This window comes from Coturnix japonica, chromosome 8 (genome assembly GCF_054131305.1).
Source record: "Coturnix japonica strain WE chromosome 8, WE-NBRP24, whole genome shotgun sequence".
NCBI lineage: Eukaryota > Metazoa > Chordata > Aves > Galliformes > Phasianidae > Coturnix > Coturnix japonica.
Window position 1 is genome coordinate 24684064 of NC_140670.1, and position 61126 is coordinate 24745189.

The 61126-nt window shown below is 48.2% G+C and overlaps 2 protein-coding genes across 8 annotated transcripts; both read left to right on the forward strand.

Moving 5' to 3' along the window:
- The first annotated feature begins 14931 nt into the window (after positions 1-14931).
- Positions 14932-32975, forward strand: LOC107316106 (uncharacterized). 7 transcript variants are annotated; one of them, XM_085554700.1, is made up of 6 exons: positions 14932-15951; positions 17790-17917; positions 20121-20207; positions 20604-20734; positions 21285-21409; positions 30988-32975. In XM_085554700.1, exons 1-4 carry the CDS (start codon positions 15832-15834, stop codon positions 20611-20613), a joined length of 345 nt encoding a protein of 114 aa, XP_085410826.1. In that variant the 5' UTR covers positions 14932-15831; the 3' UTR covers positions 20614-20734; positions 21285-21409; positions 30988-32975. The 7 variants fall into 7 exon arrangements, 4 of the variants coding, with proteins under 4 accessions (XP_085410826.1, XP_085410824.1, XP_085410827.1 ...); XM_085554698.1 differs by lacking the exon at positions 21285-21409 and adding an exon at positions 26258-28764; XM_085554701.1 differs by lacking the exon at positions 21285-21409 and having other exon boundaries at positions 14933-15951; positions 30988-31168; positions 32137-32975.
- Positions 32976-49051: 16076 nt separating this feature from the next.
- DUSP5 (dual specificity phosphatase 5) lies at positions 49052-58274 on the forward strand. Its single transcript, XM_015867275.3, has 4 exons — positions 49052-49588; positions 53171-53313; positions 54859-55078; positions 56714-58274. Exons 1-4 carry the CDS (start codon positions 49195-49197, stop codon positions 57112-57114), a joined length of 1158 nt encoding a protein of 385 aa, XP_015722761.1. The 5' UTR covers positions 49052-49194; the 3' UTR covers positions 57115-58274.
- Positions 58275-61126: the final 2852 nt, after the last annotated feature.

Consider the following 61126-nt stretch of genomic DNA (forward strand, 5'->3'; position numbering starts at 1 on the left):
CTGATTCATAGACACCGAATCCCTCACTAATGTGCCATGTCACTACCTCAAGTGGTGAGCTGGGGGCTGGTAACTAAATGGGTGGTCAGGAAAGATCTCCTGGCTGACCTGGAGTTTGTGGACCTGATGGAAACAAACCTTAATGCCAGAATCAAGGCTAGAGTTCTACTCTTTCTCCTCCAATGGCATGGATTTAGATCACTCACAAAAGCAACTCCGTCAATGCTCTTGTTGCCCCTCTTATAACATAGAGGTGATCCAGACTTCTGACATGCTAGAAATGCTGTGTATTGTCAATGGTTTCCTCACCAAGTTCTCTCCTGGAGATAGGCTGGAGCTGACGCTCTGTGCTTTCTGATTTTCTGGTGTTTGAGAATGCATGGGTTCCAAATTGCACTAAACTTCTTTTCAAATGAAAATAAGAACCATTTACAAATAAAAAAATCCAAATTCTTAAATGTGCAATTGGTTATAACCTGAATAGGCAGTGTCACTCCATTGCTTTCTGCCAGCCCAGCAAGTTGTGGAATCATTAAGGTTGGAAAAGACCTCCAAGATCATCTAGTCCAACCATCAACCCATCACCACCATGCCATTAAACCGCATCTCTAAAAATCATCTGGGTGGGGTGAGCTGGACGTGGGTACAAGTTGAACTGTTACCTTGTCCCTCTGGGGGAGGTCTGGCGAAAGCAGCCTCATCCACATCCCACAGTTAGGAAACTGTGGCCCTGGGGGACAAGCACAGCTGGCCATGCCAAGTCACTCTCTCATGACTTGGCCTTGCCTACTGATATGTGAAACAAGCAAACGGCCCCCGCAGAGCTCCTTGGGAGAAGCATTTCCACACTGCAAGAAACCGTCTGCGCCCCTTGCACTGACTGGCATCTGTACTAACAGTTTGAAAGGAAATGCCTGAATGGCTCATGTCTAAGCTATGTCTCTGCTAGGTGAGACCATCCAGACGGAGCTGAATCATTTGCTGAAAGGACAGCCCTAAAGTTCAGCCCTATAGGTAGAGAGAGAGCATCAGGCTCAGGGCCCTGAAGTGAGTGCTGAAAGTATGGTTTCAAAAAGCAGAAAGAAGTAGTTGTTTTGTTTACCTTGCAGCTTTCCCTTCTAAAGAGGGTGACATTTATTTGGGAAGCAAAGGTATGTCTTGGTTTGACATGCAGCTTTAGGTTACAGTGGTTTGTATCTGATTTCTGGTGACCAGTGAACTAAGTTGGGCCGTTTCTTTTCAGTAGTGCAGAACACCCATGATGAATTGGCATCATTCAGACTAGTGCAATGTGGTACCATTCCCACATTCTCAAAAACTTGCTGTTTCCAGAGCAGTAAACTTAGAAACCCATTTCTGGTGTTTCACATCAGCTCAGCTCTACAGAACTACTCACACTGGTGTTCACTATAATGGAAAGGATAACTCTGACATCACTGAGCTTCTTCCACTAAAATTTGGTGGCTTTTACTCATGTGAGGTGAGACGGAGTTGTTCAGTGTATTATGTTCTTCTTATACACCCCCCCCCCCCATATTTTTGTATATACAGTTCCCAAAGAGTTTTTGTCTCAGCCACTTTTTTAAGTAAACCACTCTGCCTTGGATTTATTCTATATCAAAGCTGGGAAGCCTCATTACACACAAAACAGGCTGGTTTGCAGATAATGAAGCAAATGCCTATTTTACCTGCTTTTATTTTTTGATTTGACAGAGTGGCCTTTCAGTACAACAGTCGGCACCTGGACCTGTGATTTTCCAGGTGGTACTACTATGTTGCTACTGCAGTTCAGTTTGTTTCCTCTGTGTAATCTTCTAATGTTTCACATGAAAGTTCATCTCTGAGGTAAGTGTATTCAGTGGGGATGCTTGTGTATTCACCCCTAGCCACCTGTTATGAACCAAATTCTTTCTCTAGGCTGCCAGGAGTGTGGATTCATGCTTTAGATCTGCCCCATTCCAAAAGAAGCAGTCCCGTCCTCCCCAGGCACTTGGCTGCAACTTCCTGCTGCCTCCTTTCTCAGTGCTGGAGCTTGGGCTGGAAAAGTTGCGCCTGCTGCCTGCCCAAAGACATTTTACTTTCAGGGCTGTTTTTCAACTGGATTAGCAGGCAGGTCTGGCACTGCACCAAGCCCCGTGATGACTGGTACCCACACAAGAGAGCTGATGGCAATGTATGGCAGGAAGGAAGCAGAGTCAGATTGGTTTAAACTGATCATTAAATCATTTAATGAAAGCTGCTAGTGTGTGTTAGCATTGATTCTCCTTCCGTGCATGTCATAGCCATCCTATCTTCAGGTGCCGACTGGGTTTCCTGCTCAGACTTGTTTACAAAGTCTCCTCTCCTACCTGCTGTAGAGAACCTGCTCTAGCAGGGGGCTGGACTCAGTGATCTCTCAAGGACCCTTCCAGCCCCTATGATTTTGTGATTCTGTGACTTTCTTGCTAAGGTCCAGCCATGGCGTAGCTCAGGTCACACTACAGGGCTGATGGGATCCTGGTTCTCATCAGATTGGATCTATCTGGGGATTTACGCTGTACCCCCATCCTACGGTTTCACTTCTTGCTTCTGATTCAGAGGAATTACAAAGCCTGAAATGAAAGTTAGCTGAAGCCGTGCAGGTCCCTCATTATCTTTTTGCTTTTGGTAACAATTATGTACAAAAGTCTGTCTGTGAGCAGAGCTGATATGAGGGGGCCAAGCTGGGTCAGGAAACCTTTAACAAACATCAGACCAAGCTGCCGTCCCACGTCGGGGGCAGAGCTGGCAGCACAGCCTCACTCGTTGGTTTTGGTGACATCTTTGGGCTTTTAGGGACAACTCCTGCCTGCACGGGACTTCATGCTCCCGGCAGAGCGATGCGTTTCGGCGGCAGGTGGCTAGGTGGCGCTGGGTCGTGCTGCTGTCCCTGAAGGAGGGGACCAGCTCAGGATCGTGTCACGGTGTTTTAGGTTGCAATGGGCACAACTTTTCTGCAGACATGACTTTGTGAGTCGCTCATGCAGAGCTGAAGGTGGAGGAATCACTGCTGTTTCTGCATCTTGCAAGCTGTGAACAGCTGGGACAAGAGACAGGAATTACTGGTCATTCCTGGCACCCACAGTACTTTATAAGCAAGGTCTGAGTGCTGTGCTGGTCGTGGCCTGACATCAGTGATGGGACACTTTTCTCCTGCAGTTGCTTTCGTAAAAACAAGTTTAGATCTTTTTCTCACCACCTGGAGCTACGCAAAGCAGTCGTAACTGTGTAGAGAAGACCTTTACCACTCTGTCCTGGGGGATTATATTTAAATGTGTGCATATTCTGTGTGACTTTGGTTTGATGGAAGCCCATGGCAGCTGAGCACCAGCACAGGTCTCAGCCAGGGGCTGAATCCCAGTGCAGCCTGAGTGCTCCAGCTGGGCTCTCCCTGCAGACTACAACACTTGAGGCAAGATGAGGCATTCTGGATGTCAGGGAGCCCTGCAAAATATAAGAGGGCCTCTAAAAAAGTGTCCTTGCAGAGCTTTGCTTTGGTTCCCTTCTAGTCTTCCCTTCTAGGTGCTCTTTCCTGACATAACGTTGGTGCAAACCTGTTGCTTGCTTAGCGCTGCAAAATGAAGGGAATCTGCTCCTTCCCTGACAGCTGGGTGGTATCTGCAGCCTGCTGTGAAACCCTCTGGTGACTCACTTCTCTGCTGAAGGGTTTCCACTGATAAATTCACAAAACTATGTTCGCATTATTATTTGTAGGCCTCTCCCACTCACTGTGTCCTGCCACGCTCTATTTGCCAGAGCACAGGAAGAAAACTCCCTCTGCCAGAGGCGCTTTCCTATGCCTCCCCAACACCTCTGAGTTGCTGGGGGCAGACAAAGCTCTGAGAACAAATTATCCAAAAATGTGAAGAACTCAGAGCAACTTTTCTCTGTTCAGAAGTTAGCTGAGGGAGGAACCGGAGGTCTCAGTGGGGAGGTCGCTGAGCAGAACCATTTCTGTCTCTAACCAGGCTGTGACCTCTCTCCTCTGTTTCCAGTCTACTTTGGCACAGATAAGTAGTAGAAAGTCTCTAGGGCCAGAGAGAACATTTCTGTCCTTGCTTTTAATACTTGTTAGTGGGTTTGGTGCAACATGCTTGGGACTAAAAGCCTACACCTGCTCCTCTTAGGAGCTGTGTGTCTTCAAGGGCTGAGTCACGCAGCAGAACAGCTCCTTGGATATGACTGAATAACACAAAGAGCTTAGCAAAGGGAAATGGCATTCCTGGTGGGAAGATCCAAGAGGCAGTGTTGCAAAGGAAGTGGTTGAAACCCACGTGTTGTGTCACTGCAGGCCAGGCTGAGCAAGGCGCTGGCAGGAAGATCCATGGGCTGCTCACAGATGCCCTTTGGGATTACAGTGCCTAAGTCCTGTGTCTGAAATAGTTTGTTTTCAGTGGAAAAGTGTCTGAAAAGTCCTGCAGCAGAGCAGCCCAATGACATCTCTACCTTTTCAGTGGCCTGAGCAATGTTGTCAGCAGGGACATTCGTCAGAGTGTGCATAGAGCTGAAGTCTATCACTAGGTGACCCCTTTGGTCCCATCAGCAGGAATTTCTGCTGCCTCAGCCCCAATTCAGCCCACTCTCAGGCAGCGGGTTAGGGTCAATCATTAACCTCTTCCGGCCCTCACTCCTCCAGAGGGCTGGGAGCACAGGCTGCATTGTGTGTGGAATTCTCTCTCTTTGAGGGAAAGGCGCTGCCCAGACCAACCATGCCTGCGTATCTCCCACCCCCAGTTATCCCACAGCTTTGTTCCCACGTTAGAGCTGCAAAGAGGAAGCAGTGAGCTAGACCAAAGGCATTACTGTCACTTAGTCACTTTGGCCATAAACCTCCTCCTTCCAGACTTTTGAGGAAAGGTGAGTTTTCCTGTAAGATTCAGCTTTTTGTTTCGAAACTGGCAAATAGAGAAGCACGCAGGCAGTGGGACCTGTCCTTGGGGTGGGCATGCTTCTTCTTTAGACTGTGGGTCAGAGGTGGCTTCTAAAATCAGTGCACACAATGGAGAAGACAAACTTTTTTTCCTTAGGGTTTGTCTGCACGGGGAAGTTTACCACTATAATTATACCTTATGTTACACCAGTATTTCCACCCCATATGAATGTTCTTATTTTGAAATAAGTGTGTCCAAACAGAGCTACACTGGTGTTTTTAGCAGTATAATTATGCTAGCAAATTCTAGGTGTAGACCAGACTTTCGACGCCAATGTCATGTCGCAGGGTGAAAAGCACTGTTACAGACCACCATTATCTTCTGATTGCTTGCAATTCTGTGTTGACTTTTGCTGTTACTTATTTTCACAATCTCATCTTTTTTTTTTCTTTTTTTTTTTTTAAACTCTTTCAGAGCCATCTTTAATTATTTCAGGACTCAAGATCCACTTTCCCTTCTTCTTCCTCCCATCTGAAATGCACGGTCTGATTTTGATGATGATCACAAGTGCAGTGAGAAAAACCGGCAGCTCTGAAAAGCAAGTGCAGGACCTCATTATACACAAGCCCCTTTGGAAAAGGCTTGTATAACAGGTAGCCCTCTCCACAAGCCCAGCAGCAGCGCACTTATCAATTTAGACTCAGAATTACCGTCAATATCTTTTGCAGATGGCAACAGCTTGTTCCATGTGAGAGGAATGGGAAATTTCCCAGCACACTGATGCCCCGATGTACAAGTTTAATTGAGACACCTTTAGAAGGACTCTGTGGTTAATTAAGAATCACAGTTCCCCTCAGGATATTGATGCAGGCTGTGCTTACGATGTGTGCAAATCCACGGCTCTTGGAGAAGTGTTTGGCAGAGTAAACAGGAGGCACGCGGCATCCTGAAATCCTCCACCTGAGGAAAAATCAATGCTGCTTTCCTTGCAGAGCTTACAAACATCAGCACCCAGCAGACAGGAAATCTTACAAAAGGAAAGAGCAATGATTTAACAGATCATTATCTGTATTCCGTAATGGACATAAGGCCCGTTTGGCTGGGCAGCATGGACATGAATTAGTAACCATGGCCCCAGTCAAGGGTATGCCTGCGCAGTCACGTTCCTTGCCAAGGCTTAAATGCTGCCGAGATGCTCCTTGCTAATGCATCTAAATGGCTTCAGGAACCCAGCAGCTCTCCGGCACGGCTGAGCTGCCATATGACTGTCTGCATCTGACCACGTAGCCGCTTCCTGTGATAAGGGACGGGCTGTGCTGGCATCTGCCTGCAAGCGCAGGCTGTAACGGCTGCAGCCAGAACAGCCAAGTGACGATCATTTCTGAGAGACAGGGACTTGCAGATGTCTCATGGTTGTCTCATTTCCCATTCGTCCCCTTGTGTAAATGTGGACACCTGGGCTGGGGCGGGTTCCCAAAGTCGCACCCAAGCAATCCTATCATCTTGGGTATATTTTTAGTGAGATGAGAAACAGTTCATAAGAAACCTGCAGGGTCAGTTGTCTGCTGCTAAAAATCTTGTGAAATGGAGATCTGAAAAAGAGCTAAAACTCTTCAGGTATCCAAAGCTTGTCTGCTTTTCTTCTGGCTACGTTCCCTGTCCCACAAGAAGATCTTGTTATTCTCACCCAAAGTCTGACTTCCCAAAGGGCAGAGGAAGAGCTCCAGGCCCTGAATAACATAAATGGAAGCCTGTCAAAGAGAGAAGCTTTCAAAGGGAGGCAGTAGAAAATGCTGAGCAGAATGATTTAAATCCTACCCTGCTGTGTTGCCCACAGAGCCTCAAGGGGCTGCTGGGCTCCCTGACCCAAAGGCACCACTCGGAGGTCAGTGCTGCTTTCCCCTGGGGCTTTTCTCTGGGATGCAGAGAGTGGAGAGCCCTTTTTGAAGGTTTCTAGCGCCCAGCCACTAGGCTGGGGTCTCTTTTGTGGAAGCAGACAGTGTGCAAAACATACTTCTTAACCACCTTGTTGAGACCATGTCATCCTAATAAATCACTGGTCCACAGACACGATCCTGAAGCCTGGTGGCTAAGGTGTTTGTATGAGGAATGGATGCAGGTGTCAGTGATGGCATCAGGCCCTTAAGACTGGGCTGGGAGGAATAGCAGGTCAGCTGCACCTGAGCTTGCCTGCTTGCAACTGGTGTTTCTCACTTCAGTTGTAGCTGGGTGGTTGAGTGAAGGTTGTGCTGCAAACTCCAAAATGCCTGAGTTTTGGTGAGTAGTCTTTGGTGTAAAGCTACTGCTGAATATTCTAAAGGCAGAGTAGGTGTTTCAGAGAGAGAGCATCATCCCTTGTGTGCTGTATTTAGGATCTCTTCCATTGGTAGATGTCCCTGTGATTCAAAAGCAGAAGTTGAGCTGTTTGGTGAATTTAAGGTAAACTGGAAGGCCTTTGATCTCCAGGAGCAGATTGCATTCTGAAGCTTTGGGAATGAGGTACTTAGATGGAGGGCAAGGGTTGGCTTTGGTACCTGCAATCCTTTTTGGAGGGATGAAATTAAAAAAATCTCTAACTTCATATCTTTGTACTGTGTGATGCAATGGTCTTTGCACTTTTTCCTGGTGACCAGCAATAGGATCCAAAGGAATGGTACAAAAGCATGTTAGGGGTGGGTTGGGTGGGGTGGGGGTCATGGTCCTAAGCTGCCATAGATAAAGAAGTTTAGGCAATACTCTCAAACACAGTTTTATTTTTTGGGGGGTGGTTTTTTCTGAAGCCAGGAACTGGACAATGATGACCCCTGTGTGTCATTTCCAAAGAATTCATATTCTATTAAAGGATGCACATGTACATAATCAGGTGAACTAAACTTGCCAGTTTTTATCTCAGTTTGAATTGCTATTTAATATCACATATACTCAGGTCTACAGGTGTGGTTTGTTCTTCTCTGGTGATTGCTCAATACAGACTAGATTTTAATGTAGGGCTGTAGTGGGAGTCTCCCAGGGCTCCTGGACTTGGCCCAACTGTATTTAAATTAGAGATGAGTTCAAAATGAAAGACAAGAGTAGTGGGGAGCCCACCGCCTCAGCAGCAGAACTGACAATAAACAATGGTTATTTCTTCCCTGTTACAGGTTTTGCAGGATGTCCTAATTACCTTGACATTATTAGTGCGGAAGTTGTGCTCTATCCACCCACTAAGTACAGGAAACATGCCCAGTCTGTAATTCTATCCTTCACCTCACATGCCTCTGATGGGATGGAGTCGGAAAGGAAACTAAATAGCCTGGAAAGGTTAACCAGAGACAGAGAAATTAACCCTTTCGTTTTCTCTCACTGGAAAGTGGAGTTGGTGGGTGGTGCCACAGAGGGAGACTGTTTACTTCCAGACTAACAGTAGTCTTACAAGATGAAATCTGCTTATTATTTTTCAAGCAAGCACAAGAGATGCTGCTATGCCTACAACCTTCAAGTATACTCAGAAAGCACATAGCAATCTGTTAGTATAAACTGATTGTTAATTAACTTCTTTGTGTTGTGTTATGGGCACGAACTGCAAAGGGTTATATAGGTCTGGATGTCCTGTTTGAGTTTTGGAAAGGGAAGAAATGAGAAGATACTCATTAAGGCAACAGAGGCTTCAGACACAGAGGTTGAGTTGACTTGTATCCATTTCAAATGCTGCTCTAATTTGTTTCTATAGGACAATGAGGATTAACTGAAGGTAATCTCTTTGCAATGGTTTAATCTGTATAGGTGAGTCTGTTTGTATCAGGATTGTATAAGTGTAGAAATAATTGTTTAAGTCAGAGCAAAAGGACGGGCAGAAATACTGGAGAGTGGAGTGAAATATGCTTGTAGAAATATTTATTTTCTGTTATAGCCATGCAGTAAGAGGTAATGACTGAATGCAAATAATCTTGCACTGTCTTATTTGCACACCAAGTATGTGCACACGTGAGACCTTGTGCAAGAGAAGAAGGGTTGGCTGCATATCTATTAGCAGAGCTCTGCTTTTTGCTGTTCACCCACCCTGTAGCCTCTGTGAAGGAAGAAGCTGGTTTATGAACTTGGTGCATTTAACTATGCAGTGCCTTTTTACAGAGCTCTGCAGTGTTACAAGTGTTTCCCTCTCCGAGGGGTCTGGAGGGGCAGGGATGCTTTTTGTGCTGGGCTCTGAGGATTGCCGTAGGAGGGATCTGCAGTGCAGGATGTTGGCTTTTGTGCTCACTTGTTCTGCATGTTTTCCATTCAAACATAAAAATCACTCTCCTTGAAATTGTCCATCTGGTCTTTGTGACCGAGGACAAAGCCGTAAAGTATCAGGATAGGTTCTCATTCCCTGCCTACTCAATACCATCAGTGTTGAAGGCAGTGGTGTTGGGGAGGAGAGAATGTAAATTCCCCAAAGCGGTGTGAGTCCTGAGAACTTCAGGCCTGAAAATGTTATAATCGAGTTCCTTGTGAGTTAGAGCTTTTCTCAGCAGCAACTTCACAAAACTGGGAATTGGGTTTACATGAAATGCTCATTTTGAAGCCGTGAATTGTGGTGTTGTGTTTTGTGGGTGGTTCCCTTGTTTGTTTTAAGGAAAAAAGACAAAATTTCCACATCCCATTTGATAAGATTCATGTTTGAAAATGTACTCTTAATAGGAACAAAAGTTAACATTTCTGAGCTTCCTGAATTGCCTCTGTGACGTTTCTGTATCTCTGCTGATAGTGTAAGTAAGGATGCTGAGAAAATGGGAGGAAGAAGGGGCTGTCATGGTTCTATCCCTTTTCTTCTACTTAACTCCAGCTTCTGAAAATCTCTGCCCCCACTATTGTATTGAGAAACTTGCAGACTAAGCACCTCCGGGTGATTCAGCTGATATTTATTTCTGTTTTCAGAACTTCTTACTAAGAAAAGGGGGAGGGGGAAGCACTGCTCTCTGGTTGCAAACCTTTTTCAAGGACAACAGACTCTTATTCATTTCGTAACATTTTTATTTGCATTTGGAATCGATTGCTCCTGTCATCAGGTGATGGGCAGAGCTGGAAGAACAGGTTCCTTTCTGCCGGTTTCTTTTGCTAATTTGACAGAAGGAGCTTCTGGGCTGCAAGCATGTCCTGGAGACGTACAGGTCATGTTTATTTTCCTGCTCCTCCCTTCCAGCAAAATGGGAATTGTAGGAATAAGTGCCAAGAAGGCTGTGTGAGGAAGGGACACGGACTTTGCACAGTGGCTTTTTGATGGCATCATGTGAGTGCCCCAGGTGGTTCCCTAACTGACACCTCTGGGCTGCTGTGGGGTGAGGTGATGCAAGAGCTGGTCTTGGAGGAGGAATACAGGAGTTTGTGGAGGCTGACAGTGCTCTTATGAACCTGGAGAGCAGGTGTAATGGGTTTCAGCCAGAGACAAGGGAAATATAAGTCAAACCAGGAAGGCTAATTAGAATCATAGAATCATCAAGGTGAGAAAAGACTACTAAGATCACACGGGGTAACTGTGAACCCATCACCACCATACCCACAAACCATGTCCCCAAGTGCCACAAGAAGTTGAGGAAGAGCACAGTACAACAAAACCCAGCTCATGTTATGTTTTGCTAAAGACCAGACTGCGATTCTCTGCTCTTAGGCCCCTTTGCTGCAGGATGTTTGAGGTGCCAGATGTGAGCATGATTGAGTTGGGATGTTTTAGTGCAGACCGAATGAAATTCCCCACTCTCCTCCCATGAACATCACCGTGACATCTGTGGCTTTGAAGTGAACTGTTACTTGAGTTTCCTCTTTATTTCTCTGGAACTCAGCAAGGGAAGGGAGCCTCTTTATGCTGGGAAAAATAAAGCAAAATAAATGAACTTTCCAGTAAAACCACAAAGTGTCAAATAGTTATTAGTCACCTCAGGACCAGATCAGCTGGTGGCTGTTTTGGGAATGCACAAGGGATTTTTCTTTTTTCCCCCACCTGCTCAGTGCACAACCAGGGCTAACTGCAGGCTCCTAATTTTCTTGTGTTCATCAGTCCCTGTCTCCTCCCCATTCAGCTTTCCCTTTGTTGTCATTGCTTTCTCCACTCATTGTCCATCCTATTCTTAGCTCTCATTTATCGATACTGTGCTGTTATTGGGTGACCCAGAAAGATGTGCGTTGTAGGACTGGTACCATGGCAGCTGCAGGGTACATTTTCCTGTTTTATTGACCTCCTTTCCCTCTGTGTTGTGAAAGCATACAGAAATATCACCTTCCCATTCTCCAGAGCTTTCAATCTGCAATGTTGGCAGTGCAGAAAGTTTGCTTTACACCCTTTTTTGACCAGTCTGTTTTCTCTGTTGTTAGGAGGGATCGTGCTGGTTAAACAGCAATGGTGAAAGCAGAAGTGGATTCTCACATCTATTTATGGTGTCTGGAGTAAATTGGACTCCGAGCAGGCTGAGCTGACTTCTGAGGAAACTGGTCTCTGAGCAGAAAACCAGAAATAACAATGCATATGTGTGCATGGCTGCCCTAAAGGTGGACTAATTCCGTAGGACTCAAAAGCATGGAGGAGAATTGGGAAGCCTTGAATTAATCCTCACTGAGATGGAGGTTATTTTCAATAGTAGCACAGTTCCACCACCATTTCTCTTTCACTCGCTACTGAAGTTGAGGTTAACAGCAATGGGGCTTGGGTTTTTAAAACGTTTCTCAGCAAGGTGTAGATGTTTCTTCCTCGTTGCTGTTAACTCCTGACTTAACCAAGTAGGCGTGTGGACCCCTAAGTGTCTCTTGCTGTGACTCTGGCACCCTTTCTGTAGACCTCTAAGACTCATAAAAAGCCTGATTAACATGACCCCTTCTCATGTACAGGTATTGTATCTATCTCATTATCCTTCTTGCATCTGTCCCACGAAGGACGTGGCTGCAGTCCCTTGGCCTCCTTCTTTTGCCCTGGAGTGTGCTTGGGTGGCAAGGAAGCTGTGTGGCACCTCCAAACCATGTCCACAGGAAAGGGAAGCTGCCATTCAAACATCATCTGGAGGGATGCATCTTACCCAACCATCTGAATGTGCAGTTGGAATAAGTTAACGGAGATGGGTAATTGACTTTGTTGTTTTTCTAAGTGGTGCTGATGGTATTCAGTGTGACCCAAAGTAGGGTGAGGTGGGATGAATGGAGTGGAGATGGACAGGAACTGTTTTATCACATTAACCACAAATATTTTTAAAGTGGAAAGCCATTGAAGACTGGTTTTGGTGAAGTGGGGATACTTAATGGTTGCTCTTATCTGTAGCTCTCTTGAGAGGGATTTAAGTATGTTGTCTTCCATTATGCTGAAGACACATTCGCCCACTTTAATTTGAGTGCCAAGAATGCCAGGACTTTTCTCACTGTTCATTCACTGATCTTCTTGGAGAGCAAAGACATGCAGAGGCCTCCTCTGAATGTCCCTGCTGCTTGAGGATATGATAGCTCTCCTTATTTCAGAAACCCCTAACCTAGTGAGGCACTAGCAAAAACATCACACTTCTGAGACTTTATTAGTGTTATTTCTGGCCAGGGAGCCACTCTTGTCTTGTGTTCAGAAGTACAGAATTCTTTCCCAGCCACCTGGTTGTTACAGGAGAACTAGAGCAGGTGCACTGAAAAACTGACAAAATGAGTGGTTTGTATGTTGTTTAATTTTCAGTTCTGTGTTATAGAGCAAAACAGACGGGGTCCAGTCCTACCTGATCTCTACAGGCAACTGGGCAAGATGGTCTGGTCTGGGAGCACACCTTGGTCAGAGGTTTCTCCTATGTGTATTACAAGAATGCTGATTTCAGGTAGAGTCAGAACATGAGTTAACTGTGCAGTAGGGAAATATCCTCAGAGCAGCTCCTTGGGATGCTGTTGTAAGTCTTTGGTTGTGGAAAAACAGGGCAATCAGACCTGAATTTCTAGTGTTAAGATTGGAGAGGGAAGGTATTGAAGCATATATGTTCTTTTAATTCATCCAAAAGAAGTCACTTCTGAAGGTCACCTTTTATATATTCCTTGATTGCTCCTGTCCATGTGGTATGTGAGAAGCAGCCCCATGTTACACATGGTGTTACCTTGAAGTCCAACAACAGCAACATTTTCCATCCCAAAGTGGACATGATGCTGAAATACCACACAGCAGAGGAACATGTAAGGAACAGGCCTGAGCTGTGTTGAACCAATGATTTAACATGACTTAAAAAGAAAAAAGCCACCCAGGAAAACCGGATGATGACATTTGCCACCATTCAATTAAAAAGTCATTCTTTCCTGTCTTCCAGCAAGCTCTGGGCTTTCCAAGCTCACTGCTCTGTGCTGGGACGACTGACTCATGAACCTGATAGGAAAATGCACCTGTTTTTAGCCAAAGGTTAAAGCAGTTCTTTGGTTTCCAGAGTAAACAAAGGATTTATTTCTGTCTTTAACAGTTACCCTGTGAAGTCCAGGAGCGCAGGAAGGCTGGCAGGAACAGAGAGCTTTGAGCAGAGTTTGCTGAAGTCAGTAGGGCTGTGAAGTCTGTGCTAGGATGCCAGTAGGTGTCAGTGGGATTTGGCCCCTACTTTTTAGTAAAGGGAAAATGGGAAAGGAATTTGGTGCAGTGATTGGGTTGGGTGCTGAAGAGCTGGAAGTGAGTGAGATGCATATTCTGCTCTCTGCCCTGAGCTCTCCGTATGCACCACTGGCAAAAGAGCAACTGTTTGTCACAGAGATGTGATGGGCACAGAGGCATTTGAGTCTGTTAGGCTGATTTGAGACTGTAGTAAGAACAGTAATGAAAGTGGCTAGAGTATTTGGAAATGGGAGAGTTGGATGTGCTATGGAAGTTGAGACGTTTGGTTAGCTGAGGGTCACTTATTAATTCCAATGTGAGAAATGGGATGGCTCAATCTCTGCGCAGTACTGGAAAGTGCAAAGATGACACTGGCTTATTTCATGTCAGCAGTCAGGATGGTATAGAAGCAAGATGGATTTTAGTTTTTATTTAACTGGATTTAATTACATGTGTGAGCTTCAAAGTGCCAAGAGCCTAATGGTTGGTGACCTAAGGTCTGAGTTAAAGAAACAACAGCCTAAACCTTAAGCTTGTTTGTTTGACCATATGGCATGAGTGGATCGAGTGATATTTCAAGTAGGGATATACGGAGCAAAGTACCCTGTGCATCCAAAGCATTTACCAAGATTTCCAGCTTTGCCAAGAAGAATCTGAACACTGACCTTGCCTGCCCTCCGCCTGCAGTTCAGGAGCTCAGCTGGGACAGAGAGGAGAGAGGCTTTCTACTCTGAGAAATCTGCAGTGCCCTTAGATAGACCACGCTCATGCTTTTGGAAGAATAGGAACACTTGAATGTTCAGTTTGAAAGATCCATGTGACAAGGAAATTCTAAATCAATTTAAGAAAAAAAGGGGATCTTCAAAGGCTTGTTATCTTAATTTAATTTTGTTTTGATTAGTGTTAGCACATTTTGATCAGTATTGTGAAAGCTGTCTATTTGCATTGCAGGCTGTGCTTGCTTTCAGAGAACACTGTTCTTGGGTAAAGGCAACGTGGTTCCAAGTAAAGTTTGTTAGAGCTACCTTTGAAAACTAGAAATGGTCATAAAAAACTGCTTCTGGATCTAAGACCTGCTGCTGCATGGCTAAATGTATGTGCTTGTGGGAGATGTTTGAAGGGGAAACAAAGATTTTTAAATGGCTTAATTATGGAATAAGCAGAAATGATGAGAAGGGGCATACCAAAGTCGTATCTCTCTTACTTGAAGTAACTGTGGTGGTTCTGTCTGCCACAGGATGTCCGTGCTGTATTGATTCGCAGCCTGATTCAGCTCAGATAAAAATGGTTGATTTAACAAATCACCAGCTGGAATGTTTTGCATTTCCAGTGCCTGTTTGGCGATTGGCATCCACACTGAGCAGCTGCCCCAGGTGCTTCCACTTTGAAGATGATCAGTTCCAGACCCTCGCTTTCATCTTGGTCGCATATCCAATTGAAAGGACCTTGACGTAACAGTGTCTGTTTCACATTTAAAAGAGAACTGCTTAAAAGCTGTTTAAATAATTTGCATGTGCATCCAAGAATCTCAAAGCTTTGGCTGTATCAGTTAATTTTTGAGGCAACCTCCTGAGGTGCTCATTATCTTAATTTATATAGGAGTTCAATGAGGCACGAAGAGTGAATGTTTTGCTTTGTGTCAGTTTTGTATCAGGTAAAGAATACCAGCCTGTGCCAGCTTCCATGAGTCATCCCAGAGGGCTGACAGCATCCAGCTGCTTTGAGCCTGAAGCACACAACCCATAAATGGCTGCAGAGTGCTGCCCAGGCACAGCGTGGTGAGGAAGCCTTACTGGTGCTGACACATGGAAGGGGGCAAGGAAGGGAATAAGGAAAACAATTCACAGTGGCCTCAGCCTCGTGCAGCTGATGCTGTAGTGAAACCGTGCACTATGACCACTCCTCTTATAGAGTAATGCAGTGTGGAAGTTCCTACAGGAACACCAACAGAAAGAACTAATTCTTATTTCTTGTGATGGCCTTATTTTTACATACAACTGCACCTACATCCCTGCACCCCACCATCTCTCCAGCAGCCTCCTGCTTGAAAAATGCTCATCATTCAGTATGATGCCCCTAGCAAGTTGTTCTTAATTTCCTTGTGCTTTATTATCAATTTCATAACCACTTTGTCAGATTTCATGTCATTTTCCATCTTCCTTAACACCCTGTTTTTTGGAAGAAATTCTTTTTACGACCTTGAAGTATTGTATGCTTTAATCACATTAGCTAACCTCTTCCTTTGAATGTTTTATCTGACACTGAGCCTGCTGTACAGCATCTTCAAGCAGCATTACAACATCTACAAGTGCTTTACAGCTTCTAGCTGCTCACTTCAATGAATTTCCTCACTTTCATGTGGTTCCCTTTTTTAAAGGTAAACACTGAATTTGACATATTCTTATGACAAGAGATTTGTTCCTAGCTACATCTTACAACGGATCCTGGCTGCCAGATGGGACGAACTCAAGTATCATTTATCCTCTTTCTGTAGATTCTCTATCTCCACAAAAAAGGAGGCATGTAAGTAAAGGCCTGAAAGAAGAGTGGCTGTGTCACACCTTCTGAAATGCATATGGATAGAGCAACACATAGGGCTTGCTTACGTACTTACTGAAGGGGCTTACTTAATTGGACCTTCTCTGTTTTCCACTCCACTGCCCTCGTTCTATCTTTTTTTTAACAGAGATTTGAAAGCTTCAGCCAAATGGAGCATTCTTCCACATTTCTTCCTTCCCTGCAGCCTTGAGTTTAAAACTCTTCTGCAGTTTTAACTCTATAACTGCCAAGTTTTTTATGCGTCCACAGCCCACACCATACTCCTCTGATCCCTTACCGTAGCACTGTGTGTCATGGGAGCTCCTGAGCGGTGTGGCTCTTTCCCAGGAGATAAGTGAGGGCTTTTTGCCTACACAACAGCTCTCCTGAGCTTTCCCATGCTGGGAGGGAAGGAGGGAGGAGATCCGGTTTCCTCTCTGTCCTAGCGCCAGCCCCGTGGCACTGCTGGGAACATCCGAGGGCATTGTGCAATCTGCAGAGGCGTCTCTTTGTGCAGCCTGGCAAAGCAGTGTCTGATAATGGCTCTCCTTTTGTTTGTATCACACAATCGAGCTCACGATCTCTCCAGTACAGGCAGCCCACGGTGTTGTGTCCTGTGAGGCTGAGTGCAGGGCTGTACAATAGCACAGAACCCTGCAGTGCTGCAGCCAGTCACCTGCCCTGGGAGCTATGTAGGCACAGAGCATTGGATGCCCAGACGTGCCTATAGGCTGGGAGAACTCAGAGAGAGCAGCCCTGCAGAGAAGGGCTTGGGGGGAGTCCTGGTAGATGGAAGGATGGATATGAGCCAGCAGTGTGCTCTTGCAGCTCTGAAGGCCAGCAGTATCCCGGACTGCATCAACAGAGGGATAGCAGCAGAGAGAGGGAGGGGATCATCCCCCTCTGCTTTGCCCTTGTGAGGGCCTGAGAGCTGTGGGTGCCACATCCCTAGAGGTGCTCAAGGAGAAGTTGGATGGACCACTGGGCAGCTGAGCTGGTGGGTGGCACCCAGCCCATGGCAGGGGTTGGAACTAGATGGGCTTTCATGTCCCTTCCAACCCAAACTGTTCTATGGTTGTAAAAGGGCAGGATTAAGCTGTCTTGGCTTCAGTTCAGTGGATGTGCAAGTTGCATCTTTTTCAGAAGGCATGGGAAATGCTTCTGAAGCTTAAAAACAAGCTTATCAACTTTGACTTCTAAGCAATGCCAGATTCAATTTTCCAAAGGTCACGGAGGAGTTTTCTTCTGCCATCTCCAAAGGCCATGACAAATGTTCCCCTAACAAAGTAGCAAATTGTTCAACACAATGTACTTAGCAATTACCTTGCCATAGAGGTATTTATGGCAGGTATAGTAAGATAAACCAGTTTGTTTCCTATTGTTTTTCAAGGGAAAAAAAGAAAAAAAAAAAAAAGGCTGTAGTCATTTTGTGGTAAGTTTGAGGGATAATTATAAATTGATGTCTTCACTGAATGCTTTCATGACTCCTAAAAGATATTTATAGGCTATCCCTCTCAAAGATCAGGAAACATATTCATTTCTGGTGGGTTTTATTTTTGTGTGTAAAATCGTTTGAGTTGGAAGGGACCATTAAAGGTCATCCAGTCCAACTCCCTGCAATGAACAGAAGCACCTCCAGCTATGCATGTACGTATCTACAGGTATGCGGGTATTTTGTGTATCTATTCTGTGTAGCTATTTAAATTCTATCCAAAAATTGACCTTGAAGTATTCCATTGTTGCAGGGTCAGTTAAAGTTGTCCATAATACATGAATTTGGCACCTTTTGTGAATGTTCATTCCTATGTGGTCTGTATTTACAGGATCCTGCACTGATCTGCCTGGTATCGCTCTGCCTCCTGCACACTGCTTTCACAATGAGGACACAAAGCAGCTCCTATGGTGGGCACAGGAGCCAACCATACAAAAAACGAAAAGCAAAGACTCTATGGTATGTTACTGAATGCAAATGCAGCACGAATGTTAGCAATGCAAAACTAGATCAGTCTGGCAAGAGGAAAGCCAGCCCTGGACTTGCATCAGCAGTGCTGGTCTATGGGTTCCAAATGCGGCATCACTGCAGAGCCGGTTAGACGAGGTTCCCTGACCTCCTCTACTTGGCAGGCTCTTCTCTGCATTTTTGGCTGAGAGACAAAATAAACTGCACACCCCTCCCCCTGCCCTCCCCCTCTCCCCAAGCCCTCGAACTGGTCCCAATACATCCTGGTGCAGGTGCGCTGGCCAGCAAGGTGAGGAGAGATTTCATCACTCTAGCATATGGGTAAGTACAGGACAATCCACACAGTGTTTTTCACCAGCATGACATAAAAGTGGAGGAGAGTGGGGAGAAACAGCCACAGTGATGTGAAGGCTGTCTGTAGCTATGGAATGGGCAGGTTAGAGTATCTTTGCTGTAGAAGAACAGGCAGTATAACAGCTCTGGAGCACGGATCCCAGTAGGCTGCCTATTCTGGGGGGCTGTGGGCTCAGACGTAGTCCCATTCCAGAGATAGCACATCCACAAAGGATTTCTAGCTTCTGTTTGAATATCCTGGTATGTCTGTGCTAACAGATCCTCCCTCTCTAACTGCCTTTGGCTTCACAGACCTCTGGTAAGAGGGAAGATCTTGAAGGTAAGACACTGAGAAATAGGTGCAAGGAAAGGGAATCTGTGGCTCTGCCACCAAGTTCTTGTGCCATCTTTACAGAACATGTCTTATATCTACGCCTGCATTTCCAATCTGTAACGTAAAAATAGCAGTACTTCATCTCAGCCGTGCACTGCGTTCCTAAAATACAGAATCTTTCATAGAAAGCCTGCTGATTATCAGGTTAACACTGAGTCTTGCCCCATAGTGTACTCTTCCTCCTACGTCTGTTTCCTCTTGTGAATGGACTTTGCTGTGGTCATCTGTAAGGTAAACTATGATATCTTTGTATTTATGTACATTTGTGTCCAGCCTCAAAATGTTATTTCATTCCCTGAGGTGTGTGCTGCTGTCAGGCAAATGAAATGTCCCAATCCCCTGTTTAATTACTCATTAGGTAAGATTTAATGCGTGTGCATGTGGGGCTGGCAGCCAGAAGTGGATGCACAGGGGAGGTCTGTGAGCCAAGCTTCTGTCAGCTTTAGGGCAGGGGTGGCTGAGTAACGAGGGTGAACTGAACAAAATAAAATGGTAAGGCCATTAGCTCCTTGCCCCAAACTTGACCCAACACATTTCCTTTTCGTCGCAAGACCAAACTTACTGCTCACAACAGAAGACTGGGAGAACTGGGGCAGATTCACATGCCTGCATAGAATAAATCACAAGTCTGGACTGAGTCAATAAATAAAAAATAAATGGGGCTTTGAAACTTATCTTAAATGGGTCTGAGAGCTGTGCTCGGGGCTTTTGGGGAGCACGCCTTTTCCATAGGATGTAGCATCAGGGGTATAACAAAGGAGAAGAAAGCCAGTGATGCTACAGCTCTCTGGAAATTGTGCCAGTTTTGCCTTTCCTGCTTTCCACCCTCTTCCATTCTTTCTGTCTCTGTTGTTCACCCACATAATTACATAAGATATCGCCAGCTAAAGCTGCATCTGCCTCCTTAATGGATGGCTCATTATCAAGGGAGGGAAACAGAAAGGGCAAAAGCTTTTTTGTGCCAGCAGCACTGTAGAGATGTTCATGTGCATTACAGGAGAAGGAAAGGGTGTAACCTGTCTGTCCTAATTTATAGCCAGATGGGCTGAAAGAGTCAAGGTGTAATGAAGGTCATTGTGGCTGGGAATGAGGTGGAAGCAGTGCAAAGTTTCTCTCTTGACATAAAACCAATTAATTCTCCAACAAAGTCTCTGTCTCATTGGGCAGGACAGAGCAAGGCAGTTCTGTGTTTGAGTACTCCCACAGCTTTGATCTTTCTTATGGAAAAGTAAGCTTGCAGAGGGGGTCTGGCCTTGTCGGGGGTGATGCACTGTGCCATGTGGGGCTGGCCTTGTGGGGCGGCAGAGCCAGGCCTGCTGCTTTCCACACCATGTTGTTCTTGTCAAGTCTCCTTGTGTTCCATTTACTGCAGTAATGCCAACGTGCTGCTGCAATGCCCGTGGCCTGGTCCAGAATGCTGTGAGATCACTCCTTCTCATGACAGTTCCTGTCTTGTTTTGGCCACAGGAAAGGACTTGTAACTACAAGGAAAAGTGAAAAGGCAAATGAGAGAGAAAAAAGGTTGATCAGAAATCCATCTCCAAAGATCGCAAGGTATGACAGTACATAACCATTTTTTGCTTGAAAGAAAGCCTTTAGCCCTACACATATATCCTATTCCAATCAGTATATTGTGACAAGTGACTGCAGACAGGTTTTTCTTCTATTGATATTTAAAGCAAACATTGTGTTGAACTCAGCACAGAGCTGTATTAATTCCAGGCATCTAGATGGGTTTTTGAACAGCTGGTGGCAGATAGCAAAGTATGGTTTGATCAGGAGATGGGTTTTACACTGCTGCCTGTGCTGGACAGGAGACTGAAGGGTTGTGGGGGACTCCCTGAGCCTTAACATCTATGATGACTGCAGCTGTAGTTTCATTTCATCTCTCTGTCTGAGTAGTCTTCTCCTTATTTGATTTTCTTTATTTCCTCTGTGCTTCCCATGCAGAAAAATCTAAGATTCCAAGTTGCGTTTTGAGGAAGCTTTAAAGTAGACTTCTCCATCCTGTGAGATGACCCTGAGCATCGGTAACAATCTGCGGGAGGCAGGAGAGAGGGAAGGAGACTGCTCAACGGGAGGTGAGTGCTGATGACTCTAATGAAGTCACAGTGTATACTCTCCTCTGCTGACTTGTGCCTCCTCTAATTACCTACTGAATCCTAAGGAGCTGAACAGTGCCTTGCCTGCTCACTATGTCCCCTGAGTTCACTCTCCCCAACAAGCAGTGCGCTACCCACAGTCCCTGGAGGCCCTTTGCTGCTGCTCTGGTGCACCAGGCGCATTTGCTCTGCATGTTGATGTTTGTGTTTTCTGCGCTGCTCATGTTTTCCAATTCCTTGGAGTAGTGAGGATGCTGCTGACTTGTCAGAATTGCTGTAGGATGCTGACTTGAGGTCACTGTCCATGGCCTCATTACATTAACAAGGGATATTTTGAGAAATACAAAAGATGAGGTATTTATTTTCTATGTGAGAGGGAGAGGAGAGGGAGAATGAATGTGTGCAAATGAATGGACTTCCCCTGCAGATTTTATTACATCCCTCCACTGCTCAGTTAGAAATGACTGCCCAGCTCTCTCCCTGCTGTTTGCTACATGGAACAATGATGACTTCTGGTTTATATTCTCAGGCACTGCAGCCCTTCTTGAAGGGCCCCTCATCCCCATCCTGCAGCATCTGAGTTCCTGAAGTGGGCACAGCCATTACAGAGCAGGCAATGGGATGTACAGCTTTGTACATCATCTTAAGAGAGATGTAAGTTAAGACTGCTCTGGTCTTGTTCCCTCCTTGAAACCAACATTAGCGCTGATGTGCTGCAAAGTGAGTCAGTTTGGAAAAGTGAGTTGTTGAAAAAGTAATGCTGCAAGGCAAAAAAAGAAAGTAATTATTTCCTTATATGCTTGCCTTCCAATAGCAGCAATGCCAACTAGCAGGATGTGTGGCCATGGCTAAGGAGAAGGTGGACCCCTTCTTTCCTGCTCAGAAGGGCTCTCACCCTCCCCTCGAGGGAGAATATCAAAGGGGAGGATATAGCCTACAAATCCTCTATCTTAAAGAAAGGGGACCTTTGCACAGCCCACACCTCTGAATCAAAGGGAACATCTTCATTCCCTTCCTCCCTGTTGTCAGGCTATTGGGAAGTAGTTGACACAGCCCTTATCAAAGGAAATGTGGTCTTCTCTTCTGCTTGTCTACTCAATGTTATTATGTCAACAGAGATCAATAAGGCGACACAAATCCTATCCTATTACCAGTATTCAGCAGCAAATGAAGCACCCTTGAGTTCAGCATATTATCATTTCATGCAGTCTACAATTAAAGCTTTAGATAAGATTAATTGCTTTCAAGGTGAGCCTTTACTATTGTCTCCTTATAATGGAGTCTGGATCCAGTGGAGCCTGGCTTTATGTCACTGGAAGAAATCACAAACAATTTTGCACTTGGATTGAAAAGATTTTTTTAACAGGCCTCGTGTTTCTTCTCTTAAATTTCTCTTGAGAGAAAAGTAACTCCCTGGCAATAAGCATAACCAGCACCAATGGTGAAACTGGTTAAGAATTACCTACAGCTGGTAGAAGTAAATTTACTTTTAGTTCCTCCAAGTATAAATATTTTAGGCACCCTGTTGTTCTTCTGAAGCCTCAGATCAGATGAAATGCAGCAGTACTCCAAAAGAAAGCAGATGTAAGTGCTGGACGGAGTGACCAGATTCCAGCACCTATTTCTGACAGCTCTTTTCCATACAAAAAGCTGAGAGAAGGGGGAGGACGGGACCCTACATTCCACCACAAAACACAGCTGCTTATTTATCTATTTGTCATTCTGCTGCAGTTGAGAGTTATGCCCAGATGAAAGAAACCAGCTGGGTGCAACAAAAGCACTGGGCACTCTGCTGATGGAGGCACTGCAAAGCAAATCCCAGCTTGCTACAAGGAGTGAGAATTGTGTGGGGTGGAGGAGATGCCACTGTGGCTCCTAAAGGGATAACGGTGAAAGAATTGAGCAGGATCTCTGGTCTGCTACTATTCGTACACCTCAACCACAGCTTTGAAGAGAATGGATATTTGAGTAGCATGGTTATGCCTGGCCTTACAATATACGGGCCAGGAAGCATTAACTTGGGGTGTAAGTGCTAATCTTTCCCACAAGGGAAAATCACCCCTGTTTTGAGGTTCCCTCCTGCCTATATTTTTCAGTCCTGCCAACTAGAAACCTGTGCTCTTGTTATTCACTCTTGAGGGTCTTAGATATTGCTCTGATTCTCAGGAAGATGGGCTTTCTGGAAAGCACCTCGTATCACAATATTCATGGTAAAAGCTTCGTTTAAACTGCTAAATTGTAACACAGGAAAGCACAGGAGTTAGGGGGGAAGTGTGCACCTCCCTCTCTGTCCTTTCCCATTCTGTGATGAGCTCCTTTCCCACTCTGTAATGAACTCTGCTTCCTAGTTACAAGATCACGAAGCAGTTATCTTCTCATTGCTGAAATATCATCAAACCCTCCTCCACAACACTGAAAATGTTTTGAATTATAAAATGAAGGGTGAGGTTTTCCAGGCGTGGCTGGGGGAGAAGAATGACTTGTCCCCAATGTGATGAGAAGGAACAGGGTTTCTGCCTCATCAGGGCAGCCCTCCTTGGGGGATACCATAGCTGGGACCCTTCAGTCTGTTGTGCACGGAGCAGTGAGAGGATATCGGCTGTGGGTGCTGCTGTGCAAAGGATCTGTTTCAAAGACATGGAATTCCCAAGCTGATCTTCTGTGGGCATCTGACTGCAGCTTCTTCAGATACAAGTCATCCCTTCAGTTAACAGCCCTACCTGACAAGGAGCTGAAGGGCTAATAGGATTTTGTGAGGCACTGGCAGCATTGTTTTACTGCAGATCTGATTACACACTGAGCATTCACTTCATGTAGGCTCCCCATAGCAGGAGGTGTTTGTCTCCTGTGTGAGGACTGGCACAACACTGTACCATGCAGTCTGGTGTAGCTGAGTGGTTTGTTGTGATCCAGATCAGGATTCCTGGGAAAGCTCTCTGCTTGTACCAAGCTTTTAGATGACTTTCAGTCAACTGTCAGCCCACCTCACCATGCCACCCAAACCACATCCCTCAGTGCCACATCACTACCTTTCAAGAATACCCCTGGGGATGGTGACTCTCCCACCTCCCTGTGCAGCCTACACCACTGCCTCGCTGCTCCTTCTGAGAATAAATTTTTCCTAATGTCCAACCTGATGTTCCTAAACTAAGGTTATGCAGGATAACAAGAATAGGTCTTACAAAACAACAAGATAAAAATGATGGTAGCTGTAACAGGCGTTTGATGGTGAAGGAGATTTTAAACAGTCCAGATATAAAGCATATCCTTGGGGCCCTGGCAAGGATGCAAACTTCTCTCCCACACAACCTCAGTCACTCTTGGAAAGCCAAGTTCTGAAATTTTAAAAGGCAAAAATATTACAGCAACAGCAACAACAAACATGCGAATCAGATGTTAAATGACTACTAATGATCTTATCAATGTGTTGTGTAAACAGGAGGAAGAGGACAGAAAGAAGCATTCAACATTCCTCAGGGTTTTGCAGGGAGGTTTCAGTTTTATAATGGCTTTGTGGTGTTCAGGGGAGGCGGGCATATGGACTCTTTCAGCACAAAAGAAGCCAACTTGAGAATCAAGTAGCAAGATCCTGTGGGAAGTTAGGGTTTTTGTCTAGACAGCTAATTACAGCTTTTTGCAGAACCCAAATGCCTGGGAGCACCTACAGCAGATTGCAGCATTGGTGGGCATCCCAGCAAGGTCCCCATGGGCGGTCGCATACTCATGCCATGGCACTGTGTCCCTCCTGTAGGCCATGCTGGGATGAGTGGAAATGTGACAGTCACGTGGATGTGTTGTTTTCTCAGCGCACTGCAAGTCTCTCTGTAGGCCGTTCCATCCAGTTATTCAACACTCCTCCCTAGCATTAAGATTTTCAGGCCTTTTCCCCATTGACTCTTCTCTTTCACAGCCCTAAAAGCGATAAAGGTGTCGTTTTATTTTGATGAGGGCACTACAAGGTTTGGAAAAAAACCTTTGTGTTTGTCAGCACGACTTCATTTTACAACTGTTCCTGAGCTGTAGTCTTTATAACTGGTCGATGGATTCTAATTAAATTGTTTAGCTGACAGTTATTGGCTTTGTGTGGGGATATGCTGAGCCCATGGAAAATCTGAAAGTTGTCAAAGGTCAGCAGAGAATAAGTGACTTGCTAGGCATGCTGTATATAGCACGTACTTAAGTACGAATATTAAGTAATGCAGATTGTTTTGTACAAATGAGGGTGCTTTTCTGTGTTGGGCTGCTTTCTTTCTTCTGTTTTTGAAAGCAAAGCACATCTCATTTGCTGCAGAAAACAAAAGCTTGTTGGGATCATTACAGCTAGTACTGCATCCAGGCCGCTGTTTGACCATGTTTCCTTTGAAGATGAAGCTGGTTCCAGAGGGTGCATTGGCCTTGGGCCCTGATATTCATCCTGTGGTTGTGGCCTATGCTGTGACCACAGCAATGAAATTACTGGAGGGTTTTGTAGGATGCTTTAACCTGGCTTTGCAGAACTTCCCATCAAAAGATAAAACCTAGCAAGTCAAAACGGAGCATAATCTGCTGGATTAATGAACTGAAGAGAGACTTGGAAGCCCTAAAGCCAACACGGAGGAGAACCTTACTCTGGAGTTGGAGTCACAGACAGGAGCAAGCAGGGATGGAAGGAGGAAAAGCTTTTCCCGCTATCAGTTGCAGCAGGCTGTGGGGTTGGCTCCTAACGGCATTTCATTTCTGCGTGCTGTTGGTGCTGAAAATAACCCTGCTAAAAAAAAAAACAACAGGTTGTGGTTTGGCGTTGGGTGGATTTTGTGTGCGCAGCTCCCAAGCCTGGCCCCACCACCACTTGCAGGAAAAGCGATCTGGGGATGGGGTAAGCAGCAGGGGAAGGAGCTGGCAACGGGTGTGCTGAGCTGCTGGGGGATTCTTCAAGCCCTCTATGAGTAAGCTGTGTCACACTGCAGACTGGCTCTCATTTTCTTTTCCTGCTACAGCAGTGTGTTTTGCCTTGCTCTCACCAGTAGAGATGTGGTAGCCCATTGGCCTTCCTGCTAATGTGGAAACAAGTTTAGCTTTCATTTCTCTGCTGGCTGCTGTGATAAGCAGCCCCCAAAATGTTTCCGTTGCAGCCATCATGTCAGTCCAGGCCTTGATGCAATTGAACTTTGAAGATACTTAGCCCTCCTTGTAACACAGCTTTATTTTGGTCCTGCGTGGTTTAAGGTACCAGACTCCTACTGGAGTTTACCTAAGGACTTGGGATCTCACACCATGTTTAGTGATATATGGATACTTTGAAAGCATTGGTTAATTTTTGCTTTTCTTACTTAAAGAAAACCTGAGGTCAGAAATGGAGCTTTCTCAGGAAATCTGTGGCCAGAGCAGGAAAGAGGACCCAGGTGTCCTGAGCTCTTAATGTTCAACCTTTCCTCCCCTGCCCCCAGGCTGCCTGAGAGCATGTTTGGAAGGATGCCTGCTTGCTCAGATATGGTGCAGACTTTCCTTCTTCTCTCATCACAGCTGGAAACGTCTAGGAGGTCCTTATATGCTCAGCCGGAACACATCGCTCTGAGTACGTAGATGGAACGTCAGGACCAAGACTGAGTGTGTGGCACTGAGAAGAGAAATCCCATCTGTGCTGTGGAGCAGGAGCTCAGTTTTGGTTGTGATTTCTCCCTACCAGCTGGTCTGAGTAATTACATAATGTATCAAGCCAAGACATCCTGCTTTATGCAACAAGTAAATTCATTTACAACCATCTTTTAAAGCAAAGAAGATATACACTGCATGTCCTCCTTTAACTGCACTACTTTTAAGAGTGCAATCAACAAGCTATTAATTAGCTGGCTAGCAGAACAGTCTCAGAGGAGGTTGTGCCTGTTTTTCTTCTGCCCAGAACCTGTTGTGGTGTCAGGAGGTGATGGGGTAGGTGCCTGCTGTGGCACACGACCTTTCTCAAGGTGTGAACAGAGCTTGCTTGGTTGCCTCACACCCATCACAGGAACTGCAGGCTGAGTGCCTGGGAACAGATTGCTTTCCTGGTTGCATCTGTGCTGTTTCTCCCCATGTGGACTGGAAAATGTGTATGGGACAGGCTCCATACAGGGGAACAGGAGGGCGTTGCTGTAGGCATTAACACTGGCAAAAGGGAAAGCCAGCACTGTATCACTGCTCTCTTCTTGGATCCAAGACAAGGTCTCACTGTAAGGTACAAAGGAGTAAGTCCAACCACAGCCACTGTCAGCTCTGCTTCCCCACAGCCAGACACAGTATGTTATGAAGACAGAACCCTGGGGAAGCAAGAACTCCACCAGAGAGGGAACAGGTGGAGGAAACGTGAAATACATCCCAGCAAATCCATTATGGACAGTATTAGCACTTCATCTGCAACGCATGACATTGTATCACTGTTCCAGCTGCCGAATCTTTGAAGTGCCTTCGGAAACTTGTTCAGAACTCTGGAGGAGGATTTAGCTGCTGAAGCTCCCCAACCTGTTTCAGCAGGGGGCTGTGGGCAGTTGGCAGTTATTGGCAGGACGAGGCCAAGGAGCTAATGCTGGTGCTCACAGGAAGGAGGCAGGCTGACATCGTGGGTTAGGACTCCGAGGAAATATTAGTAAAGAATAGCCCATTTGTCTTTTTCCCTGTAGAATACACAGCAAGGATGCAAATCAACATGCACACACACCTGTGGGTGATTGACAGGTTGGGCTGTTATTGCCTTATCCCTTGCACCTGCTTGCATAGCTGTGACACCCAGATTTGACTCTTGGGGATTTCATGTGCTGCGAAGACGCATCTTATGTTGGGTGATATCCTTGAAAATCCCTGTGCTAAACAGAGCAAGAGCAAAGCTAATAAGTGAGTGGGGGTGGATATGAAGAGGTCAATAAGAAGGGAAGGGAAAAGCTTCTGGATGCCATTCAGGATACGATGGCTGGGTAGAGTCAGAATGGGAATATTACAGAGGAACAAGCCAGATCTAGTGCAAGTAGAAGCCTGGCCCTTTGGGGTCTAGTTGGGCCAGGTGGAGATCCAGCCCTGCAGCACAGCAGAGAAAGCAGCTAAGTCAATCTCAGCTTCAGGCTAGTTTAATTTGTATGGCGGATGTTTTTTATTTATCATGTGACTTGATGCTATAGCACTCACTCTGCATGGTTATTGCCAGAGCAATGGCAGCAGTGCATGCCGCATTTTCTGCCTTTAGAAATACAAAGCCTTGTCTCACAGAAGCTCAGACATGCCCTGGCTGATGGGATCCGCATCGTTTTGCGTGCTGGTTTAAAAATAATGCACGCACACACAGAGCAACAAGACATGCTTTCCCCTGTTCCTGCAGCTTCCTGAGAGCACAGCCGGATGTTTTTAGGCCGTGTTAGGGATGGCCCAGGGAGAGGAGTCACAGTAGAGTTAGCAGGGATGGGTCTGATCACAGGACGTGGATGGAGAAACGGCTAACAGCAGATAGCAGATCTGACTGCAGATAGCAGTATCAAATTATTACTCTGTGTACAATGGTCTGCTGCAGATTTCTGTCGTTGCACTGGTGCTGAGTGGTTGTATTGCCACACACTAAAAAAATCTGGCAAGAGGCCGTGCTGGTTTGAAACCTGACTCAATGTTTTTTTGAGCCTGACTGAAAACAGAAGAAAGAAAAGATGGTTGCCTGCATCTGGATCACACATTGCTTGGGTTACAGCAGACAGGGCTCTTTTGTACTAGAGGATTCTTGGGGCTGTCTGAGATTCCAGACATTGGTGACTTGTCCTTCACAAGCGTCTGTATCAGAGACTTCATCTATGGTCATCATAGACAAACATTCTCAATGTTCAGTGAGTTGTGTGGTTACACAGAATTTGCTCCTTAACAAAAACTGCTTTGAGAGGCGTTGTGCTGTAGCGTGTTCCTTCTTGCTTTGTGAGCCCGGTGCAAGACATGACCAGCCATGGTCCCTCATTGGGACTGTCTTCCTGAGTTTGCCAGATTGGAGAGCACAGAAGGATGAAGAAGCATTTCTCCTGGCTCAGGTACACAATTTCTTCTGTATATTCAAGTTGTGAATTAGGAACTATTTCTTCTCAGAAGAAGTGGTGAGGCACCATCTCTGGAGGTGTTTGAAAACTGTGGAGATGTGGGACATGGTTTAGTGGGCATGGTGAGGGTGGGTTGGGTGGGGATGTGGTTGGACTGGGTGATCTTAGTAGTCTTTTCCAACTTTAAGGATTCCGTGATTCTATGATATTTAAGTCCATTTCTATTGCAAGAGGGCTGCAGGAGGCTCATCAGGGCCATGTTGGCTTGTAATAACCAAAGGAGACACTGTCATCTTGGACCTGAGTCACTCCTGGAGCCATCTCCCCCCTGTGAGGCTGAGCTACGTACATATGGCTCTTGACTTTGTGAAGACTGCCTGTTGATCTGTAGGAGAACTGGCAAAGCTGCTCAAAGCAGCTTCTGTACAAAGAGACAAGTCAGCAAGGTCCAGGATGGATCTCCAGGACCTGTCACACCAGTTGTGTGACTGAAGTCTGTCACATCTTGGGGGGCACAGGAATGGCAATGAGGAAGCAATGGCACAAGAATGACAATGAAGGAGACTCAGGTGAAACTATCAGGTATCAGTTTTTAGAGCAAAGAACAGCAGATGCTATTTTTCACCAAAATTGTTCTGCACACAGTGCTGAATGAAAAATCCACCAAGAGCTCTTAAATACAGAGATACCATCTTTGGCTCAGGAAATATCTGGTATTTCTGGGGAAGTATGACTACAGGCTTTCCTGGGGTTTATATCTTCCTTAGGTATCTATTGCTGGCTGCTCTCAGAAGACAGGATGCCAAGCTATGGCCCTTGGTCTGTTTTTAAGTGAGACCAGGCAGGTTGGCTGGCATTGTCAGCCTGTCCCTGACAGGTACAACACCCTGCTTCAAAAATCACCATCTTCCCCAAGCTTATTTGCAGTTCCGTCATTGGATGGAAGTTTTCAATGCAGAATTGTGCTCAGTGGTGATGAGGAAGCCCTGTCCATCCCAGAAACCTTCATGTTGTTGGAGTGAGACGGTTGTTTCTTGGGAAAGGCTTGCGGAGCCTCAGGGTGCACTAATTCCTGTGTGATGTGGTCCTGATCCAGCTAACCTGACCCATCATACACGAAGGAAGCAGTACACGGCTGTGCTGCTTTCTGTATGTTAACACAGTTCTGGTGCCTTTCGGTAACATATGAAAAAGGCCCTGCCTGTTTTGCTAAGCACTGCACAAACGTTTTTGGGCAGAGTCTGCCCAAAAAGTAGCTAAGTGCTTTGGGAATGCCTGCAGTCAAGCCTCATGCTGGATGGGAAATATTATTTCTTCTCTGTCCCATGATATGTGTATCAGAGGTGAGTCAGCCATGCAGGAGCCATAAAAGTGTAAGCAATATTCTTTTCACTACCCCCAGGGAGCAAAATTAAGGCCCTTGTTTGAAAGAACTGAGACCCTTCCTCATGATATTTTGTTTTGATACTTTGTCTCTCAGAGCTGCTGCTCGGGACTTTTTACTGCTTACTGTTTCTATTATATATATATATTTTTTTCCTTTTCCTGGAGCAGCAACGGGGCAGTGACTCATTTCGTAGGTAATCTAGAAATAACTTCCCTTTTACAAGAAGACAAACTGCAAGCAAGGAAGACTCGATCTCTTGGGAAGCTGTGTGCCCTTTGGTATAAATCCAAACTCTCCTGGGGCCATCACAGCATTGGATTTGGAGGGGACAGTTTGGTGCATACAGACACAAACTCAGCACCACTAACACATCCCAATAACTCCATTGTTTCCCCTGGGCTTCTGTGGCCACTTTTCTTCACAGGATCTCAAGACTGACTCTATACCTTGGTGTGCCTCACCAGTCCCTTGTGTTTGGGGACTCCGCTACCAACAGCAGCACCCATTGCTGCCCGAGGAGCAGCAGAACTGACAGACCAGCACTGGTTTTAGATGAGCCCCTAGACACGTTATTCTACCACTCACAAAGCTGCACTGATGTCAGTATAGTGTGTGTGTGAAGGGCATTAGACAGGTGACAGGATAACCCTTGAACCAAGAGCAGATTCTGCTGTGTGTGACATCTGCTGACAGCCTTAACTGGCAGTGAGGCTTCAGGCCAGATCATTTATATCTGATTGTCTGGAAAGATAGAAAAGGTAAAATTTACTTTGTTTATGGTGAACGCCTAAGAGCTAAAACACAAACTGATGCTCTTTTTTCCAGTACAGCTGGCCATCAAGATGCCCATCATCTGCTCATTGACTCTCAGCATCCCAGACACCTGAGAGCTGTTTGTGAGTGCCCACAGATGTCTGCTTGATTGATAGCTGAACTACTGAACACGCAGCACCACGAAGGCTGACACTGCCCGGCTCTTGCCACTGACCAACACAGCTGTGTCCAGCTCTGGTGAGTCACCTCGGTGAGCACTGTGCTCCTGCTGCTCACTGGGACCACAGCACTCAAAGGCCACCAGCCCAGTTTCGGTGCCCTGGTTTTCTTTGCTCGCCCTGCGGTTCCGCCCCACGCCCCACCCCACAGCGGTGTTAATGATGGGGTAGGGATTGCTCTGGGCTGGTAGGAGGTGTGGGTCATTCTGCCAGGGCAGTGAGCCGCGGTCAGTGGGACGCTGTGACACACTGCCCTGAGCTGCAGCTATCAAGGCTGGACCGTGCTGCTGGGAGTCCAGTGACAGCGGGGGGAAGGTGCCCTCAGAGAGCTAAGCCAGTGGGTGATTGGGATCAGTTTTCCAGTGACAAGATGGTTTTCTACTCCCAAACTCCAGGCCCAGCTCTGCAGCTGGGTTTAGTGCTGCTCAGCTCTGTGGCCAGCCTCAGCCCTTCCCCAGCGCAGGGATCACTGCCAAAGCCCAGCACAGGGCAACCGCTGAGCTCCTCTTCTCCGTTTGAAAGCTTATGTAAAAAATGATGATAAGCTAAATCTAGATCTATGCAGCAATTATGTGGGATGCCAGACCTTGCACCTGTAGCATAATACATAACAGAGCCAGCTAACTGCCTTGTCTAATGATTGCTCTGAACAGCACACAAATCACATTATGGGGGGTGAGCTGAGAGCCATTTTTCGTCCGAAGCTGATGAGCTTGCAAAGACTTTCTTTGCCCCGTTCTCTCAGACTGCAGGTTTGTCCTCTTCTCCTTGGAATCCTTCCTGTTATTTTTCTACCTTCCTGTCACAGGATGCAATGTTCATTACAATAATAGATCAAACTTTGAGTGGAAAAACTCCGCTTTACAGTTGTCATTAGGATTTCCCAGTTTCATTTCCTGCAACCCATAATGAGCAGGTGGAGGTTTTCACAGGATGCTTGGGTGGGTAAGAGATGCCTATAAACGTTATCCCACCTTCACCTCTCAGCTGTCACCCTGAGGTGGGATAGGCCATCTCCTGAGGGACCTTGGCTTAGGAGCATGGATAACTGGAGAAGACCAGCACCTGAATACCAGTCAGGCAATGGCAGAAGATGACTCCAGCTCTCATGATGGAGAAGACAACTCCCACTCTCTCTGGGAACTTAAAATGTCCGTATTGATTTCTTAACCTGGAATGTGCTTTGGAAACTCTGTCTGGAAAGCCTGCTTTGTCTCTCTGCACCTAAATACTTTAGAAGCGTGGTCAGAGATGCTCCCAACGTGTGCTCTGGATTCCCTGGTGAGAGACACAGGAGGAAGTTTTGAGGTGGAAGAGCAGCATCAGTGTCAGTTTGTTTGGAAGGATTTTTGTGGACTGGACTTCTGTGGGTTTACTTGCTTCCTGTTACCCTTATGTTATCAGCATGAAAATATTAAATTGTGTGACCAATGTAGCCAGTAAGACTGGCCACAGCTATTATATAACGTCTGGTTGCTGTAAACATCTCCATGATCATTTCTTTGATTGCTGTGCAAACATATCCTGTGCACAATATGTGGGTTACCAGGTAGAGTTATGTCATGAGTCAGGATGAGCCAATATCATAAGCAAATGTTAATGAAGGGTGGCATTTTCATTAGTTTCTCTGTATTGACCTATTTCACTTCCTATCCAAGGCAGCAGCTGAAGAGAGCTGGCCTAAATAGATCAGCATTCTGCAGCCCAGAATTGTGATACAGAGTTGGAGGGAGCCCTGTTCTCCTGAGGGTGGCTGTTCTCATCTGACACTATGACAAATAGTCCTAGGCTCCTTCTGTATTAAAAATAAAAGCCTTGAACTTGCATATTTCCTTATGGAAAAAATAGCTATCTTGGGATCCTGCTTATACAACTGGAACAACTTTTGTTCTCCACCCCATCTAAAGACAAGCAAAAGGCTTTTATGTTCTCTAGGTTATTAATGAACAGGGCTTCCTCTGCTAAGAGGATGTTTGGAGCACTGCTAAAATCTCTGCTCAGGTCCCTTGAATTGGGACAAGTGATCTTACATCACCTTCCTGAGCTAATTGCCAGCCATTAGAAAACACATTTTTAGTAACACCTTTTGCTAAATTATCCTCTGCCTTTGCCTGCTTCATCATAGCACTTTTTTACAGGTAGACAGCTCTCTACTCTCCAAGGAGTAGAGTTAAGTGCCTTTATGACATTTTAGAAAGGGAGGGACATTAATTTGTGCTCCCTGTTCTACCTTCCATTTGAAAAAGGAAGGTAGTGGGGCAGTTTGTGAGGACTAGTGCTCAGAAGGAGGTCGTGTGAGGTGATCTAACTTATTAAATCAAAGGAAAGTTGGACAAAGGAGTGACTTGCTCGGAGACAGATAAAAATTATCCCAAACTGAAGGCAGATTTGGTAACAAAGCCCTGGTCTGACAGCCAGTCCACCCTCTCTGCAAACATCATGCAGCAGGTAACAGAGCTATGCTCATGAATCATTGTCTTGTTTATTTAAAAAAGCCAACAAATATCTGACAGCAGCGATGGGGTGACTGAGTGAGCATCCAGCTGGCCTGCTGCAACCTGGGAAAGCCCTGCACAGCAGGGAGAGGGGAACAGCACCCATCGCCTGCAGTGCCACACGAGCTCTGGCAGACGGGTTTTTTAGAGTCCAAAGAGTTTCTGTGCAACTGAGAAGCTGAAGTGGTTTGGATTTTCCTACGCTGAAGCCTTCCTGTCTCTGTTCTTATTTCACGTGTAATTAAGGGATTTTTTTAAAAGAAAGTACACCAGAGAAACCCTAACAACTGAGCCCTGCTGTGCATAGCACTGGGTCAACCCCAAGTGATGCTGTGGATGAAGAAACATTTTTCCATCTGCCTTTTCTCTGCTCACATAGTAGTGTTTGTCCTTCTGCTTTGGCATGTGGGCTAAGGGGAGCTCAAAGTGCCCCACGTAGCTGCCACCCCGGGGGGAAGCGTGGCTGTGTGCCAGCTGTGGGCTGCCTGGGCTGGGGTCACAGAGCTACAGTGTGAGGGCTGAGCTGGCTGAGCGTGTTCTGCGAGAGGCGGATGCTCACCGGGGTTTGCTGCAGGGTGAGGTAGAGCTTTGTATTGTGAGTGCACTGGGAATCCCAGCCTGCACCACCCAGCTCGTGGAGGATGCTGGATCCATCCTACACAGGCATTACAAGCTACCACAACCTCCTCACACTGTGATGCAAAGTCATCTTGGCAATAGCCCCAAATATTCTTCACATTCATGTATAAGCACTCCACCATCACTTTGGATTCTCCACTGCTGTGTACAAGATTCTTGCAGAGTATCCTGGGTTATGAAAGCCTTAAGACAGAAATGGTCTTTCGGATCAGTGTTTATCCAGCATCTGGCTTCCTGCCAGTCTGGCCAAAGACTGGAGTCCCTTCATATTTCCACATCAGAGAAAGGTTAATCATCACAACCCTCAGCCTCTTACATGTCTAGGTGATGAATCCTTCCCACGCCTCTGTAGGACCAGTGCATGTAGGAGACCAGTCTTGAGGTGTGATGCCACAGTGCCCCAGTACCAAAGGTTCAGAGACTGAAAACTCTGAGACTGCCCCTTTGCACAGATAGGGAAACTGATATAGAGGGAGGGGAGAAGACCACGTGCATATAACCAGCTGGAGAGAACTGCACTGGTCCGGCCTCTGTGCTCCAACCAGGTGTGTCATAATGATGGACATGCTATGCCATCCTATGCCATGCCATCCCAACCCCAGCAAGCAGCCAGAGGCACACTGCTCCTGTGCAAATGAAGCAGCAGCACAATCAGGAAGAGCAGAAGAGCCTGATTAATCTGCTGTGAAGAGGCCCACCCAAAAGGGCTTGGTCCCAGGTGGGAACCTAGTGATAAACGCTCAGCACTCACACTGCCTGTCTGTAAGTGCAGCCAGTAGCTCTTTGAAACAATGCAACATGCCAAAGTGGGTTAACAGGGACGGTGTCATAGGAGGGATTAACGTCTGGCTATGATCCTGCCATCTGCTATTTCCTACACACCTCCTGGTGAGTGCCAGCACTGGGAGAAGCAGCACTGACCAGTGGAAGAACTGAGCTGGCTACACAGGGACGTTGGTGCATCACCTTGCAGGTCCACAGAGGTGCTTTAATGATTCCCAGCCCTATTTTTTTTTGGCCATTTAGCACCGTTTTTTGCTACAGTCCATCTGCATCCACTTATCCTGTCTGGGATGGAGAGTTACCATAGCACAGGGAATGGGAAGCCAGCAGGCATGGAATTATGGGATGTAGGCAGGGGCCTGGCAGAGCCAGCACAGCTGCAGCAGCTCCATCCATGAGACAAGCACAGCTCCTGCCTGGCTGTAAGGGTGTAGGTGTTTCTGGGAAATCAAAGCTCATCCTCCTGTTTCGGTGGTGGAGGCTCATCTGGAGGAAGGAGAAGCTTACAGCCAACACCTGGTTCTGCCTGTGCCGTGTTACGAAACGTGCTGTGCACCAGTGTCAGCTCTGCCGACCTCAAAAATGCAAAAGTTCAAGTCAACCACTTCCCCTGTTCCTCCAGCACGGGGTTTCCATGCGAAGGGTGATCTGATATTCTCATTTCCCTCTTCTGTCGAGGACTGCAGAAGACACACTTTGCAGGTGTCTTCCATCAGAGCAGCTGCGGTGATGTAGCTCTCCCCATGCTGTAGCTCTCTCCCCATGAGCTGAGAACCTTTTAATTGAGAACCTACCAGCTGGGCTGTGAGGAGCATGTAGTTAAATACAGGCTTCCAGGGCCTCACAGCAATGAGAGATTGTGTGGTGAGTGGCAAGGTGTATGAGAGTAATAGGGCTGGGCAAGGGGAATTCAGCATAGATCTCCCAGTAAGGCTGCATCCTCCTCTACTTGGTGGTCTGTTTTCTGCTTCCCTGGGAAGGATGGATGAGATAATGCCTATGGGTACAGGAGCAGGAAGGCATCTGGATTGGAATGAGTTGGGTTGTTTAATAAGCATGTGTTTTTTAGCACTTAAGGGTGGCTTAGAAATAGCAGGTCCTTGTCAGGAGCTTGTCTTAAATGATCCATGGATTTCTGATAAATGTTTACTGTAGCGTAGAACAATTCTCTATAGAGCAATTGCCTCCCCAGCACCTTAAATATTTAGATTGGGTGCTTTGTGCATTACAGGGGATCCAGACAGACAAATCCTGGTTGAGTGGGTGCAGCATGTGTGATGGTCCAGGTGCCAGAGAAACATGGACTTAGGGACGCTGAGGTTTCCAGCCTTATTGCACCATTTTCTCTTATGTTTCTGTTTGTTTGTTCTGTAAGAAAGTATAACTTCATTTCTACATCTTATTCTGTGAATTTGGGTGAAATTCTGTTTTCTTGCTTGCTCAGTATTATCTGACATGGCTCCACTGTAGTTAATATTTGCTCTCTGGGATGTCTAAAACAAATATTGCATGACTTTATCCCCAGCCCCTCAACATATCTGTCTATATTAGCACCTCTAGGCTGGTTTAACAACGTGGCTTATCTGCTGATTCCTGTTTAGTTTGAATTTTGCAACTGCCATGAAACCCTGTTGCTGGTGATGTCAGAGAGCCGTGAGCAGCCTGAATGAGAGGGAACGTGTCACCACACAGCCTTTGTGTTCAGTGCTTTTAAGACTTTGCTCTATGTTAACCTGTCTGCACTTAGACTGCAAGCCCCTTTATTTCCTGTGCTCTTTCTCTGCAGGATCACTGGTAATGCTGATGGATCAATAGGGCCTTTGTACCCTTCCACCTCCCCCAGGTGCTCCCCTCCATCTGACGGCAGCAAACATGTTTTGAACAAAGCACAGAGGGTTGGCCCGCTCCCACTGGCCGGTGAGGTGCTATGAATTAGTTGGCAGGTTTTAATCCAGTAAAGCCTAGTTAACACTGTCCTTGTGCAGTAAGCTGATTATGATAAATAAGCATGCTGTGTCTTAGCAGACGCCTGAAATCAGATCAACCAAATGCAGTTAGACTGGCCAGGCAGCTTTTTCTTTTTTTTTTTTTTTTTTTTTTCCCTTTTTTCCCCCCTTCCTTTCTTTTTAAATCCCACAGCAGTAAGGCTGTGCACTGGCTTTGCAGTGAGCTCCGCACAGGACCTGGTGCTGAGAGGAGATCCAGGAACTCACATGAAGCCCTGGCAGCCTCCATTTCATCCAGGATGGAGATGGGAGACAGCAATGTGAGCTGCACAACGCATGGAGGGGTGACTGCAGTGAGCCCAGTGTTGCTCCTGCAGCCCCATCACTCATGAGGCAGAGGCAGGCAGTGTATTGGATCTTGTCTTGCAATTTCAGGGAATCCTCTGGCTTCCTAGAGAGCAAAACATCCTGGCAGACTGAGAAATGCCCCTGGAACTGCCCCATGCACCAGGGATGTTGTGACGTGGGCTGCTGTTTCTGCTCAGCAAGGCTTTTGAGAATGGGGAAGATCATGTGGGGCTCAGAGTCGAACCAGCAGTTCTCTGGTTGGGGCCTTCCCATCCCCTGCAGCTCATTGCATGGCCGTGTCTCTGCAGACACCGCAGGCCTGTGGGGAGGGTTCACAGCACCAAGAAGGGCTCCAGAATAAGAATTCCAGCATTTCATGTCTGAATGCCAGCTCTGTTGAGTGGTAGGGAGAATAAAGCTCCCATTTAGGGTATTGCTGCTGTCTAAGAGGCTTTCGGGATTGTTAAAACTCCTGTCTCTCAGGAAACAGTCTGGCTTCATCTGTTGCCAATTAGAGCCACAAGACCTGGGCTGGGTGCTTGTAGCTTACTGGTGATACTGTCCAACCCAGGGATGTGCATGGTGGTTGTGAAGGAGCTGAGAAAGGGATGAACCCCCCCACCATGAGAAGTGCTGATGGAGTCACTGTCCCTGGAGGTGTTCAAGAAAAGGGTAGATGTTGCGCTGAGTGATGTGGCTTAGCGTGCATGGTGGGGATGGGTTGGTAGTTGGACTGGGTGACCTTAGTGGTCTTTTCCAACCTTAATGATTCTACGTGGAGAAATTTGGGATAGAGGGGAAGGACCTGGCATCATCCAGCTCAGTGCTGGCCCAGACTGGGGCTTCCCATGGGAGCTGGGGGCCAGGAGAAGGCAGTGACCATAAGGCTTTGGGGTCCCCCACCATGGTAGATCTGGTGTTTGACCAAACCAGCTCCTTCCTGACCTCTCTGGCCCTGGAGCCACTGTGGCCACGCTGCACTTTGCAAAGTTCTGAAAGCTCCAGGGTTATTCTCTCTTTCTATCATTTTGGGGAGCATGAGAAAACCCAGGACACCATCAGACTCTAAGTAAAGAAGGAGAACTGAAACATCTCACTTGTTAGACCTGGTTGCCTCAGTGGTATTAAGACAGTATTGAAATAGGAAGGAGGACACATCTGGACAGCAGCCAGGCAGGCCTTTTGAGTGGCCATGCTCTGTCTTAGATGTCTCACATCACCTGAGCCCCACAGTGTTGGTACTGTGGCCCACATCTACCTGTCTGTGCCTCATCTCCCAGCACCAGGTCCCTTGTTTACCTCACTGGTCCCATTCTTTGACCAAGTGTTGATTCCTCTGTGGTTCCGCTCCTCTGATTTTTCTCGGTTCTTTATGAAACCAGAACATACATGCAGCTGGGCTGTCGGGGAGCTGCACAGGCTGTCCATGCTGGGTGGAGAGCTGCTCTGGGAAGATAGCAACGTGATGTGAGGGGGCACAAAGTATCTAATTTCTGTGTATTGCCACATTGAGGAGAGAGACATGGAGGGACATGGCTTCTGCAGTACTCTACTGTACTGTTTCCAGCAAGCTTTGCTAAGCAAGGAGGAAACTGAGAGATCCTCACAGGGTCTTGAGCCTTCAAAGAGATCTCGGACAACCCCAGGCAGATAACTTGTTTGGGATTCCAGAAGGGAACCTCTGAGTTGCCAGCCTCAAGCATCCTCCCTTCTCACCCTGCCTCTAAACGCAAACCTGCAGGAGTGGAGGAGGATATCAGCAGTGGAGACTCCCACAGTACAGGAAAACTCAGATCTCAGCAATGCCTGCCTCCTGGCACAGGTATTTCTGACAGCGAACATCATGCCTACTTGAGTCTTGGGTTCTTTGGTGCTGCATTTCTTCAGCCAATTAATTACTATAATGAGGGCGAGGCTTTTATCAGATCCAGGAGGAGAGCAAGGGGAGAAACAGAGGGTAGATTAATGTTGTCCTATGGAAAGACAAGGGGTCTCTAGGAGGTGATGTAGACCAGAGGTTCCCATGCACAGAGAGGTATGCAGCACCCACCCAGGCTGTGAGGGTAAATGCATGATGTGTATACACAGGAGCTCCTACTGGGTGCTCCCAGAGCTGCTGCAGGTGGTGGGGCTGGGGGCAGAAAAGACAGGGTGGGTGGGTGATGAAACACACGCTCCCGCCCTGCTGCCAGTTTGCAACATACCTGAGATCAGACAAACAGATGGAAGGACCTGCTGACTAACCCCACGCCTGTCTGCTGAGCCCCACTGCCTGTTTTTGGGCTGGGTGAGCCCCGTGGTGTGGTAGGAGGGCACCTGGAGTCAGGTATCCCGTGCCAGGGCCTTGTGGCCATGATTTGAGCCACATGTAGCAGTGAGGAGCAACTCTCTGGAGTGTGTGATGGCGTAGAATAAAAGCATGTGGGTGGCTGGGGGTGTTAATGCTGGCAGTAATTCCCAGCTCTGTGACAATGAACCACTGATTGCATCGTACACGCTGGGCTGGATCCAGCATTGCTCCTCTGGCTGGAGACAGCTGATGAAAGCAATGGGAACTGCTATCTGAGATCGCGATTGTGGGATCAGGGACATGATGACACTCTGCTTTTCTTATCATGTTATCTCTGGCTCTTTTCACTACTTTAAAAGTTCCACTCTGGGCTCACAGAGTACAAAGCACCCCTGAGAGCTGTGCAAGCCCTAAGCATCCCTTATGGTCAGTGCTTAGCTGGATGCACAGACACAGCTGTTTGCCTTCAGTGCACAAGCATAGCTTCTCCTACTCAGTAGAGGAGACCTGAATTCCCTCCTTCTGCTCATTTCATTCAAGGAAAGTAAAGAGAAGCTGAGGAGTGTGTTCTGCATGAAACTGGAGTGGTGTTTCTGAGGCTGTTCTAACAGCTGCCAGTCTCAGGTGTGCTGCAGCCACAGCAGATAAAGTAGATCAGATTTCTTCACTTTTTTCTATGTTGTCTGAGTATCCAGCTCTGCAGGGGACAAGGAGGTTGGGGAACCAAGAGATACAGGTAATCAGGAGGTGGGGCATCAAAGACATGAGGACAAGGAGTTGGGGGAGTCACTGCTGCCCACCCAGCACACAGCCCCACCAGGCAGCTCTGCTCCTCCTTCTCCATTTCTCTTCTGTAAGCATGTAGATCTTTTTTGTGGGTTCACTGTAGTTGCTGAGCATCCCTTCACACTCTCCTTTCTCACTTGTTGTTTTGAGGCTCTCCTGCTTTGATGGCATGTTACAAATTTGACCGAAAAATATTCATCTAGTTTACAGCTGGTGCTGCAGGTACTCAGGAGGAGGCCCACATCAGTGTTTCCATGGCTGTAGCCGTGGAGGAGCTGCATTCCCAGGGGAGCACACTGGCTTAACCCATTAGAAGATGTGCTCCTTTCACAGTGACAGAAGGGCAAGTCTAAACTATTACAAACATGGCTTATTTGCAGTTAACACTCAGCAAGCTGCTAATACGTTTTGACCTGTGTGCCTAAAGATGGGACAGCCGTGTGATCCCTGCATCTCCAGATCATGTATGTGGTTTCATAGTCCCTAAGGCATGACAATCTGATCTGGTTATTCCCAAGCCAACCCCCACAACCTGTGCTTGACAGCAACATTTCTTGACTTGAAGGAGTGGGAAACTCCACCACTTCCTCTGTAGCTTGTCCCAGTGGTTTGTCATCCTTACTTCCAAAAATGTGAGGCTCATTTCTCCCATGAACTTGTTTGACTCTGGTTCCCCTTATAGTAGTTTGTGCTGGCCTCACCCACTGTGTGCAGTGCAAGCAGGGCATTTCAAGTGGAATCTCTGGTAATCCCATACCATTTTCTATAGAACCACAGCTTATTTTCTCCAGGGAAGTGGTGGACAAAATACCCTACATTAGCTGGTGAGCAGTAGCCCATCTTACTCAGGACTGACCTCCATGCTTTCTTCCCTCTCTGCCTCTGATTCTGTCTCAAGTTTTCTTCTGCAGTTAATTTAGAGGGAATCCTCTGCTGGAGGAAGGAAACAAAAATAGAAAATTCCTTTTTGAGAATATGCACTGCGTAACTAATGACACTGTGACTGCATTGTTGGGAGGAATCTTTTGGAAATCAGTGCCACAGCAACCCGCAGCCAGAGCATCTAGTTCTGCAGAATCAGCTGGCTGGAAGCCTGCTGTGCAGATGCAACCCAATCCTTCTCCATGATAGCAAAAGACAGTGCCTCAGTGTGAGCTGAGTTGCTATCAGTTTTATAAATCCTTTGCAGTGCATGTTGCAGTAAAACAACCCTGCAGTTACTCACACAGGCAGAAGCAAAATCTAAGTCTGACATCAGCTCTGTCTCAGCTTCTAGAGCCTTTCTTGAACTTTCTTCTAAGGGCATGGAAGAGAAAAAAAAAGTCTGATGAGTGGAAATAGAGAATTCCCATATCTTCACATGTTTGCTGTGCCACACTGGGGCTGAAGGCGTAAGTGGAGCTACTAGCATTGTACGGTAAGGAAATACCAACACAAATGCTGTGGCTAATGGGCTTCATCTCCCACTCAACTACGCTTGCTGGAGAGCTAACGCAATGGTATCTGACACAACAGCAATGCACTGTCTTGTAATCCCACGTCTCAGGATCAAAACTGGTGTCAGCCAGACTGGTTTGTCTCACATGGATGCCTGGACTTGAGTAGGGGAAGCACCTGCAGCAGAGCCCTTAATGAGCACCCACCACGAGGCTGCGCTTCTGGCTGTGTGGGTACATCCTCCTGTGAGGATCAAATCACCTCCTGATCCCTTGCCCATATCCATATGGCCAGCAGTGTGACAGACTCCGGGGCTTCTCCTTATCAAGTTTAGCTTGTCCAGGACACCATTACCTGTTGGAACAAAGCATTTCTCACTGTAGTTTCAGGACTGGCTCCAGGGCAGCTGCCTGTGTGTTCTCCCTGTCACTGAGATGTATGCAGTGATCTGTTGCTCTCAGTTCCCACCTTCCCACAGACACTGCCAGAATTTTTCCTTTATCGTTTTAATTTCAACCATTTGTTTTCTGCTGTTGTGGAAGGCTTTAACTTCAGTGTTAAAAACCCTTAGCGGCCACATTCACACCTGGCTGCAGAGCATAGGGAGCCGTTCCCTGACTCATCCCATGGGAAGTAATCCACCCACACCACCCTGTCCCTGGGCTCAATGGTGTGTCCCGCAGGTCTCCCCCCATCACCCTGAGCCTGCTGCATGCAACCCATGTGTACCAAGCTGGGAGCGTGGCTGAGCAGCCCCAGGCCCCTTCCTGGCTTCCAGCTCCTTTGCAGAGCAAAATCGAGCCTTTGTCCTGCTCTGTATCATGGGGCCGGGTTTCCTGCAGACAGGGACAATGCCCTGTTGTTCGAGGCCAGTTTGCAGCCAGGGGCCGCACTACCAGCACCTCCCCACGCCATCCCCTGCTGCCTACTCACAAATGTGAGTACTTCTTGTAGGAATGGATCCCTACCTGCTGCAGGTGAAGGGCTCTGAAACATGAAATGATGGGAATGAACCCTCTGGGAGCAGTTGTCCTACCTGGGTCGGTTTGAGAAAAGCCAAGGGCAAAACATTTGCTTTGTGCCGGAGTTCTTGCACCTCTGCTTGCAGCTCTGTAAAAGCTCTGGGTCCCTGAGATGGGAGACCTTGGGAAGCCAAGGTGGGAGTGGGGAGCAGACGCTTTGCCTGCCCTTGTTAATTACTGAGGGGTACTGCCAAAATATGCAAACAGCTCTTCTGTGGTTTCCCTCCTTAAACACATTTACAGAAAGCACACAGGCATGCTGACCTTGTGACATGGCAGTCACCATATGGTGCCAGCATATGGGAATCACACTCCCAGCTGTGACTGTCATCCTGCTGCTGCACTACGACAGTCTCTTCCCTTTGCCTTCCCACAGGATGAAGGGGAACCCCAGGAAGCTCTGTCCCTTCCACTCTATGGGTGTTTTTCAGCAGGAAACCTGTGATGGAGGAGGCTGTACAACCTATGTAAGAGTAGGCCAGGGGGTCCTGTCACTGTGAGTTAAAAGCCTGGTGCAGCACCAGGTACAGCCCTGCAGGGCCTGAAGTTGCACCAGGGGACATTCAGTTTGGGTGTTAGGAACAATTTCTTCTCAGGAAGAGCAGTGAAGCCCTGGCATGGGCTGCAAAGGGAGGGGGGAGTCACCATGCCAGGGGTGTTAGGAAACGTGGAGCTGTGGCACTGAGGGATGTGGTCAGTGGGCACGGTGGGGGTGGGCTGGTAGCTGGACTGGATGACCTTAGTGCTCTCTTCCAACCTTACAGTTTCTGTAATTCTGTGATTCTGTGGTATCATCCAGCCCTTTAACTCATCTTAAATGAATGCCGTATATGTTATTTTTTTACTTCCACGTTTACTTCAGCTTAAATACAGTTCTGTATTTTACAGAGTTAGCACGTGATTCCTTCCTAATTTGCTGTAAAATGCCTGCAGTTCTGGGGTGGAACATAGCAGAACAAAATCTGTAGCAAGCTGAAAGCAATGGGGAAGCTTTATTTCATAAAGATGCCCAAGTGGGCTGTGCCATCAAAATGATACAACATGGAAGCCACATCCTGCTGGCTTGGCTAATCCATCAAAGAGCTTTCAGTGTTTTCCCTTGGAGTAACAGCTTTAAATTTTAATAAGCTGTAGTGTACTTTCACCGGATGTCATAAGCTGATAGAAAGTTTAAACGAGGCTAAGCAAGTGGGAGCCTAAGAGAAATGAGCACAAGAAGTAAATTATTTCCTCTCATTTACAAGTTCGTTTCATTAGGATTATTTTTGAAAGAAAAGGAAAAAAAATAAAACAACAAAACACTATATTTTTTTTCCCTTTCTCTGGATGTTTTGATGTCAGTGGAGGGAGGCAACAATCAAAGTGCAGCGTCAGGGGGACGGACATGCAGGATAAGTGCCAGCTCCACCCCTGGAGGTGCCCATAGCCAGGTTGGATGGGGCCCTGATCTGGTTGCACTGGGATGGAGCTGGGTGGGCTTTAGGTTCACTTCCAGCCCAACCATTCTATGATTCTGTGAAGCTTATAGCAAACTGTAGGACTGCCTTGGGTTTATTTTTCTTCTGCTGCTTCTTGCAATGCCATGGAAAAATAAGGTGTAATATTTTTTTTTTACTGTGTGTGATGATTTTGTTTGTTTATATCCATGTAGCCCACTGAAATGACTCCAAAACATTCTAAGCTAAAAACACAAGATGCTCCATTTTGAGCTTAAAAAGTCATTTCTGTGCTCGGGAGCTGTACTCATTCTCAGTGGAGTGGGCATAGTAACACACACTGTGCGGTAGATTATATTTACGTGATTATACCCTCCAGGCAACAACGTGGTGCTTAAGATATGAGTCAGTCAGAAAGACCAAGGCAGAGAGAATCAGATTTAGTGATGATAAGATTAGCTCTCAGAAGATCTGGACCAAAGCAACCAGTGTTTCTCCGAGATATGTTTGTCCAAACAGTCAATTAAACTGCACATATAAGAAAATCTTGAGCCATTTAATGGCTCCCTGCAGTCTGAGGAAGCAGTAACCACACAAGGATGGGGATGTGCTGCACTGATGGATGGGGCAGGTGGGCAGGAGCAGCAGCAGATGTGGGTCAGAGCCCAGCCAGGCTTGCAATGGCCATGGGCTGGAAGAGGCTCCTGGGAAACATGCAGGGCAAGGGAAGAGAGGGGGCAAGAAGGTGAGAAATGCGTGCAGGGAAACAGCAGCAGGAAGGGGAAAGAACAAATGAGAACTGGCAAGTTGATAAAAGAACAAAAGGGCTTTGTCTCACACTAGAGACAGCTAACTACAGAAATAGTTTTCCCATGAAGCTACCCCAGGGATGGCTGCAAGTAGGAAGATCTTTACACTCATAACTGGTTCCTGCAAGTGCTCATCAGTACAGCTCACAAGCATGGAAGCCATGGAAGGCGAGTGGAGAAAATCAGCCTTGATGTGCAGAGAGCTGGTGATGTGACGCTCCGTGCCTTCCTCCTGCACCCTGGCAGTGGCTGCTGACAGCAGCTCGCAGCAGCCAGGGGAGTCACGTACGTATGAGTCAGGTAGAAAGCAGACATAAGGCTGACATTCACTGCCAGCCTGATTTTCAGAAGTGCTGAATGCAGGCTACTCCCATTCAGACCATGCACTGTTCATCCCAGTTCTGTTTTGTGGCAGCAGAGCTGGGAATGTAAAACAGATCTGAGAGACGCTGGGGCTACAGAACACTGAAATCCAGTTGGTTCTTCAAAATGAGTGGCTTGTGGCATTTCCATCATCTCATGAGCTATTTTTATTGAAAATGCCCTATCACATACTAATTTTTTCACTTGTACTCTGGAGAAAAAAGGGTTCCAGTTCAACAACAGATCACATCTATGGCACCAGAAGGTGAGGGGGATGATTGCCACACAGCACAGTCTGTATCTGGTAGCACATTTCACCTTCCAGAATTAGATTTGACCATGGGTTATTCTGTTGCAACTGGGACAAATTTGTAATGGGATGGAATCGTTCGTGATCCAATCTGTTCTGCTGCAATTTATCACTGGTGAGCAAATCGTGTCATCAATGGGAGCTTAACACTGAAGCCTCCTGTTGGCATTGCTCAGCCGTCCCCAGCCATGGGGATGGCTTCACCCAGCTCCCAGCTGCCGTGTGGAATCACAGAATCACAGAATGGTTTGGGTTGGTACCAGCACACACTTCTCTCACTGCTTGTGCTGTGAGCGTTTTGACATCAGCCACTCCAAATTAGAAAGTGATGTTACGGGAAACTTAGTAACAGCACAGAAATGCCAACACATCCTCTCTGCCGCCTCATACTGTGCTTTGTTCATCCAAAGAATGTCTTGCACTTCACAACCACCTGGAGGATGAGAGCAATGTTCTGCCCCCGGGGGGATGTGGTGCACCTCGAGCCCTGGACTAAGACACAGTGACACATGGGGTGCTTTATCTGTATCACCTCCCTGGCAGATCCCCTGGGGGACAATTGATCTGCCTTCCTCTGGGCCTCCTTAAGCTTCATTTCACCTTTTGCTGTGGGTTTTGGGGTTAGCACTGTTAGCACCGTGGGTTGTAGGGCATGGACCCAGCACCCAGCACAGGGTCTTGGCATCAGCAACTCAAGTCCTATGGACCTGACTAATTCTGTTTCTTTGAATGGTAGTCTCCCCAGAAAAGCAACATTCTGCTCTTCAGTGATGCCCACTGGATACTGTTCCACGGTGGGTAATTCCACCTAACGAGGGGGAGGATGGTGAGGGGAGGAGGGGGAAGGGGAGCTGCTTCTGCCCCGCACTGAGTAAAGTCCCCTGCACCCACGGTGGGCAGCAACAATGGGTCTGCGGGAGGTGAGAAGGGAAGAATGAGCTGGGTTAGGGGAAATACAGCCTGAAAGAAAAGGAAAGGGCCAGTGGATCTGAAAGCCCCGATAAAAGCCCGAGACAAAGGACAAAGGAGCCTGGGAGATTACTAAAGGGAAGTGGGAGGAGGAGCAGGGAGAATGATGTCGAGTAGGATGGTGATGATGGGTCAATGGTTGGACTGGGTGATCTCAGTGGTCTTTTCCAGCTTTTATGATTCTGCAAGCGCTGCACAGAGGTGGGAGTTCCCTGGCTTAGGGCAGAGGGTACTGAATGGCTCAATGCTCTCCATATGTAAGAATGCAGCCCTTTTCCCTTTCTTTCTTAGAGCACTAGGCAAACCAAGGGACAGATCGAGCAGGGAAACATGTCTGTGTCTGTCTGCAGCCCCATGTCTGCTTGTACACCCACAGCAGCAGCCCTCTGTGGCTCTCCATCCCTAAGCACATGGAACCATGGAGGTGGCAGGCAGGGACTCAGGGGCTGGGCATCCAGCACCCTGCTGCAGGAGGAAGCGTCACACTGCTGCTGTTCATCTGCTTATTTTCTTCTAATAAAAAGGTGGGCATGACTCACTCCATTAAGAAACAAAAGCAAAGCTGTAATCTGCTGAAAGGCTGTTGTTTGGAGGCTCAGTGTTAGGTGTGAGAAGGGAGGAAGGTCAGATGCAGGTCACATGCCATGATATACACCCGGTTGTCACTTCAGGTCCAGAGCTCTTCCCCAGGGAGTTGAGTTTCTGAGCTGTAACATTTGCCCCCTCCTTCAGACAGGGGCTGGGGAGAGAATCTTTCCCTCCCACCCCTTCCCGTGTCACTGGGGTTTTCTGGGAGGAAATGATGCTCACTGCCACCATGCCAGCCCCCTCCTTCCTCCCGAGAGGGAGAAAAGCTCTCATTGCCTGGAACCCCTTTGTGCACTGGGACCACTGAGCAGCTGAGCTGTACTAGGAGAGCTGGGGGGATTGGGACTGGTTTTGTGTCGGGGTGGCAGGAGTAGGGCTGAGGGCAGGAAGTAGGCTGTGCTCACACTGTGCTCACACTGTGCTGGAGGTTCTTCCTGCGTGACCAGGAGCAGAATCCCCCAGCTATTAATCATAGGATGAACATGAAGGGGACAGCATGGGGCCACGGTGATGGTAGCACCCACACTGGAACCAACACCTGCAACCACCCACCAGCTGTCCGGTGTTGTTCCATCTGACACCCGCTGATGTAGAGCAGGGGGAGGTCAGGTTAAGAGGACTCAACAGGGGGCTGCAGGGGTTTGAAAGAGGAAGAAGTGGAGGTGCTTCAAAACTGCTCGTGGTTTTGCTTCCCATCAGCTCGAGTGTTTTCCTTGTGCAGTCTCCTTCGTGCATCCGTGTTCCTGCTGCAGGCACTTTGGGGCAGGGTGGCACTTCCTGCCCGCGGTGGAGGTGAGCATATTTCAGAGCAGCATCAGAGTAATAACAGCGTGCTGCTCCTGGACAGCTCCGCTGTGACCTTCCCTGGCTGCCATGAGCTTGGCTGCAGCCCTTTGCCCGACCTCTTCCAGGGATTGCCACTTCTCTTTTTAATTACTTCATAAAACTCATCTACGAGGAAAGGGAAAGTGCTGAATTTCCTAATCCCGTGTATCAGTGTGATGACCCCGGGCTGCAGCAGCAGGCTGTGCCCTGCTGCATTACTCTTCCTTAGGCCTCCGGACACAGTCCTGCAGCCTACACCTTTGCTACAAGGAGACATCACATCCCCAAAGACAGACCATTTTTCCTGACCCCATTCCCGTTCACCCCCTTTTTGCCACTCATTCATTCTGCACAGCAGCACTTCACACCCTGTCCAGAGCTGCCTCCTGCTTTGGTGCCAGGCTGCAGCCCCGACGGGTCCTTGCTGGCGGGCACATAAATAGCGGGGGAGAGAATAAAGGGAACTGAATCCGCTACAGCCCGGTGAGAGAAAGATGCCCCAGTGCTGCCCTCCTTCCTTCCTCCCTCACCTCTTCCTCCTCCTCCTCACCCCCTTGCGGCTCTCAGCCCCGGCTGGGGAGGGGGAGGCGGTGATGCCGATGACGGGTGAGGCTCAGACCGATGACTGGAGAATTTTTGCGGCGTTTTTCAGCTTCCTCTGCCTCCCGAACTGACTAACGCTGTTCGGAGCGGGGAGGGGAGCGCAGGGGAGGGGAACCCCGTCAGGGGGCGGAGCGCGGGGCGGGAGATGCCCATATTTGTAAGGCGGGCGCGTCACTCCCCTTATATGGGCAGTGTCGTCACGGCCCGGCCTCCCATTCATATAAATGCCCGCTGGCAGCAGCCGGGATTCCCTGCTCGGGCTCGGCGCGGTGCCTCCGTCCCTCCTGTCCCGTCCACGCGTAGCGGCCCTGCGGGCCCGCGGCTCTCGCTAAAGCACCGATACCCCTCGGGCCGCTCTCCCGTCCCCTCTGCAAAGGGTCTCACCCTGCGGCCGCGATGAAAGTCACCTCCCTCGACTGCCGGCAGCTGCGGAAGCTCCTGCGGAAGGAACCCTCCCGCTGCCTGGTGCTGGACTGCCGCCCCTACCTGTCCTACTCGGCCTCCTGCCTCCGGGGCTCCCTCAACGTCAACCTCAACTCGGTGGTGATGCGGAGAGCCCGCGGCGGGGCCGTGCCGCTCCACTTCGTTGTCCCCGACGCGGCCGCCCGCTCCCGGCTGCTGTTGGGCTCCGAGGGGGCGGCGGGGGCGGCTCGCCTGGCGGCCGTCGTGGTGCTGGACCAGGGTACGGGGCACTGGCAGAAGCTGAAGAAAGACAGCACGGCGCAGATCGTCCTCAACGCGCTGCTCTCCAGTCTCCCAGAAGCCGGGGCCAGGGTCTGCTTCCTGAAAGGTGAGGGGGCGGCGGGGGGTGTGCAGCCGGCGGGGGGGGACTTGGGGGAATTGACTCCCGGAGCACTCCGGGACGCGGCCCCTTCCCCACGCACGGTGTTAAACCGCTTATAGGTGCGGGGCAGGGAGGTAAGGCCGGGATTTCATTTCTTTTCCACCCACCGGAGATAAATCCCGGATAGGCTCCGCGGGCTGAGCCCAAATACCTTTCCGCTCACTCCCGCCACGCGTTTAAGCGGAGGGTGGTAAGCGAAGAACATCGTGGAAGGAGAACGAAAGTTGGTATCGAGGGAGCGGGGCTACCTGCGGAGCTAACCCGGTGCCAAGAGTCACTCGGCCGCCCCGCATGGACGGCAACACCTCGTACCGGGAGTGTTGGGGCTGTGCCTCCCCGGGGCAGGCAGGGGAAAGCCAGAGCCATAACTGCGGGGCTCTATGGGGCTTGCGAATACCGCCTTCCTCACGTGCGTTATAGCCTTCGGATTGCGGTTTTTGTTTTCCTTCCGCGTATTCCGGGGGTAATAAAACAATAAAAAACAGCAGCCCGCCCTTTCTCTGCTCCCCCGCTCGGTTTCGCCCGGCAGCGCCTTTGTCCTTTTGCCCTCACCGTACCCCAGTCCTCCCCTGTCCCTTGGCAGCGCGGTACTGTCCGGGAGTGCCGAAAGGATTCCCAAAGAGACCCCAAATAGGCCGGGGGCAATGGGAGGTCACGGCTGGAGGAGAAAATCCAGCGTCAGTTTGTAAGTTCTATTGTGGACTTCTATTAAGCGTTTTATCCTAGTAGGATTTCTGCTTCATTTTATTTCCGCCCAGTTTGTGCTTCCTACACTAGAAAGAGCTCAGAGGGCTTCACTACTGGGCAGTGGAACCCCCAACGAGGGGAGCCTGGTTCCAAGCAGGAGGGAGATGCAGGGTAGTTTGTCACCAGCCTGGCCTTGCCTGGTCACTCCCCGATGCTGCAGGGACCCCTGGAGCACCAATTCTGCTGTCCCAGGGCAGGGATGCTCATAGCATGTGGGACCAGGCAAACCCTATGGGACCCCATTAAAATAGGGATGAGGAAACATCTGCAGGGTTACCCTGGTGTGTGGCAATGCAGGAGCTGAATTAAGCTCTGCAGGTTCCCAGCCTGTTGGCTGAACCACAGGACCTCCTATGTCTCAGCTCTCCATTCTGAAGTGGTAGATGTGGGCAGTTTATATGGGGTGGAGGGTTGATGTAGGCTTTGCTTTGCATCTTTTGTGTTTTCAAGCCTCTTTCTTAAAAGCCTGATGACATGAGGCTGAAAAGGCTTCCCCTCAGCAGGGCACAGTTCCCTCCCCTCTCACCTCTCTGCAAAGTGCTCTGGGTCTCAGGACACAGCAGCCCACAGCTCTGGTGTGACTCATTGCCAGAGCTGCTGATTCACCAGGGCTGCAGACCCCCAGGAAGCTGTGGTGGTGCAGGGACATAAGATGACACCAGGGACATAAATCACCCTGCAGCACTGGGTGTTATGCAGAAAATAGGGACCTCTCGGCCTCCTAGCAGTGGCTGTGCTGTCTGGTGTGTGCGTTTGATCCCATCACCACAGAGTGCTCACCGTGGGTCAGCTTGGCCCCAGCAGAGCAAGGGATCGTGTGGTGGGGGAAGAAGGGCTCGCAGAAAGATAAAACAGTGTACGGTCCCCTGGTGCTAACAGGGATTCTATTATTTATTGATTAAAATTGAAAGCGCAGCCCCACTCCCTGTGATGAGCAATGGAGTATTTGCAGAGATGACCTCAGGGAAGCTAGGTTGAGAGGAGAGGGGGAAGAGGAGATTGCTGGAGGAGGGGATGAGATGATGACTCACCGTCAGAGCGGCCTGCAAATATCCTGATCCCTGAGGCTTGCAATTAACCATTCAGTGGCCGCATGCACTGCTGCCCCAGAGACATGGGGAACACACATGCTGACTTGGCTCACACACATCTGTGTTCATTCAAAAGCAAAAACAGCACAGGGTGTAAACGGGGATAATGGCTACTCCTATGGACTGAACATATTTTTCCTACGCAAAGGCAGTGGCTGGGGGCAGTGAGAGGATAAGGTCAGCCATGCAAAACATCAGGATTTAGAAGCCTGCTCTGTGGGAAGGCAGTTTGGAATCAGGCAGTTGGGAGAGTTTCTCATGTTTGTTGGCTCTTCCACAATGAGGGCTATCATTTCATCAGCTCCTTTCATGTTCTCTGTAGTCACACCGCTGCTTGACCTATGCTGGTTGAATTTGGCTGGGGTCAGGGGAGGAAAGGTATGGGTGGTGTGAGTGTTAGCTGCATGCAAAGCTGCCCTCGTACCCCTGGCACAGAAAACAGCTTTTCATCTCACCTAGTGGGCTTCTAACTGTGCTGTGCTCTTGCAACACAAGGACCCCATGGCAGGACTGAGTGGGCGACAGCAGCACGTCATCAGTTTGAGCACACATCTGCCCAAGCATCACCCGCATATGAGGCACCGGTGTGCAGGGCTGTGGGGTCAGAGGAGGCGGCAGTGGGCAGCGCAGGCAGCGGGGCTGTGGGTGCACAGAGCCTCAGCGCTTCCTTTGTTGCGAAACCGTGCCCCGATCGGGGCGCACGACGGCACCGCTTATCAGGGCAGAACGGTGGCAGATTAATGAGTCACACCGCAGGCCTTGCTTGCACAGCCCTGTTTACCTGGCGGTCACGCTCCAAAGGGTTATTGAATTTTCCTGTAGAAGAGCTCTCTGACAATTCATTTTCACTCTGAAAAATCACAGGTGGCGGATGCACAGCACACAGCTGACATTTCCAGGCTGTTTCTGCTACCTGATGTATCCACGTTCACTTTGGTGAGCGTATTCCTAGCCTGGAAATAGCCAACCGTTTAGCTGAAGACAAACTTTGAGTAACGGTGTAATAATAGGATTAATTCCTTTTCATTAACGGCACGCTGAATGTAATGAAGGCAGTACTTAACCATGCAGAATCGCTCATGTGGGGCCATTCAGTTGTCAAACGCTGTCACAGGATTTCATTAGGTTTTATAGTGGTTATTTAACAGATTGGTTTCAGTGGGACTGTCTTCATTAACTTGCTGTCTCATGTGTTGTGGTGATTAATGATGCGATCTCAAGCGTTCTCCTCTTGTGCCCGTGTCCCTTTATAAAGGCAGGTACAGTAGTTCTTGGGCTGTCCCACTGCACACAGCTAGAGCGGGTTTGGGATGAATTCAGCAGAGCTCTCCCTCCAGCACTGGCAGTCGTGTGTGTGTGACTGGAGGGGGGAGCTCAGTCCCTGCTGTACCGAGGTTAATGTTTGCTGGACTCAACAGATCTTCTTGCACTAACAGTTTTCATCCCTACCCACCGGTTTTTAGCAAGTTAATAATTGTCAGCGGTATTGGAGGCTTTCCTTGGGTGCCCAAAGCCTCTCAAACAGCCCCACATTGTCACTGGGGACAGCTTTCTAACCAACCCTGGCAACAGTACTGCAGCAGTGTCTCACTTCATTACCAGCATCGAGCCTCATTTCTCCTCCGCTTTAATTAAACCACTTTTCGGAAGTGCTAACATCAGTGTTTTGTTTTTTCCCCTCCTTCCCCAGGGGGCTATGAAACCTTCAATTCGCAATATCCTGAGTGCTGCGTGGACGGGAAACTCATTTCCCTGGAGAGGAGCGATGCGGAGAGGAACCTCACCAGCCACTGTGAGAAGCAGAGTGCCAACCACAAGCCTGCCTACGACCAGGTGTGTGTCACCAGGGCCACCTCCCCCTCAATCTTCTTGTGCCACTGGGGTACTTCTGTCCCAGCTTCATGTCTTGTTTACTTCAAAGGCAGGAGTGTGTAAGAGTCTGTGGTGCATGGGGTTACAGTTATCTCTGTGTGTTTTGACCAGAGAACCTATTGCAATCAGAGAATCATAGATTTGCTTGAAGGGACCCTTAAAGACCATCTGGTCCAACTCCCCTGCACTGAACAGGGACACCTACAGCTCTGTCAGGTGCACAGAGCCCCATCCAGTCTGACCTTGGGTGTTTCTGGGGATGGGGCATTACCACATTATAGGGCAGCCTGTGCCAGTGCTTCACTATGGTTAATGTAAGAATCTTCTTTATATCCAATCTAAAATGGCTCTAGAGAGGCTGGCAAAGGAGCTAACAGCTCTGGAACTCAAGCTGACATCCAACATGCCTCACCAACGCAATGGGCACGGTGATGGTGGTCCTTATGCTGGCACAGGCTGCCAGCAGGTTGTTGCAGTCCCTGTCCCACATGTCACTAAGGTTCCTTGTCAGTGCTGCTGGCCAGCAGCACCTCCAGCTGGCTTCAAAATGAGGCAGCAGTAGGAGGTACAAACCCTCTTCAGCCCAAAACTGCACTGAGGCTGCATTCGCCACGCAGCCAGGCAGCCCTAACGCCGGCTGTTAGCAGCAGCCCCTTCCCAGGGGACACCAAAGGGGCAGGGAGAGGTGTGGGGCTGCTGCTTTCCGGCAGATGTGGCTCTGGGAGGCCCTGTGGGGTTTCCGTCGGAAGTCACCGTGCTCCCACGCCCGCCCCCGGGGCTGGGGAAGACGCCTGCCCCCAAATGTCACCCTGTGGTTGGGCTGCTTCCGGGGGTCCCCAGAGCGAGCCTCATGATGCAGGTGGCTCCTGGCTGTCCCTGGCAAACTGCACTGTGTGTGGGGGGGGCTCATAACATGATTTCTCACCCCTGAGGGCTGGCCGCAGCACTGTGCATCATGGAAAGTTACCTGCCACCTGCATCTGTCAGGCGGTGGCTTTTCTTCATGATGTCGTCACCCGGCTTTTTCACATTCTGGGGAAAGAGGAACTGAGATTACATCTTGCAGGGCAAGAGACTCGATGGTGACGCAGGGGTGGGGGTGTCCCCTGCCCTAGTCCTGTAGTGCTGCAGTCACAGGGGTTTTACTCTGTCATGGGGCTGAGCCCCACTCTAGGCATCCCCTGCTGCCCTGGGCCTCCCAGTGAAAAGCACTTTGGGCCCTCATGAGGGGCAGGAAACATCCTGCCCATGAGTGGGCTGGTTCCACCTCTGTACCTTTCAGATGTGGACAAGAAAATGAAAAGCTGCTTCCTGCGTGGGCTGTGCCAGTGCAGTGATTCACTGGGCAGCAGCGCTGGGGTCCAAAGCCATCGTGGGGAGAGGTGAGAGGGTGGGGAGCAGGCACCCTCACATACTCTCTTGCTTTTTTTCCCTGCAATATCAGGACTCAAAACACTATTGCAAAGGCAGTGTCTGAGATGCATGTTTTTGCTCCTTCTCTTCCAGGGTGGCCCAGTGGAAATCTTGCCTTTTCTCTACCTTGGTAGTGCCTACCATGCTTCCAAGTGCGAGTTCCTCGCCAACCTGCACATCACGGCCCTGCTCAATGTATCCAGGAAGAGCTCTGAGTCCTTTCAAGACCAGTACTGCTACAAGTGGATCCCCGTGGAGGACAGCCACACGGCAGACATCAGCTCACACTTCCAGGAAGCCATTGACTTCATTGGTAGGTTCCCTGGGTTCTCAGCTTCCCAAAGGAAGCCAAGGGCTTCTCAAAGAGTGCTGCATACCCACAGCAGTGTCCAAGCCCTCACAATAGAGCCATAAGTCTATGTGGTGAAAAAAGGCACAAAAACACAGGGAGTGCTGGTGGGCGGCTCGCTGCCATCCAGCCAATTCCAACAGGGAACTGGCTCCTTGAATAATGGGTAACTCAGAGAACAAACTTATGTCACTGCACTTTTTGTATGTTCCAAGATGTTACTTTAAAAGTTCAGAAATAATCATCAGTATCTGCCCCAGCTTAGGGGTTGTCAGCAAGGAAGGGGCACAGACAAGGTGTTGGGGAGGATGAGGAAGGAAACACCTCCTTCCTATTTCCACCAGGCAGACAAGGCGAGTGGGCCACTCAGCTTTGTTTTTCTTTCCAAAGCAGGTTACGAGTTCTTTGACACTGCAGATAGAAAAACAAAGCAAATCTGATGTAAGAGTGCCCTCTAAGACCTTTCTCTTCCTGGTGAAGGACTTCTCACAATTTTCAGGGAAATGATAATTCACTTTTGTCACATTCCTCCCCCCTTCTGATAGTTGTTGAGTCACTTGAAAATTTCCCCAAAATTTTGAGGATGATTTCAGTTTTCACTTTCTTTAAAAACTGTGTGGTGTTGATTCTGGAGGTGACTCAAATCTTTGTCTTCCTTGTTGTGTACAGCATTTAAATATAACTGGTCCTGGTGGCACCAGTCCACCAGCAGACTAAGACAGGCAAATGATAACTTGCTCAGCTCTATGTACCAGTGCCATACAGCGAGCACCACGCTCAGTGCATTTCTCCATAAATTGCAGCTTGAACATATTGCTCAAGGCAAGAGACCAGAGGACATCTATTTTTGAACTGCATTTTAGTGTGGAAAGGGCTTATTTTAAGCACATTCTCTGTAATCTAATAACAATCGTTGTGTTGTGTGAGTAACCACAGAGGCTCCCTGTTGTGTAAAATGGGTGCTTTGCATAAGCCTTTTATATCCTGACTTAAGTCCAGGCATCCTTTAGCCAGGCTGTAATTAGCAGCTGCCAGGCAGTCCTCGTGGGCTTTGTAGCATTGCCCCAGGGACTCTGCCCAAGGGTGCCACCAAGGGTTCCTCCTGGTTTGGCTGATTGCTGCCAACCCAAGCAGCAGGACAGATTTGGATTTTAAAGAGGAAACCCTGTTTTTCTAGCAGAGCTGACAAGAGGAAATTCTCTGCAGTTCTTGCCTTTGAAATACCCAGTGGGGTAAGGGCTGGTGCTTTTAACCACACATAGTGGAAATGCAGGAATAGCGAACGCAGGCACTGCCCAGATGTCTGATGTGTCAAAACACTGAAAAGCAAATTGTAGCAGAGGGGAAACGGATACCTGGGAAATGTTTTCCTAAAACTGGAGGTGGGACCAAATTGAGATCCACAGATACCGAAACAATGTCAGCTGGAGCTGAGCTCCATCTTGGGCTGGGTTTTGTCTCTCCTCTGTCTGTCTTTGTGCCACCGTTGGCACCCAACAGCAGAGGGTCCTTGCTGACGGGTTGGCTGCTGGGCACTCACCCCAGAGTCTTCTCTAGCCCCAATGACAGCTGACGTCCTCATGATTTTCTGTTCCTTAGATTATGTCAGACGAGCAGGGGGCAAGATCCTGGTGCACTGTGAAGCGGGGATTTCACGCTCTCCCACCATCTGCATGGCGTACCTCATGAAGACAAAGAAGCTGCGCCTGGAGGAGGCCTTTGACTACATCAAGCAGCGCCGGAGCCTGATCTCACCAAACTTTGGTTTCATGGGACAGTTGCTACAATATGAGTCAGAGATCCTGTCTTCCACCCCCAGCCCTCCCATTGCCTCGTGCAAAACAGAAGCCGCCTCTTTCTTTGCAGAAGAACTGACGTTAGGCAAAAATTTTGAAGGCTCGTGTTTCGCCTTCCCTACCTCAGTGCTGAGTTCTGTGCCCATCCACTCCCCTGTCCACCCGCTGAAGCTCAGCCCTATGACAGCTTCTTCATCCTGCTGAATGCCCTGGAGCCCTCAGAGCCCAACTGTGACCCTAATGATAATATTTCATGAACGTGCAATAGAGAAAACTCACTGACTTAGTCCGAGGCGGTCCTTGTGGGTAATACTTCCCATACACTGACTGTGAGGCACAAGTGCTCTACGTGTGGCAGGTTTTCTGAACTTTTAATGTTGTTTTGTGAGGTTGTTTTTGTTTTTTAGTACTTTTCTAGGTTTTTATCCAGAGCGTGCAGCCACTACTGTATTTCCGGATTCCTGGGGAGCAATGAGAAATCCATTTCAGGTGTTCTCAGTCCCCACCTTTTTTGTTTTTTGAGAAGAACCTTATTTAAAGTTTCAAGCAATAAACAGCAGCAGTGGGGGGGGGAAAACAAAACAGAAAGCCCTTCTTGCACCTGAAGAGATGCATTTCTCAAGCTTTCCTCCCCACTCATGCCCTGTTTCAGGGAGCAGAGTGCCAGGGCAGCAGAGCTCTCTGCCTGGCTGCTGCTGTGCACCCAGGTGAAAATCCTCTGTCCCATTCTGGGCTCTGTGGTGTCAGATAGTGACCTCAGTGTAACTGGAGACCAAAAGGACCATGGATCCCTTCAGGTGTGTCATTTCCTGTACTCCTGCACTTGCCTTTGTACTTGGCATGCTTTTGACTGATGCCGAGGGACTTAAACTATCAGGCTACCCTGCTAAGCTATTATAATCCCATCTGTTGTTTAAGAACGGCCCTAGAATACTTGAATGTCTCCACAACCTTCAGTCAAGTTACTTCCCATCAGATGACACTGCTGCTGCTGTATTTTACACCAAAAAATAAGACGAGCTTGGCTTTCTGGTCTCTTCCCAAGCATTTCTGACATGCGTTGTGTGTGGTAAAGTGGTCTTGTTCAGTGTTATGTGGCTTGCTTAGTGCGTGGTCACCTCCAGCCAGCCTTCATCTGTGAGATCTGGATTCACTGCATTGAATTTGTGTCTGCAGGGAGCTTGGAACGAGCTGCTCTCTTTGTCTGTTGACCTTTTTATTTTTTTATATGTAATACATATGGGAAACGGCAATAATTTCCAGAAGATCTCGTGAATGTGAAAGAAAGTCTGCAATGGTTTTTATGGAGTGTAAAAAAATAATCATAATAATAATAAAAAACAAAACCTGTGAGGAAAAGCAAACTGTTTGTCATCCTTGAGTGAGCCAGAGCTGCAGGAGTGCTGGTGCTGAGGGAGGCCAGCTGAGCACCCCCACAGCAGCAGTGTGGGGTGGGAGAAGGAGGGCAGCGCTGCTGGGAAGGGCCCCAAGGTGCAAGTCTATGGGGGGAGAAGGTGAGGGGGAGGATTTTTTTGAACAGAATGACATGAGTCACGGTGGCGTCACTTCCCAGCGGCTGGGCAGGCGCTTCTCTTTTGATTCATGCATCTTTTATATAAGGTTTGCTGTCTCGCTGAAGACGAAAGCCTGCAGTCAGCACGGCCCCCGCTTCCTGCCCCGGCACAAGCAGTGGGGATGCTGTGCCCCAGGCTGGGTGACAACACAGTGCAGGTCCACCAGCCACCTGCTGCTGTCATGCCATGGGAAGGGCAGGCAGCCAGCCTGCAGGGCTCACCTGCTGTCAGAGATGTTCTGGTTTTTTATTTTTTATTAATTAAGGAAAAAGAAAAAAGAAAAAAGAAATAAAAGCACTTGAAGGTCAGCATCTGAGCCATTTCACACCTCATCTCAGCTGGAAATTCTTCACCTCTCTCTGGCTTATCCCTGTGGCATGTTTATGACCCATGCATCTAAGCTTTTGGGTCTAGAATGATGGATCTTTGTGTAAACTGTGCCCTGTAGGGTTAATCCCTTTGTAACATCCTCCTCTGACAGCAAATCTCGGAGGTGAGGAGCTGTCACCACAGCCTTGGCTTTCCTTTGCGTGTCCTCAGGAAACTCGAGCACAAAGCCCTGCAGGTGGAGAAGAGAGGTGACTGACGTAATGAAGCAAGAGCAGATCAATTCATTTTCTAGAAGATCTAATTGCCCCTTGTGGGGAACTCTAGAAAGTGTTCTCAGGGACCCCCAGAACCAGCTGCAGTGTAAAGTCATGAGCTCCAGAGCAGGGAGGTGCAAGGCTTTGAGAGAGGGTTATGTCCTGAGCAACTGTCAGAAACAAAGCAACCAACTACTCTCACTAAAGCACTGTAATGAACTTTAGGAGCGGGACCAGTTTGCTTCTAAAGGGTGAGACTGGTGATGCTCCGAGCACAGGCAGGTGTTAATGGGTCACTGCTGGTAGAGCTGAATGTAGCAGCTAGAGGAGCTCAGAAGCCAGGTGGAGCAGGCAAGTAATTAGCAGAGAGGGAAGGCAGCTGCTGGGTATGAAGAGAGGCTCTGCTGTTGGGCAGTGGTGATCTATTGGTGGATATTGTTGGCAGAGGGAGGTGTTTGGCTGGGATTCTGCAGGGATGGAGAAAGGAACAGGAGGCAGAGGTGCTGTGCCTGGAACTGGGGTCTGAGGTCTGCACTCCTGCTTAGGTGTGTTTCCCTTCTGCATGGAGAGCCTGGCCTGCATTCCTCTCTACAGGCTGAAGGACCTGCATCCATGTAAGTGTTTCCTCCTGTGCTCCTGCTGGCATTTCCTTTGCTGTGTCAGTGCTAGGGTGGGACCTCATGCCCAGCTCAGGATGTCCTTTCTTTGAGGATGCTTTGCAGCTATTCTGTCATAGGGTGTAGAGAAGAACACCTCTGAGAGTGCTTTGTGGGTTGAATACTGGGCAGATTCACCAGGCTGAGTCAAGGGCTACTGTAACTCTGGTGGGTTTCTGTTTTGAGTATCTGGCTCCTGGGAGTGAGAGTTCAGATCAGGCAGATGGAGCCCAGATGAGTGACTAGAGCTGAAAGAAAGGCTCTCTGGTAGCTGGGCTGGAGAAGGAGAAGGGATATCAGAAATGAACTGCTGGTGATTTTGCTGGAAAATAGAGACCTAAGTAGCCCTAACAAGGGGGATGCCAAAGCAGTGTGATTTTTAGACCTCAGAAAACATAAGGGAAAATGCTGTACCCTCAGGTGAAGCTTCGATTAGAGCTCTTCTCTTATTATCCCTGAATAAAAAAATAAATGTGAGAGGAAATAGCAGAGCAAAGAGGATTTTTGGGGGGGTACTGCTGCCCATGAGACTGCTGGGTCTGGGCTGTCCTGAGCTGTGAACACCACTCGTCTTGCTCCACTGATGCCCAGATGGTGTTTCCTTATGTCCTGAGTACTCTGGTGTCATTCAGGAGCTGTCTCCACTCACCTGGTGTGGGCACATATTGTACTATTGTGCCACTTAGCTTGAGTCCAGAGCTTTCTAACTTGCAAAGAGCAGTACTGTTGCTCATTCCTTCTCTGCTTTGCTGCCTTTTCCTTTCTGCCTCTGAGACAAACCTCTCAAAAACCTGCCACAAAGAAAAAATATCTTTATGTGGTGGCAAATCAGACTGTGAAAAGATCTGGGGTGGGGGCGGATGGGTGGGTGCTGTCCTCAAGTGTCCCTGTCTCTGCTTTTAGTCCAAGTGTTTGCTGGTGGGATTTGCAGCCTGTGCTGTTTACAAAGACTTCTCCAAACAGCAGAATTTATCTTGTGGCAGAATCAGTGCTTTGCAAGTACCCAAATACATTGTATGTAGCTCTCCTGAACTCCTGGCCGTGCAGGCTGGGGGCACAGAATTAAGTCTGACCCATTGCACTCAAATAAAAGTCACCCACTTGGTGAGCCTGTGTTCAGTCTCTGAGCACCACTGGGTCAGCACTGCTTCTTAATTTTATCCTTCCTGGTGATGAGATTTTCAGGAACAGAAGCCTGAATGAACAGGGCATTCCACAGGCATTGGTATTTGTGTGTTAAAAACAACACTTGCCTTGCAGGGAAGTCAGGGGACCAAATGTGGCCTGTAACAGAGCTGAATTAGGGTGAAGCTGCAGGTGGGGTGGATCTGACCCTTCGTCTCCACTTTTCACAGCTCTGTGCTAATTGCAGAGGAGACGCGGTGCCAGCTCACTCTCTGGG

Coding starts and splice junctions, on each gene's coding strand:
- LOC107316106 (XM_085554700.1), top strand. CDS start 15,832: ATGACAAGAGATTTGTTCCTAGCTACATCTTACAACGGATCCTGGCTG. Junction 15,952..17,789: donor CTCCACAAAAAAGGAGGCAT/GTAAGTAAAGGC, acceptor CTGTATTTACAG/GATCCTGCACTGATCTGCCT. Junction 17,918..20,120: donor CGAAAAGCAAAGACTCTATG/GTATGTTACTGA, acceptor TTTTGGCCACAG/GAAAGGACTTGTAACTACAA.
- DUSP5 (XM_015867275.3), top strand. CDS start 49,195: ATGAAAGTCACCTCCCTCGACTGCCGGCAGCTGCGGAAGCTCCTGCGG. Junction 49,589..53,170: donor CAGGGTCTGCTTCCTGAAAG/GTGAGGGGGCGG, acceptor CTCCTTCCCCAG/GGGGCTATGAAACCTTCAAT. Junction 55,079..56,713: donor GGAAGCCATTGACTTCATTG/GTAGGTTCCCTG, acceptor TCTGTTCCTTAG/ATTATGTCAGACGAGCAGGG.